Below are 72,089 nucleotides of genomic sequence, written 5' to 3' on the forward strand. Positions count from 1 at the left end.
AAAAACTGTGGTACACACACACCAAGGAACAATATTAGGACATAAAAAAAAGAAAGATTATTATAATTTGTGAAAACCTGGATAAACCCAGAGGACATCATACTAAGTGAAATCAGCCAGGCTTAGAAAGACAAGTACCACATGATCTCATGTATGTGTGGAATCTAAAACAAAAACCAACACATACATGTAGAGCATGGGATGGTGGTTACCAGGGGTGATGTGAGGAATGGGAAATGTTGAAGAAACGGTATCATCTTTTCCGATGTCTTTTTAAGAGAAATATCAGGTTCTGGGTCCATTTTTAATTAAGTTATTTGGTTTCCTTACTTTTGATTTCCTTGAGTTCCTTATAATAGATCAATGCAGATCTATTGTATAGCATACTGTATTTGATAGTCATATTCTGTATACTTAAAGATTGCCAAGAGTAGACTTTACATGTTCTCTTCATAAAAGTAGTGAGTGTGAAGTGATTGACATGGGTGTATGTGTGTGTGTGTGTGTGTGTATGTGTGAGATTAAATGAAGCTAACATCACACGTTGTCCCACAAATATGACACACATATCTTAAAAAGGAAGCATTTTTCACAATGAATATTTTGCCTAAATTCTGGCTAATGGAGCACTGCAAAGAATTAAAATATAATTTAGAAATTTTTCTTTTGATGTGTTACATAAGATAATTGCTTTTAGGTGAATGAGAACATTTGAATAACCCTATGTGGGTAAATTTTCATACTAAAATTTATGTATTTATATACTTCTGTATACAGTGGCCTTGCAAAGTTTAAAAGAAAAGTAAAAAATTAGTAAAACATCATACTTTTCGCATGTAAAGAACAGAAAGCTGACTATTTTTAAGACACAACACATAATTCAGCTCTTAAACTTGATTAGTTTCTTTACTCAGCTAGGGAAGAAAAAGCCTGAATTTGAGGCAATTACAGAATACAGAATAAAAGTATTTTTAAAGAGTCTTTTATGTTAGGAAGGGTCCTGGAAAGGCTCCATCAAACTATAAATTACTTGGCTGCCCAAAAATCTCAAAAGATATAGAGTTTGAATTGGAATAAGAAGGGGAAGAAAGAAATGAAAAATGGCATTATCTTACTAAAAATATCCTGTGAAATAAGAGAACGTTTTGAAAAAGGAACAACAGCTCTAATCTTACATAAGGTGTTTCATTATTCTGTTGTATATATTCAAACAGTTACTATAAATAGTGGCATTTATTTTTTTAAGTTTTCAAAGAAAAAAAATTGCCTTATTATTCTTTAAAAAAAATTTTTTGTAGTTGTAGAAGGACAGAATGCCTTTATTTTATTTGTTTATTTTTAGGTGGTGCTGAGGATCAAACCCAGTGCCCACACATGCTAGGCAAGCACTCTGCCATTGAGCTACAGCCCCAGCCCCTTATTATTTTTCATTTTTTTCAACTTGTCTGTTTTAGTTAAAAGTCCACTTTTAGTTACTTGTAAACACTCACATGACTGAGTGATATATTGTCCTATGTTTCTTTGTCAAATTAGCATTCAATGTTCCTGTCCCTATTCAAAAATAACAAAGAACACAGAGCAGATTTGGTGACTTTCATTATCCTTCCTTCTGTCTAAGCACCTTGCCATACACTTTGTATCTCTTTCCATGAAATGGGTAAAATTTATTTGCGCAACCTTGACTTTGAGTTCAGCTCCACAAATCTCTTATGTCAATACCTAGATATGGCGTTGACTCTGTGCCACTATAGAGCTTTAGGGCCTCAAGTGTGTATGTTGGCTTTTGTGTGTGCACTTTTACTTCTGCCTTTATCTTGAGAGAAACATACTCTCTAACCTGTTGTTTCTGGAGGAGAATGAGAGACGTGGTAGAGAACTGCCTTGGCTAAGGCCATCCAAGATGAGCCACTCTCCAACTGACCCAAGATTAGTGAGAATGGACCACTGCTAGTTTCATCCACTTAGATTTGGGGTAGCTTGTTATACAGCAAAATATATTTGATTTAAATGTGATAATATATATTATGATTTATATGTGATAAAATCATATACAGAATACATGTGAAATCTGATGATAACACATACTCACACACACACACATACACACACACACACACACACTCAACAACTGCTATGTTTTCATGACAGAGGGGATTTTCTTCAGATCTCAGAGCTCTCTCCAACTCAGTTACTTAACATGCATTGGCAAGATGAATCTGAATCTGAAATGAAATCAAGTTCTCTATTTCTTCTAAATAGCAGGGGTGTTTGTTATATAATAATAAGCTTATCATTCTGTTGCATACTCAAATACACAGTAATCCTTCCAGATCCATATCACATTTGTAATATACTATTAATTTCATTTAAATGTCTGCTTTTCCCAGTGGGATGAATAATAGCTAAGAAAAAAAAAAGAAAAAGAAAACCCAATATTTTCTTTCATCATTGCACTGTAAAGAACTCTGTCACTGTTTGACAGATGAAGAAACTGAGGTCCAGAGATACTTAGTAATTTCTCCAATATTGCACATCTAGAAATAGCATAACTAAAGTTCAAATCCAAGCACCCTAGTCCAGACCTTGTTCCAAACCATTTTGATACACAGTGGCATGATCTTAGAGGTCTGTGTCCAACAACAACCGTGTACACGCTGAATAGTTCTTGAAAGGTTTAATTGAACATGTTTGAGCCAAGGTGCCACATGGGCTATGAAAGAAGAAAAGCAAATATCTTGTTGAAGAAAATTACTTTACTTGACTTTTTTTTATTAGTATACTCAAGAAGTAGCCGCTGTGGCGTGTGCTGATGAGTAATGTTCCGCTAAAAAAGACAGACATGGCCTCTGCTCTCTTGCTATATACATTCTAATGACAGAGAGAGAACTAATCAAATAAACAGGAAGAACTAACTACAAAATGTGGAAGAGTTAAGAAGAAAACAATCAACTTGATGACAGAACACAATGCATATGAGTGAGAAACCATTTATTGTTTTAGGAGTCAAGGAATGCCTTTGTTCTAAAGGAAATATTTACTCTGAGATGGAACATACATAGGAGCAATGCAGGAGGTGGCCGAGAGGGAACATAAGGTCCAAGGCAGAAAAGAGCTACCAGTCTTGTTCTGGATCATTGCTGAAATCTTCTAGTGTGCTGCCTGCATTGTCTCTGTTCACTTCCTAAAGTAGAGTCTACTCTGCCTTCACAGTGACTTGTGTCAAATCCATCTTTTATTTTAGAGAAAAGGAAAGTGATACTTAACAAGGCCAGAAAGACTGACTCATGCCTTTTTGCCAAGCTCATCTGATTCTCTTCTGTTTTCTGTCCTATCCATCTGAATTTCCATTTCCTTATCTTTGTCACACTTCTGATTAACATTTTACAGCTGAGTGTCTGGGCATGTATGTGTGTGTGTCTGAATATGGAATGGTGGTACTTTTATTCTTTCTTTTTTTAACCCACACATAAGAATTATACATGTTTCTGGGTTACCATGTGATGTTTCTATATACATGTGTGTTATGTAATGTTCAGTCATATCTATCTCCTTAAACACTTATCATTCCTTTGTATTGAGAACACTAAATTTCCTTTCTTCTAGTTTTTTAGAAATACACAGTATACAATCTTTCTCTTTAGTCACCCTGTCCTGTGATGGAATACCAGAACTTATGTCTTCCATCTGATTATAGTTCCCACTGATCAATATTCTCCCTTCTGCTCTTCCCAGCCTCTGGTAATCACCAGTCTACTTTCAACTATTGTGAAATCAACATTTTAGATTGCATACATGAGTGAGAGCACACAGTTTTTTTCTTTCATTTGTATCTGGTTTATTTCACTTAGCACAATGATGTCCACTTCCATTCATGTGGTTGTGAATGACAGGATTTGCATGAGTGTATATTTAATGAACTGAGGAACAATGCCTTTTTATTATTACCATGACATCTCAGATGCTTTGAATAAGGTTGGACACATAATACCTGCTCTGTGCATATTTATTTAAAGCAATTGAGTAAAATTTCTTCAAAAATTTTAGGCAAGAGTTGCATACGCCAAAGTACATTCTATAATAGTCACTTGTTCTGCTTTAAGAGGAGTGAGCAGGCAAGGGGCAATCGTGGTAGAGAGAGCATCACTAACTGGCTGCTGAGGCAGTCCAGTGAGGGATAATTGTGGGTAGACATTGAAATTGTAGCAAGCAGAGCTTAGGAAGTGGTTGAATATGAGTTGATTTTAAATAAAGAATTTTCAAGGTGTACTGACATTGTCTGAAGAGAGTAAAGAAAGAAAAGCAATTAAGAATATCTGCTAGTTTTCTGGGAACATCGTGATAAACTTAATACATTTACTGAGATAAAAAAAAATCTTATGGAGAGAGAATTTCTGTAATAGCAGAAGTGAAGACTTATCTTTGACCATGTTAAATTTAAGATATCTTCATGCTGTCAAATAGATAGATGAATTGATTTTATCTAGATACCCAGAAGAGAGGTCTCAAGTACAGATATAAATGCAAGTATCATCAGAGTATGCATTTCATTGAAAGTCAAAGGACTAAGCAAAATTATGTAAGAAAAAATATAGTAAGAGACAGCATAAGGCTAATTCCTTCAGAACATCTATCTTTAGAAATATGAGTTTAAAGAAAGAATAGGAATTATTTTCAACAAATGATTCTGAAACATCTGGATAGCTGTTTGGGGGAAAAATAGATAAAATGAATCTTGATCCCTGACTTACCATGTAAATTGTTAATTCAAACTTAACAATGGACCAAAAACCCTAGAATTATAAATACTAGAGTAGAAATACAGGAATGTAGTGTTATCACTTTGGGGTAGTCAAACCTGTTTTTTTAACAAGAACACAAAAACCACTACACTTAAAAGGAAAAGAAACCAATAAATAAGTTATTCAAAATGAAAAGGACCAATTGTTCAAATGATACCATTAAGGAATTGAATAGACAAACCATAGACTGAGAGAAGACATTCGTAATCAACTTGCAAAATATATATACCTAGACACATATGATAACTCAAAAGAAATAAAATTATATAACCATATAAAAATTACACTCAGATGTTTATAGCAGGTTTATTCAACTTAGCCAAAAAAAAATGAAACTGAAATATCCACCAACAGTAAATGTGCATATAAATTGTGATAGGCAGAATTCTAATATAACTTTCAAGATTCCCACCCACTGATATCCATGCCCTTGTCAAATGCCCTATCTCTATTGTGGGCTGGACTGCACCTGTGAATATGATGGGCCATCACTCTTGTGATTAGAAAAGAGTTATTTGATACACATATATTAGTAATTAAGATTCCAAATCAGGTGGCTTAAAGTTAATTAGACGAGATTATCCTAGAATACACTGATTTAATTATGTGAGAACTTTTACAAATGAGGGTTCAATTTTTCTGAAGAGAGAGAATTCCATTTTGGAAGGCTATCTTTTGTTAGAGGGCTTGTGAAGACCATATGGCAAGGAACTGTAGTGTCCTCTAGGAGCTGATAGCAGCTCTTGGAGAGCAGGAAATAAAAAACATTTGGAACCTCAGTCCTACAAACACAAAGAAGTCAGATGATCATCAAGTGAGCTTTGAGAAGAAACTCAGCTTTGAAAAGCAATACGTCCCATCTGACAAATAAATTACAGTCTTGGGAAACTCAGTGCAGAGGACCCAGTTAAGCTGTGTTCAAAATCCTGAACCATGGAAATTGAGAAAATTAAATATATACTGTTTTATGCCACTAAGTTTGTGGTAATTTATTATGCAGCAATAGAAAATGAATATACTTTGCAATTTAAAAGAATGGCTGACATGGGCTGGGGATATAGCTCAGGTGGTAGAGTGCTTGCCTTGCATGTACAAAGTCCTGGGTTCAATCCCCAGGAACACACACACACACACACACACACACACACACACACACAAATAGAATGGCTAACAGAAGAATATATGACCAGAAAGGAATTCAGGATAACTATCTGAGGTACATAGAAATAGTTTTGTGTCTTGTTTTTTGAGTTATGTGTGAATATATTTGTTAATATTCATTGAACTACATGGTAAAGATATGTGTATCTAGGTCTATGTAAATTGTGCCTCAAATTAACAAAAGCAAAAGAATCCTGATTTTGCCAAGCACAGATGAGAGGCTCAGATGAAGACAGAAAATTGCTTACTGGATTTGGCAATTTTCAAGTACTTGTCAAAATTGATAAGAGCAAATTCTGTTCAGGGTACTGATAAATTATATTAGAAAATATTACACTGTGAATAGGAGGAGCCATTGTGTGTGCAGATAACTGTTTGAAGAGACAATTTGTCAAAGGTGAATGGAAAATGAGGAAGTCTTTTGAGAAGAATGTAAATGAAGGGAGTGTATGAATTTCAAGATGGTAGATACTAGAACAGACTGGAACAGATCAAAAACAGAAGAAACATTCATCATGCAAGGTACAGATGAATATGAATAGGTGAATTTCTTGAAAAGGTCATACACCTTGGGCTTCAAGGAAAGGTAGAGACAAAACCAAACAGAAATAAAATAAATGTATAAAATTATAGTTGAGCATTTTAACAATTCTTTCTTATTCATTAATATAGGTTATACGGGAGTTGAAGAAGAATTTCAAAGAAATCTATCTAATTTATATTATACAATAATATATCCAACATGACAAGAATATAATTTCTTTGTTTATACCATCTATCATTTACAAAGAGAGATAATATACTGAGACACAAGGTATGTCTGGATAAATTTAAAGAGATTAAAATAATTTATGACATGATATCAAATCACAACAGTAAATATAAATAATATATAAATATCTGAGAAAGTCTATTTGAAAATTAAACAATATACTTCTAAACAAACTTACAGATCAAAGAATAAGTCAAATAGAAATTAGAAAAATTTTGAACTGAATAAAATAGAAACACAAAATTCTTATTTCATCCAAGATTGAAAAACTTCAACCTGTCATTTTCTCTTGATTACAACAAAAAATTCTTAAAAAAGAAAAAAAGTATCAGCAAACCCTGTAGGTTCAATTTTCTGAGTAAATAAAAAAAAATTCAACCATTTCTCTTCATTCACTACTACCTTGGCCTAAACTTTCATTGTTTTTACTTGTGTGATCACAATAGTATTCAGCATCTCCTCTTCTCACAATAATAACCTACCTTACTTCACAGTCTCTTCAAAAAAATCTTGAACAAATCTTGTAACACACAAATTAGATCATCTTAATTGTTTTTCTCAGAAATATCAAATAATAAGAGACACAGAATGCCAAAGTACTCCTGAGCAAGAAGAGAAATGGGACAGCATCCAATTAAAAAGCTTCTGCAGAACAAAGGAAACAATTAAGAGTGTAAAGAGAGAGCCTACAGAGAAATGAGAGAAAAAATTTTGTTTGCCACTTGCTCCTCAGGCAAGGTATCAATATCCAGAATATATAAATAACTCATAAAATGTAATACCAAAAATATAACAAATAACCCAATTAACAAATGGGCAAAAGAACTAAACAGAAATTTCTCAAAAGAAGAAATACAAAATGCCAACATTTATATGAAACAATGTTCAACATCCCTAGTCATTAGAATAATGTAAATCAAAATTACATTGAGATTTTATCTCACTCAAATCAGAATGGTAGTTATCAAGAATACAATAATAAATGTTGATGAAGAAAGGAAGAAGGTGCATTCATACATTGTGAGTGGGACTCCAAATTGGTACAAACACTTTGATGGAGATTCCTCGAAAGCCAAGAATGGAGCCACCATATGACCCATCTATCCCACTCCTTGGTATTTATCCAAAAGAACCCTAATCACTCTACTGTAGCAGTACAGCCACTTCAGTGTTTATAGCAGTACAATTCATGGTAGCCAGATTATGGAATCAGCCAAGATGCCTGTAAACAGGTGAATAAGCAAATAAACTGTGGTATAAGTGTACAATGGAGTTTTGCTCAGCCATAAAGAATAAAATTACAGCATTTGCTGGCAAATAGATGGAATTGGAGACTATCATGATAAGTGAAATAAGTCAAGCCCAGAAAATTAAGGACCAAATGTTTTCTCTTGTATGTGGAAGCTAGACCAAAATAACGGGGGAAAATGGAGGGAAGAATCCCATGAAAATGGAAGAGAAATCAGTAGAGTGGAGAAGGGTTGGGGAAAAGGAAGGAATGATGGAATGGAACAGATCAAACTATCCTGTGTACATATCTGAATATATTATAGTAAATTTCACTTTTATGTATATTTATAGTGCACTAAGTTAAAAAAAAACTATAAATAAAAAAGACCAGTAGAGGAAAGGGAGCAAGGGGAAGGAGAAAGAGAGGGAAGAAGACTGAATTCGGGTGAATTATATTACATGCTTTCCTAATTATGTCAGAATGAACCCCAATACTATATGTGACTATAATGCACTAATAAAAATGAAAGAAAATAACATTCATTGATTTCTCATTTCTCGTAGAATTTAAATGACTAAAGTCCAATGGGATCAACAAAATCTTGTTCACACTTACTTACTCAATATATTTTTTCTGACTCCTTTCCTTGACTCCATTTCTATCACTCTGGCCTCCTTACTGCTTCTTTTATTTCTCCAGTATTTTATTATAAAAATTTAAGATTTACAGAAAAGTTGAAAGAATTTTTTTCCAGTAAAAACCCATATATCCACTTTCTAGATTAGTTTATTAAGATTTCTTTTTAAAAATATTTTATTTGTTCTTTTTAGTTACATTTGATAGTAGAATATATTTTGACATATCATACATATATGGAGTATAACTTTCCATTTTTTGTGGCTGGACACAATGTGGAGTTACACTAGTCTTGTATTCATGTAAAAACATAGGGAAGTTATGTACAATTCATTCTACTGTCTTTCTCATTCCTAAAACCCCCTCCCTTCCTTTCATTCCTCTTTGTCTAATTCAGTGAACTTCTATATGTCCTGCAACCCCCAACCTGCTTAGTGAGAGTTAGAATGCACATATCAGAACATTTGGTCTTTGTCTTTTGGGGACTGGTTTATATCATTTAGGATGATAGTCTCCAACTCTATCCATTTACGGGCAAACACCATAATTTCATACTTCTTCATGGCTGAGTAAAACTCCACTGTGTATATATGCCATATTTTCTTCATTCAATCATCTGTTGAAGGGCATTTAGGTTGGTTCCATAGCTTAGCTATTGTGAATTGAGTGGCTATAAACACTGATGTGGCTGAGTCACTGTAGTTTTCTGATTTTAAGTCCTTTAGGTATATGCCAAGGAGTGGGATAACTAGGTTAAATGGTGGTTCCATTCCAAGTTTTCTGAGGAAATCTCCATACTGCACATAGTGGTTGTACCAATTTGTAGTCCCACCAGCAATGTATGAGGGTGCTTTTTCCTCCACATACTCACTGACATTTATTGTTACTCGTATAGTTGGTAAATGTTCTGAATTGAGTGAGATGAAATCTCAGTGTAATTTTAATTTGCATTTTTCTAATTGTTAGAGATGTTGAACATTTTTTCATATATTTGTTGACTGATCATATTTCTTCTTCTGTGAAGTGTCTGTTACATTCCTTTGCCCATTTATTTGTTTTTTGGGTGTTAAGTTTTTGAGTTCTTTATATATCCTAGAGATTAATGCTCTGAGGTGCAGTAACACTTGTACTATATATTGCATATTCTGTGCATCTATCAATCCATCTTTTTTATGTTTGTATTTCAAAGCAAGTTGCATATATCAACACTTCACTCTTAAACACTTCTTCATGAATATCATTAACTGGATGTCAGGATTTGATTAACATTTGAAAAATTCTTCTTTTGATGTAAAATTTACCTACAAAAATGCAAAAGAAAATTTAAATATGCCTTTCAATATGTTATAACAATAGCATACAATGTGAAAATTAAACTCCTATGAAGGTATAAATCTTACCATTCCTAGAAAATCCTCCAATGCTTTGTCCAAACCCTCAACCCCATTCTTCCAAGAGCAATCACTGTTCTGACTCTCATAACCCATGAATTAATTTTTTGTCCTAGATCTGCAAATACATGAAATATTTTTGTAAGTCACCGTTTTCTTTCATTCTTTAATTTTTCCTGAAAATACATGTGTGTGTATATGAGTTTGTCTAAGCCCCAAATACACTATGAATTCCATGATAGCAAGGACTTTTTTGTTGGCAATTCACTCCATCCCTTGTGTCTGTAAATATTTCTGGCACATCTCAAGCATTCAATATGTATTTGTTGAGTGAACATTTGTGGAGTGCTGAGAGACACAGCAAGAGTTTGCGTATTTGCAAAATTGCATTTTTCTGATAGAGTGAATGTCAAAATTGTTACAGAGAGGTCAAAAGGAGCAAAAACCCTTTTCTGAGTCTTAGAGATTTGATGATGGGGATAGTTTACCACACTGACATTATGTCAGGAACTGAATTTACCAGAAGAGATACTAATCCAGAATCTAACAATACCTAGCAAGATTTGAGAAAAACCTGGGGCGCCTGTTTCCCTCTGTTATGCCATATTCGTGGGACTCCAATAGACCTCCAGGAGCTGAATCCGATGCAATCACACAAGAGTCTTTATTGCAAGCTGGAGCCTGGACTAACAACCATTCCGACATAGTGGTCCAGGGAGTGAGATTTTATAGGTTTTGGGGAGATACTCTATGCATCACAACATCACACAGCAAATCATACCATACTGCGGGAAAATCAAACAACAACTCTTAACATTCAATGGCGGGAACAAGTTGGGTAGGGATGATTGGTTACTACAAGAGGGGGATTCCTTTGAACTGATTGGTTAGGCCTCGAGGGGTGTACGTGCTAAACTACATGTTTCCCAACATGTTATCAACCACCATAAACCACTTGGAGGTCATCTGGCATTCCAGGTATTTTCCCTGTCTCATGCTGATTGGTGGTTGCTAGGGGGATTGCTATGGGTCCTCACCTAGCCTAACTGAGTCAGGGACACCTGGCGCCTCAGACCTCTCCTGTTATTTACAGACAAACAACTCAGCAAGGTGGGTATGTGCTTAGGAGTGCTCTGTGGGTTTTTCCAAGGACAAGGGTCACGCCTCCTTCCTTGGACTGGCTTTACTCTGAGGTAGAGGCTGGTTTCTCAAAAATGGAGTCATATTAGTTTCGCACATCCCAACCTGGACATTCTCATGGACTTAGAAAATTTACAACCACCCAGATTTGCATCAGTTTCCAACCTTGCCTTTGTCCTGCTTATCTTCCTCCAAAGATTAGTAAACTGCATATATCCCCTTCTCCTAGTTTTGAAAGCCCAAACACAGCTTCTCTTGCCAAAATGTTCCTTTGGTCCCTAGCTCAGCCTATATTTCCTGATTTGCTAATCTCTTTTAAAATTTTAACTTTATTTTTCATTTTCTTGCTTCACATTTCGCTTAGACTTAAAGGTCATCTAGGGATAAATTTTAAATACTTGTGTTAAATCTGCTCACCTGATCAATCAATTAAAATCTGTCTCTCTGCTTGAAACTAAAAGGAATAATAGAAGTGATAAAAAATTCAACACAAGGGATGGTATAGGCCTCAATGCCTAGAAACATAGGAATAGTTTCCTGAACACCAACAACTGAAATTTTTGAGACAGGTAGATATTTTTCAAAACTAATTTTAACATCTCTTCTAACGTCTGGAAGACTTTCATGGTCAAAATGAGAAAGACTGTGAAATGTTTGCAGTCCTTACCTCATTACGTATTGTGTATCACTCTCATACAGAAGAAACACATATGGCAGTTTAATTGTATATTGTTGCTTGAAATTGTTTTAGGATCCACTTATCTTCCCAGAATTCTTTGCCTTGTTAATGAGATTCTCATTTGAATATACTGAAGACAATTTCAGAATCGCTACAGCTGTTCAGTGAAATACTGTTGAACTTTTACTTCTGTCTTTTTCCTTTCTTGAGTGTTTCAGTCGATTATTCATCAAAATGAGGACACAGGTTCTGCAGGTGGCTTTATCAGGAATAAATAAAATATAGTGGATTTACTTTAAAAAATGTTTGCATTATTAATTACAGAAACCCCTCTGCTTACAAAATGATTAAGTTCTGAAAGAGTGTTTGCAAGTAAATTCTTCCCAAGTCTAGAGTGTTGAAGGAGGTCGTTAAAAGAAAACTTTAGACTAATCAAACAGATTAATTTAGCAAAGAAAGATTTGCAAATTGGGCAGTCCACAGAACCAGAGCTAGTTCAGGAACATTCCTACTTGTAATGTGGTATGAAAAACATTTTATGGACAAAAAAAAGAAAAAAGAAAGTGAAGTGAAGAAAATAAAAGTGTGGTACTGAGTAATCTGGATTGATTTAAGTTTGGCATTTGCCTTATTTTAATATGATTTGAACAGTTGTCCACCTGTGACTAAAGCTTTGTTGCTGCAATTAACTGGTGCTCAGCTATTTGTTATAAGGGCAAGTTCCTTAATCAATTTTCAGTTAGCTTTCCAAAAAGTTAAGTGATAGCTTTTTATATACAACTGTGAGTTTACAGAGGCCCTCTGGGGCCAATTCAGTGTGATTTATCAGTGTTTAAGCTTGCACTTTACAGATACACTTACTACCATTTAAGAAGTATATTGTGTCTTTAAAACTTAAAAAAAAATAAGCATGTTCCTCTGCTCCTTGATAACATAATTGGAGTCACGTTTTTTAAAATTATTAATGTAATTTTCTTATGTCCCTTTATTTTTCTTACTTGTAATCTTAGCCCTATTTGGCCTGAGACATCTGTTACTTTCAGAGCTAATTAGGACTTATAAAAAGGGTTTATTAAAGAAGAATCAATAGAAAAATACAACAATACCCATATATGTTATATAGTGATAGATATCTATGTAATACATATAAGTTTTAAAAAATATAGTGATATGTTTATGTGTACCACTATATTATCATCCTTTCATAGATTTCCCATCCTTTACCCTTTCTTCTTTATTTATTTTTTAACTTTTTATTTCTTGGTATTTGGTGTTGAACCCAGGAGGATTTTACCACTGAGATACATTCCCAGAATTTTTATTTTTTATTTTTTATTTAGGGTCTCACTGAATTGCTGAGGCTGGCCTCAAATTTACCACCCTCCTGCCTCAGCCTCTTGAATTGCTAAGATGACAGTTGTGCTCCAGTGCACGAGGCTCCCTTTCCTCTTTATGATATCTAAAATGAAATAATGAATACCTTTTATAGTTTGAGTCACAAAATACTCATTTTGCTGATGACATCAAGACTGTGTCACTTATGGAAGGAAGCCATGACTTAAAGAATTAAAAATGGAAAGTTGATTTGTGTTCTGAATAATTACTAGTAGATAAAAAAAGAGAGAAGGAGAAGATGAAATAAGTATCCCTTTCTTAAAACATATCCTTAGACACAGGATATATATTGATATCTACTTTTTTTCCTTTCTTGTTATAAAGCCTGTGAAAGAATGTTGTTTAATATACTGTAGATAATAATTGGGTAAGATTTCAAGAACCATTTATCAGAAAGAATCCTTCAAGGAGAAAGATCAAATATTTAAATGCTTTTTAACAAATGGAGCCACACTGTGTGTGGAGTGAGGTTAGTGCTGGTAAATTAACTGACTGAAGGGTTAGTTGATGACTGCAAGGCTAGTGAGCTCACTTCCAATTTACTTGAGCAAATTTAATTTTCTACAACAGGTATGATTTTTTAAGCTGTGTGGTTATAACATGTCCTGCGGTTAAGATTGAATTTTTGTAGATTAAATATTTTGATATTAAACTTTTGAGTGACTTGAAGGGACTTTTGCCCTTTGTTTTGAAATGGAAATATATAAAGAACAGTAAGCAAAATAAAAAGAAATGGAGCATGGTTAGTTTTAATTTTAAATGATTTTTTTCCTTCAGCAGTTCTCTGTATTCTTTATGCTTCTGAGATCATCAGATTCTTTATATTGAAAGCGTGGCTATAACTTCCATTCTGGTAACAAGAATTAAGGGTTATAATTCTTGGATCTAGTTTCTGCCAGATTCTCATAATGCAGATTGGAAATGGGATAACCTTCTCTTTTTAGGGTGCTCTGATGTGAGAAGGAGATTAAGGCAGGTAGCTGACTTGGGATCTCCAGTGGTCTCCAAGCTTAATATCCTTGAAAGGGATAATGAATTGGCTCTAGCTGGTCATATTTAACATGATACCTTGTTATATTTGCATTTCAGAAAAGTCACACATAATTGCTAAAATTAAATCTATGTAATATTTGGGTTTATATAACAAAATTATTCATCATTTACCTGAAAATTGTTTTGGAGGGACATGATAGCTTTTAATTGGGGGGAAGTTCATTAAAATAGGAGAAGAGGATTCCCTATTACCCCCTTCATCCTTGCAGAGTGTGTAAGAACCTAGTATTTTAAACACTAAGTCTTCTGATCTATATTTATTGAGATTTTTTAATTGCATTGTTTAGGACACATGAACCACTTCCTTGTTAAAATGAAAGGCAAGGTTCCAAATCTATAAATATATAAATTTTTTATCAACAAATAAGGTTAAAATATTCATATTTTAAGTTATAACATGGGACATAAAGACTAGAAAGGGACAGGCATATCAGATAAATAAGGATTTCTTGCCTTCTCATTGGGGAATTTGGGAAGTGGTCTCCTGACAGATGACCTTGACTAATCCAGAGTCTTGCTGCATTAACCAAATGTATTAGTACCACATGCTTTTATAGTGGAAGCTGTGATATTTCGCTTTCAAACCTACCTTTAGTTTTTATGTCCAATGATCTAGAAGTAGTTGTAATTTTAACAGTTGTGATTTTAATGTGAACTTGCTAGAGGACCTATTGGTGAGTAAAATAATTCTGGGTTGAAACTGACAGCAGTACGCACAGAGCAAAAGCAATGGGTACCATGTTTGATACTCAGAGGATTCCACTGAACCAAAGGAGACTCAGTTGAAGTCCTCGGGTGGCAAATGTGGGGTGTTGATAAGCTTAAAGACTGAGTTAGATCAGCTGCAGACCTCTCCTGGGAAGGCTACCAAGTAATCCTCATAGGTGTGAGTAATCCTCTTTCCCATCTTCTCAGAGTCACTAAAGTATAGCCTTCCTCTCACCACCCCCAGTCACAAATAGAGAGAAAGAAGCAAGGAAAGAAAAAGATTATCTGTGAAATTAAGCACTTTTCTTTGGGAGAAAACTCTTTGAATGCTGCTTCTGTAGTATATTTCTTGGCTTTATTACACACATCAAAATAAGTGTAATTATTTTTCTATTTTTTTTCTTCAATATGACTATTGACCTCAAGAGGATAAACATCATGCCTCAATATACTCAGTAAAGTGCCTGGCAACAGAAGACACATATTTAAAGAAATCAAATTGCACAGAAAAAATATAGTAGAAAAAAATGTTCAAAAGCATATATGACTAAAATCAATCTCTCTCTCTCTCTTCCCTAATAGTAATGGAAAATAATAGAAAATGTAAAAAAGCAAAAATCATTAAAGAATTAAAAAGCTACCTGTAATTCTGTTTTCAGACATGTTTCTTATTAATCTTTGATCACTTCCTTTAACCTTGCTATAGAATTATGAGGAACAGTAATCATATTCTAGATTTTCAGTTAGAAACATTCTAAGCAACTCTTCTGTATAATAAATCCAAATCCACATTAATTCTTCATGGTGAGGCATGATTCTTCAAATTGAATGTTCTACATATTAAATTAAAATTTGAGTAAATTAAATCTAAGTATATTAAACAAATTTTATTTTTTTATATTACTTAAACAATGATGGAATGAGAAACCATGTGTATACACAATAGGTTGTGTGGTATTTGTTTTATTACTTTCTTTTATGATTATGCCTCTTTGCCTTTGTGTGTGTGTGTGTGTCTATATTCTCTAATCCATCATTGTATTCATTTGGAAGGAATAAAACTCTACAATTTTGTATCTTCAATTAATTTGGCTGTTAAACAAACATTTATGGGGAACTTCTATTTTCTTGGCACTGAATAAACAAAGGTAGAATTATTGCCTTGTAGTGAGAAGAGTTCCAAGATCATACAAGTAAACAGAAATATAAATAAGTGGATTTCCATTTGCAATTTGAGTTACAACAGACACATAAAATGGATGGACAGGGAGGCTTCCTTATGAGTGGGAATTTGGGTTGAAACATAATATATATAACATGTTGGAGAAAGAACATTAGTGAGTCAGGGAACAGCTTGCACAAAGGTCCTAAGGCCACACTTTTTGAAGAACTGAAAATAAAAATGACTTGGCTAGAATATAATGAGCAAGAGAAATACTCAGAGAAGATGAACTAGGAGAGAAAAGGCAGAATTTCATGAACCTTGCTAAAGTCTTATTTTTTTTTGGTTGTGCTTTATACCTATTAAAATTATAGTAATCCATGAAACATACTTGTAATTTGCCTGAGGAATATTTTAAGCCACCTCTTGTTTGTTAAGAAATAGATAGCCATATTATTTCCTGCCCTGGAATAGTTCTAATTAATTATTTAAGATTTGAAGCCCAGAGGTATAATTAGAGGTACACTACTGAGAGGGGCAATGATTTAGTTCGATTTATGTTCTTAACGAGGCATATATCTTCTCTATGTTGTTGCTTATCTTAAATTCATTTTTATTTTTCACCATGAATCTTACTGGTTATGCAGAATCTGTTTCATTTGTAACAGGGTGTGGCTAAGCAAGAGTTGGAGTTGAGCCAACTGGGTCCTGTCACTGGGCAATGCCTCTTGCCTAAAGGACATGGGCACAGGATGTGGTTTTGTGAAGATAATGCCATCTGGGCCAGAGAGCTGTATTTTGAGAAATATCTAGAAAATCAGAAAACTAATTTTTGAAAATCCAAGGTGACCGATTCTTACTTGCATTCTGAGGAATATTTTGTTCAGGAGAGATTTTGTTGGACTGAATTATAACCTACTGCTTTCTTTCATAATTCCTACTGTGACTTTAACCAGTGAGTTCTATAATTACATATCTAAAATAGAATTGCAGGCTCTGTATCTATCAAAAAAAATAAACAAAACCAAGGATGAAAACTCTGTGACAATACTTCTCTTAGGATGTATGATGGCTGCAATTTAAGTAATTTTTTTTCTCTGTTAGACACTGTAATTCATGCTTCTGTTGCATTAACTCTACTCCTATTAATTCCAAATGTAGGAATTAATATTTGCATTTTATGTGCAAAGAGACTGAGGTTCAAAGACATTGCATCAATTTCTCAAAGTCAGAGTAAGTGGTCAGAATTTAAACTGCCTTTTTTTTTTTTTAAATGCCAGGATCACAGCCTTTCCATTACACTGTGCTACTTTCATTTCCTTTGAAGAAAATTCTTTCAACATCATGCCTCATAGCCTGGTACTCTCTTAACCCATATAGCATCAATTTTATGTAAGTTCAGAAGAGTATCTCACATACTCTGGGTAACCTGGTGCCAAGGTTCATGACTTGATTAATAGAGCACAGGCTGAACTTTAGTCCCTTTGCTCTCTCTCAACCAGGGATCCTAGAGTTGTGAAAAATACAACTGTATGTGAACATGTTGAACGTGATGGAAAGTGTATTGCATCAACCTGTATACTCTCAATTAAAATGTCTACTCAATATTTGAAAACCAATTAATCACTTCAACTATAAAAAAAGAAAAAATCCTTGGTTTTTCTAGTGAGTGTGATTATTCTGAATTTTTTATCTTATCCCCAGGTGCAGTTCAGAGGAAAGCATTTCGTTATATCCTGACAAATTCTATATATCCTTGTTAATCACGCTTCTTATATCTACTTCATAATGGGATTTGACTACCTTTTTCCAGTTTCTCTCTTTTAATGATTAAAGCTAAGTAAAGTAAAATGCCCACTTAAATGTCAAATTATAATAATGCTTCTTTATTAATTTAAAAATGTTAACTATGGGAAATCATAGACATTGCACTAGTGAAAAATAATTCTGAGTCAACAAGATGGAGAAGTACAACTATAGAACTTAGGCAAATATAATTATAGGAATAAAAACGTTGGTTCCATTTATCATTTTTTTTGTTGTTGTTGTTGTTGGGGGGGATAGCGAGAGACAGGGAATAAATGTGGAGGGTTGTGGAGACGAAGTCAGACATCATTTTAAAATGAGGCCTAGCAGTGGGACTTCTGAGGCTAGGTCAGGAATGCAGCAGAATTTCCATCTGCCTTTCTCTTTCATTAGACATCCACCTTAAAATCTAGTGCACTTCCTGGGGAAGTCCCACTCATATGAAAAAGAAACTGTATGTAGGTGTTCTGAGACATTGAGAGCCCCCAATGACATCCCAGCACATGGCAAGCCATGGCTTTTAGTTACCTGATGGAGGTGCTTGAGATGACTCCAACCCAAGTGCTATAAATGCATCAACTACCCTGCAAGATTAACAGCTTGCTAAAGCCAGTCATCCAGAACAAGGAGAGATCAGAATAATAAATGACTATTATGGTTTTCACTAATTTTATTATTGGTCAAGCAGTATAAGATGACCAAAGCTTTTTAACCTGAAAGAATAATGCATAAACATCAGACCAAAAGATGTCAGAGAGGCAGGTAAGACTGTTATATGTCATTCTATCTAGAAAAGGCTTCATGGAGAAATTGGAAAATTAGCTGGAAATTAGAGAACTATTAAGTACAAAATCCATTCAAGATGTGTATCAATAAATAGGGTCAAGTAGCATAGTATTAAATAGAAAACAGTAGTGTAGCAATTTGTTCTTAAGAAGATAATTTAAAGACATTATTAATAAAGAAGTTGGTAACAACATTAATATCAAGCCATTATTTATTTGGAATCATCATTTTACTTTGAATCATATAAGACAACAATGGAAAGAAAGTGTTTGGATTTGGACCATACAAAAGGCCCAAATGTTTGCTTTCCTTATTATATTTATAAATCAGAGAATTATACATCTAAGTAAATTTGAGATAAAAATGACAGGTGTCATTTTTTATTTTAAAAATTATAGAAAATAGAGTTGTAGACTGATAAAGAAGGTATGAGAGCCTTCACACTTTTAATTATCTTTCACTCATACAATAAAAAAGTTAGCCAAATAATTCTATTAAGAAGAATATTGTGCATTATCTTGGTTCTAACATTACTATCTTAAGTTTCACTTTAAATTTTCAAGTTTCACTTTAAATTTTCAAGATCTCTTGGCTAATAGAAGATATGAGTATATAAGATAACAGTGTTTGCACAAAGTACAAATCTTTCCATAGACAAAACATATAACCTGTCTTTTTCTTCAAGATCTGTTGAATATCAGTCATGGAATCCTTCATTTTATCTTCTTTCAGTACAGAATTTGAGCTAGCTCAAACACACATTGTGGTAGAGTACCATCACTAAATATTTACTGCCTTCCCCTCTTTGTGGAAAAAGTGTGTTTCTTCACATTGTAGACTCAGAAATTGTCCACAGGACTGGATGTAGTCAGTGGGTTGTGGGCCTCAGTAACAGTGTAGTAGCTCAAAGATGAGACTATGGGAAGAATGTCAGTGGAAGAGCATGTCCTGGGCATCCATTGCTATTTTAGTTTGGATCCTGGAATGACTAAAAGCAGACCCAAATCCAAATTGTATCTATCACCACACATGTTGAAGCTTAGATGAAATCAGTTGAATTTTGGCCACCCAGCAGATATGTGTTTGAAATAAATACTTGATATTTTAATCCACTGAGATATTGGAGATTTTTGTTACATAGTATTACCATAGCAAAGCTTATGATTATTGTAGAGACTAAGATCTGACATATGCATAATGCATATGTTTATAAAAATTAAATGTATTTTTATTCCTCTAAGTTTTCAACTTTTCCTGAGATCACAGCAATTAATTATGCTCAAGAAAAAGGTTATCAGTTTATTTTAACACATTTCTATTTTCTAAATATGTCAGGACTTATGGGTAGTTTCCTAAAATAAATACTTTGGCATAACTTTATTTTACTAATGGAATTTAATTAACATCCTTATGAATTTCTTTATGTCTATTCTGTTTCCACCTGGATAACTTTGGAGAATATTAATATTTTCTTAAAGAACAAAACATAGTAAGCATGCTGACAGTTTCTAGAAAACTATCCATTACAATATGAGGTTTTATGAGTCAGAGTACATTTTGCATCAGAAACTTCACTTTCTGATGAATGAGAGAGATATTATAAAGAAATAACTTTTCTTACAATGCTATATTTTATAACCAAAACATCTGAAAAACAAAACAAAAACCCCAAATCAGCTAATCATTTGTCACTGGATCAAAGAAGTTATAAGGGTGACAGACTATCTCTGACAAGTGACCACAGGCAAATTTTCTTATTACTCAATCCACATCCTACTTCTCATTTATGTTTCTTAGAATCTATTCAACCATACTCTCAATTGGTTTCCAGGGTTTTATTGTTTCACATCTATTTCTTTGTATAGAGAAATTGTGTTTGGAAGTTTAGGTATTTCTTTCTTTCTCTTATTAGAGACTAAGATTGGACAATGGATATATGACAAAGCTGCCACTTAGAAAGTAAGTACAGATTCCACTATTCCCTACTTTGCTTTATAATTTTGGTTCTACTAAGTATTCCAATTGAAGCCTCATTTTGAACAAAGCTAATCAGTAAATACATGTGATCCGCAACCCTAACAGGAATAGTACTACCTATGTTTATCTTAAGAGGTTGTAAAACACTATTTAGTTATTCTAGAGATAGATTTACCTAGTATGCACAACAAAAACCCATATGGTTTTGCCATAGTGAAATTCAAACAAAACTGCAAAATGAAATAAACATAAAATATGCTATGTAGATCATTTACATAGCCACTGTTCCAAAAAAGGAAACAGGTCACACAACATTTTGGGAACTCATGTTTAATCTATTTAATAAGTTAAACATCCTTGAATAATAGCTATTTTATTCCTTTGAGCTTTTCTTAGCCTACGGTGGTAATTTATTCTTTCAATAACCCTATGAAAAAGGTAGGAATACATCAAAAACATAATAACTTAATAAATGATACATGGGACATTTCATATCTTTAAGAAATTACTGAATTATTTGATAAGTAACTGAATTCATTTGTAAGAAAAAGGGAGTAAAATCAAAGATTCCCACTTTACAGTGCTCTCCTGTATTTATATTTTTCAATTGCATTAAAGATTTATTGTGAAATGAAATCATAATTGCACTAAAAGAAATACAGATGAACATTTAAATAACATGGCAAGAATGCTTTCTCTAAGTATGAAAACAAAGTTTCAAATTTCAGGGAAGAATACATTTGATGCAACTACATTAAAACCACTTCAATGCAATCAATTGTATCAAATACAAGCAAAGACATTAATAAGAAAGTACTCCTTTATAGATATATTTGACACACATACACATTCAAAACTTAGTTGAGTTTGTAGAAAGAAACAAATGGCACACACGGATGGGGTAATTGGAGAAATTTTAATGAAATGACAACTTAAAAATTTGTGGGTAGAGTTAACTTAATAAAGTTTTCAGCAGGCCATTCTACTTTTCTATGAAACAATCTGCCTTTGAATGATGGGATATATACTTCCACTTGGAAATTTTGTGAAAGGGAGTCTATGGCCATATTTTTATTTTCATTCTCATCTAAGCTTATTTTTATTAGAAGCAATGCCACGTGGCATGATAAGTCATCCTGAAAGCCCACAGTATGATAGTCTAAGAGGGATATTTGGAATATGTCTCTACTCCTTAGAAGGGAAATTGATGCCTTTCCATAATGAAAAGTAATCAACTTGCCATCAAGTGGTGGCTTAATCTCACCTGCGATTGATGGCTTATTGGGGACACAGATTTTGCCTCTGCTATTGGCAAGTTGGGCACTCAGCAGTGGTGGGGTAGCAGATCAGCCATTTGTATAGGAAGTTAATGGTATTGAGTATGATATGGGAGAATAAGAGTGAATGGGAAAAGTGACTGACTGACACTTAGAAAATTAATGATTAAATTTACCAGATTATTAAGAGATTCCTTCTTAGTGGCTATGAGGAACATTACTTGATGGGGTGACTCAGAGGTTAATCTCTACATATTGTAGTAGATATATATTTAGATACAAATATCATCATATTGTTGTACCCATTCTAATAGTATACTCTTCTTATTCTCCTTTTAACACCTATTCCTAAATTTATTGATGTTCTTTTTCCTGCCCAAAGTCATGATTACATACTGTCTGTGAATCAATGCAGATCTGGGCTAAGAGCACTTCTCCTTTTATATCAAGTGGATTAGCAAATATACTGACCATTATTCTGATCACTGGGATAATTTATTCCAAGGTAACCTCTAGGAGTGACTGTAATTATTTAAGTCAATTACTGATGGGTATCATTGCACCAATAGACCCATCTAGGAAGCAGGCTTTTTCCTCATCTGATAACTTATCATGAGAGATGAATGGAGCGATAGCAGTGCGATAGGGAAAAGTACCCCAGGCATAGAAACCCTTCTCTTGCAGCTTTCTAGTGCTTTCAGACTTAATGCTTAGTCTCTCATATATGGTTTTTATCTTGCAATGTAATGCAGTCATGGATATTTAACTACAGAATTTGATGAGTTATATAATATTCAGGTCATAGTGGACAATGTGGGACACATAATCACTTGTTATTCTCTGGGTAGCATTAAGTCACTACCTGGTAGCTATTCAAGTAGAGGAAATTTATTAAGCATAGGAGGGCATGACCAAACTCCAAACATGTGTTATGATTCTCCTGTTGTAGTTTTCCAAAGACTATATAATATCTCATCCTGTTGAACATGAATTATCTTTGGTCACCTAGATATAAGACCTGAAGAGCAAGATACCTTGCAGCTGAGCCTTGGAACTATTGCAAAGTACTTTATAATTTAAACATTATTCAAAATGGTACTTGGTACATGCAACCAGATCAATACAGCCTAATGTGACAAACTTTATAATTATCGTACACTAATAAAACATAGTAAAAAGATGAAATGAAACCCAACATACTTAGCAAAACAAACAAACAAAATATCCAAAGCAGTCCAACTGGTACTACATCTCAGTTGTATAAGAGTTTTGCTTATAAGGCTTATTTTGACATGTCCCAGGCCATGTTAAACTTCTAGACACCACATAGCTAGGGGTCCCTTAGCATAATGTCATGAATATAATGACTTATTTGATGTTTTGTAGTAACTCGTGATGATTAGAGATTTCCTATCCATATATTAACCCATTAAGTCCCAAGTTTTCCATTCTGTGAATATTTTAATGAAATTGATGCAGGTACATTAAAATAGATTGGAAATAATAAACTAGATCATATATATGTATTTTTTATATATTTTAGATTTGTACATTGAAATATATATGTACTTCAAATAATTCTTAGTTTACTCAAAAAATAGAACTTCAAAAACATAATATTTATTTTTAAAATTATCATAAGTGATTTTGTTGTTCCATTTAAGTTTTCATGGGCTAAGATAAAGAATTGGTGTTAAGATATTGAAAGTACATTGTCATCTCTACTACATTAATGAAAACCATTTGAGATTATCTTTCTTGATAAGAATATATGAAAGCATTCTGTAAAAGATATAATCAGCAAGCTTATTTTGATAAGGATGCGACAAATATTTTGAACTTTGCAAACCATATAGAAATAAAACTCACCTGATCTTCTTGTTTACCTTTAATGTTCAGTGAATACACAAGGCACAATTTTGTAATTTAATGTTCAGTAAAGATGTAGAAAGTATTCTTAGTTCTTGGAACATACTAACTCAGTCTACAGGCTATAGTTTGCTGATGTGTGTTGTAGGTCAGTAACTTCAGTTGGCATCACCATGTGAGTTCACAGTAATATACAATCTTTTTCCAGGACCCATCTTGATGATAAGAGAACTCCTTCATAATTTAATGAAGTGCTGCTTCTGTCACCTTCTTGAATCTTTCAAATTTTCCCAGATGCCATTAATCTCAGAAAATACAAACAAATCAGTTCCCTAACATTTAACATGTTTATTAATAAGTATTATTTCAATTTAGTTTTTAAGCTGTGTTAACCTTTTATTAATAATAACAGAATCCTATGCTTTAATTCTATAAGGATCATCATTATTCTAGGCATATTTCATCATATTTAGCTTTGGCACAGGTTTATGTCTCTTGGTAATAATAATAATGTATTAGAATGGAAAGATTGCAAGTTTGAGGCTGGCCTCAGCAACTTAGTAAAACCTGTCTAAAAATAAAAATTCACAAAAATAAGACTGGGATGTAACCCTCAGTACACATGCACATGCACACACACAAACATACACACACACACACACACACACACATACCACTAAAATATAAACATTAGTTTAATTTAATATAATATAATGAAATTATTAGATGTTTTTCCATGTTATAACTGGGGTCTGTATTAACAACCTGATGACTAAACTACTCATTTTCAAGGAGGGAGATAAAGTTAAGGCAGTTCTTTTGCATTATAAAACTACGAAAGGGTATTTTGCAGTTTAACTTTTTGACTGATTATGTGAATAAATAAGGCTCAATTTTGTACAAACTTTTAAAGCTTCTAATAGCCTACGGTACATAGAAATATTATTTTCCCTGAACACATACAACAGATTTTCATTCATGCATTAGACCTGAACAGATGCCCTATAAGAACCTGAACTATTTTACCAGAGTGTATCTATTCCAATAAAATATTAAATAAAAGCAAGAAGAATTGATAAGTAAATCAAGTGCACTGTATGCTATTGGAAGTTGTTATATTTCTTCAACCATCATAAAAACTAAAAGAACTTTTGAGAAAGTAACATGTCGCAAATAAATAAATAAATTTTGTATAAGAGGGTCAGTTCTTTCAGAAATGTGTAGACAAAAAACAAACCAAAACAAAACAAAACAAACAAACAACAAAAAAACAAAACCTCAGCACCCTCACCATTCTAGATGTGGTCCATAACTAGTGGGTTTGGTATGTCATCTTTTTGTTCAAATGGGAAAATATTCTTAGATTTTATTTTTACACAAAGTATGAACAGTGTAGTCTTGTTTACAAATATCATGTCATTCTTGTTTGTAAGCTTCATCTGCTCTGATAGATGCTTTGATTCATGTGGGGCTTTGGTGCTTCAGGAGGTTAAAACATGCACTAGAGAAATTGCTATAAACTGATAGAGTGCCACATAGGTCCATATACTTCGTTGAATTGAAGTAAAACAATCGGGCTTTTTTCTTTGTCTTTTTAAACATTATTACTAAATAGTCTTTTTATTATTTTCTATTTTTTTAAAATTTTTTATACTAATGTGTTATATATGACAGCAGAATGCATTACAATTTATATTACATATATAGAGCACATTTTTTCATATCTCTGCTTGTATACAAAGTATATTCACACCATTTGTGTCTTCTTCATACATGTACTTAGGGTAGTGATGTCCATCTCATTCCACCATCCTTTTTTTACCCCCTTTCCCCCTACTCCCCCTCTCCTTTTTCCTATCTGGAGTTTGTCTAATCTTCCCTTGCTCCCTCACCCAACTCCTGTATGAATCAGCCTCTTTATATCAGAGAAAACATTTGGCATTTGGTTTTGTGGGATTGGCTAACTTCACTTATCATTATATTCTCCAACTCCATTTACCTGCAAATGCCATGATTTTATTCTCTTTTATTGCTGAGTAATATTCCATTGTGCATATATACCACATATTTTGTATCCATTCATCTACTGATGGGCATCTAGTTTGGTTCCACAATTTAGCTATTGTGAATTATGCTGCTATAAACATTGATGTGGCTGTGTCCCTGTAGTACACTGTTTTTTAAAGTCCTTTGGATATACACTGAGGAGAGGCATAGCTGGATCAAAAGGTGGTTGCATTCCCAGTTTTCCAAGGATTCTCCATAGTGCTTTCCATGTTGGCTGCACCAATTTGCAGTCCCACCAGCAATGTATGAGTATGCTTCCCCCCCCCCCCGCCCACACACACATCCTGGCCAATATTCTTTGTTGTTTGTATTCTTAATAGCTGCCATTTTGACTGGAGATGAAATTGTAAGTAGTTTTGATTTGCATTTCTCTAATTGCTAGAGATGATAAACACTTTTTCATATATTTGTTGATTGATTGTATATCATCTTTTGAGAAGTGTCTGTTCAATTCCTTGGCCTATTTATTGATTGGGATATTCTTTTTTTTATTAAGATTTTTGAGTTCTTTTTATATTCTAGAGATTAGTGCTCTATCTGATGTGGTAAGAATTTGTTCCCAATTAGTAGGCTCTCTATTTACCCCAGTGATTGTTTCTTTTGCTGAGACTATCCTGACATGATGGATATTTGGGCCTACTTTTTCTTCTAATAGATGCATTATCTCTGGTTTAATTCTTACATCCTTGGTTCACTTTGAGTTGAGTTTTGTGCATGATGAGAGACAGGGGTTTAATTTTATTTTGTTGCATATGGATTTCCAGTTTTTTCTAGCACCATTTGTTGAAGAAGCTATCATTTCTTCAATGAAAGTTTTTGGAACCTTTGTCAAATATACAATAACTGTAATTATGTGGGTTAGATGCTGTGTCTTCTGTTCTGTACCATTGTTCTACAAGTCTATTTTGGTGCCAATACCATGCTGTTTTTGTTACTATTGCTCTGTAGTACAGTTTATGGTCTGGTACAGTGATATACCTGCTTTACTCTTCTTGATAAGAAATTGCTTTAGCTATTCTGGGTCTCTTAAATTTCAAGAAAAATTTCATTTTTCTATCTCTATGAGGAATATAATTGGAATTTTGATTGGAATTGCATGAAATCTGTATAATGCTTTTGGTAGTATAGTCATTTTGACAATATTAATTCTGCATATCCAAGAACAAGGGAGATCTTTCCATCTTCTAAGGTCTTTTTAAATTTCTTTCTTTAGCATTTCATAGTTTTCATTGTAGAGGTTTTTCATCCCTTTTGTTAGGTTGATTCCAAGTATTTTATTTATTTATTTATTTATTTGAGGCTACTGTAAATAGGGTAGTTTTCCTCATTTCCCTTTCTGAGGATTTGTCACTGATATACCTTTGATTTAAGGGTGTTGATTTTGTATCTTGCTACTTTGCTAAATTTATTTACTAGTTCTAGAAGTTTCTGGAGGAATTATTTGGGTCTTCTAGATATAGAATCATATTGTCAGCAAATAGTGCTAATTTGAGTTCTTTTTTTCCTATCTGTATCTTTTTAATTTCTTTTATCTGTCTAATTGCTCTGGCCAGTGTTTCAAGAACTATGTTGAATAGAAGTGGTGAAAGAGGGCATCCCTGTCTAGTTCCAGTTTTTAGAGGAAATGCTTTCAATTTGTCTCCATTTATAATAACATTGGCCTGGGGCTTAGCATACATAGCTTTTACAATTTTGAGATTTGTTCCTGTAATCCCAAGTTTTTCTAGTGTTTTGAACATGAATGGGTGCTGCATTTTGTCAAATGCTTTTTCTGTATCTATTGAGATGATCATATGTTTCTTAAGCCCATTGATGTGATGAAACACATTTATTGATTTCATATGTTGAACCAACCTTGCATCCCTGGGATGAACCCCACTTGCTCATAGTGCGCTAAAGTTTTGATGTTTTTGTATTCAACTTGCCAGAATTTTTGCATCTATGTTCATTAGAGATATTGGTCTGTAATTTCCTTTCTTTGATGTGTTTTTGCCTGGTTATGGAATCAGGGTGATATTGGCCTCATAGAATGAATTTGGAAGTGCTCCCTCTTTTTTTATTTCCTGAAATAAATTGAAGAATATTGATATGAGTTCTTTAAAGATCTTGTAGAACTCGGTTGTGTGTTCATCTGGTTCTGGGCTTTTCTTGGTTAATAGGCTTCTGATGGCGTCTTCTATTTCATATCTTGAAATTGATCTGTTTAAATTGTGTATATCATCCTGATTCAATTTGGGCAAATCATATGACTCTAGAAATTTGTCAATGCCTTCAATATATTCTATTTTATTGGAGTACAATTTTCAAAATAATTTCTAATTATCTTTTGTGTTTCTGTTGTATCTGTTGTGATATTTCCTTTTTCATCATGTATGTTAGTAATTTTTCTCTCTCCTCTTCATTAGCATGGCTAAGGGTTTATCAATTTTATTAGTTTTTTAAACAACCAACTTTTTGTTTTTTTAATTTTGTTTGTTTCATTTCAATTTCTTTGATTTCAGCTCTGCTTTTCATTATTTCCTGTCTTTTACTTCTTTTGGTGTTGATTTGTTGTTCTTTTTCTAGGGCTTTGTTATATAATGTTAGGTCATTTATTTGTTGGCTTTTTCTTCTTTTAAGGAATGAATTCCATGCAATGAGCTTTCCTCTTAGTATTGCCTTCATAGTGTCCCAGAGATTTCAATATGTTGTTTCTGTGTTCTCTTTCATCTATAAGAATTTTTTAATCTCCTTGTTATCTTTGCAACCAATTGTTTATTTAGTAGCATATTATTTAGTCTCCAGGTGTTGGTGTAGTTTTTATTTTTTTATCATTGATTTCTAATTTCATTCCATTATGGTTTGATAGAATTCAGGGTAGTATCTCTACTTTTTTATATTTGCTAAGAGTTTCTTTGTGACATAATACATGATTTATTTTAAAGAAGGATGTATGCGCTGCTGAGAAAAAAGTATATGCATTCATTGAAAGATGAAATACTCTATATAAGTCAGTTAGTTCTATAGTTTCTGTGTTCAGCTTTTGTTTGGAAGATCTATCCAGTGGTGAAGGAGGTATGTTAAAGTCACCCAGAATTATTGTGTTGTGGTCTATTTGACTCTTGAACTTGAGAAGAGTCTCAAGTTCAAGAGTCAAATAGTCTATGTTTGATGAACATAGACACTTCATTGTTTAGGGGATGTAAATTTATTATTGTTATGTCTTGTTGATGAATGTTTCCCTTAAGCAGTATGAAATGTCCATCTTTGTCCCTTTTGATTAACTTTGACTTGAAGTCTACTTTATTTGATATGAGGACAGAGACCCCTGCTTGCTTCTGCAGTACATGAAAGTGGCATGATTTTTCCCAACCTTTCACCTTCAGTCTGTGGATGTCTTTTCTGAGATGACTCTCTTGGAGGCAGCATATTGTTGGGTCTTTTTTTTTTTTTTTAATCCAGTCTGTCAGTCTATGTCTTTTGATTAGTGAGTTTAGGCCATTAACATTCAGAGTTATTATTGAGACATGATTTGTTTTCCCAGCCATTTTGGGGTATTTTTGGTATTTAACTTGACTTGGTTTCTCCTTTTATTAGTTTTCCTTTAGTTTTCTGATTTTCATTGTTGTTTTTCAATTCCTCTTCATGGGATATTTTGCTGAGGATGTTCTATAGTACAGACTTTCATGTTGTAAATTCTTTTAATTTTTGTTTTTCAAAGAGGGTTTTTATTTAATCATCAAATTTAAAGCTTCCTTTTGGTAGATATAAGATTCTTGGTTGGAATTCATTTACTTTCAGAGCTTGATATATGTTATTCCAGGATCATCTAGCTTTCAGGTCTGGGTTGAAAAATATGCACATCATCTATTTGGTTTCCCCCATATGTTATCTGATTAATTTATATCATGGTGTTAATATTCTCTCCTTATTCTGTATGTTAGGCATTTTCATCATAATGTGCCTTGGTGTGGATCTGTCATGATTTTGTACATTTGGCATCTTGTAAGCCTCTTGAATTTGGTTTTCCAACTCATTCTTCATGTTTGGAGAATTTTCTGATATTATATTTCATTGAATAGATTGTTCATTACTTTGGTTTGGAACTCTATTCCCTTTCTCTATCCCAATAATTCTTTAATTTGGTCTTTTTATGTAGTCTAATATTTCTTGAATGTTCTGCTCATGGTTTCTTACCATTTTCCTATGTTATCTACATTTTTTTCAAGATTATATATTTTGTCTTCATTGTCTTAGGTCCTATCTTCCAAGTGGTCTAATCTGTTGGTGATGCTTTCAATTGAACTTTTAATTTGATTTATTGTTTCTTTCAATTCAAGGATTTGTATTTTTTTTTAAATATCTATCTCTATATTGAAGTAATCTTTGGTTTCCTGTATTTGTTTATGTAGCCCTTTGTTGAAATGATCTTTTGCTGCCTGTATTTGCTCTCTTTTATCATCCTTTAATTCACAGAACATTTTAATCATGTACATCCTGCACTCCTTCTCTGTAATTTCTTCTGCTGTGGTTGCCATGGATTCTAATAATATGGTACCTTGATTTGTTTGGGGCACTTTCTTCTCTTGTCTTTTCATATTGATTGTGTGTCTTCTCTTGTAGCACTGTGGATCCAAGGCATTACTGTTTTTACCCTATAGACTTACAGTTCCCCTATAGGGATCTAATACCCCCCTCCATTTGAGGAGAAGGACAATGTTATCAGATCCCAATCTAAACAGTATACACCCTAAAAACAAATGTTTGTTATTACGACATTTACAGTTTGTTCACAATGTACAGAAGTGGTGAATTCAATTATATATATATATATATATATATATATATATATATGTGTGTGTGTGTGTGTGTGTATATATACATATATATATAAAACATACACACATGTTATATATATATATATATATATTCAGAAGTTTGTAAAATGGTTTACATTTGCTGATGGTGGACAAAGAACTGGGGGTTAGCAATAGAATGATATTCTAAGGAGGTAGAACGTGAGGATATAGAGTTGTTATATCTTAGAAAGTATGAAAGAAAAATCTAAAGAGGAAGATTAGTAGCAGGAGCAGGGAGAGGAAGTAATTTTGGATAGACAATAAGTGGGAAGACAGTAGAATAATTAAAACAAACATATATATTGAGAAAAATAAAAAATGTTAAAATAGTAGAAATTGGTGGGATAAAAGAAATACACACACACACACACACACACACACACACACACACACACACACACCACAGCTGTAATATACTATTCAGCCATCCCAGTCCTCAAAATCTTAATTCATGCAACATACTTGGTTTCACATGTTGAGGATGTGAGGGTGGGAGAATAGAGAGGGAGTGGAGGGAACCTTGAAGGAAGATACAGGATTGTTTTGATTGGGAATCCATGTCTTTACTTCTCATCCAATAGGTGGGGTCATCTGTTGTTAGGTGGTATTTCCACCCTCAGGGTGGTGAAGTTAACCAGGGTGTCACTGTGCTAGGGTAGCGGCTGCTGGGCAGAAGGGGGAGTTAGAAACTGGTACCTGGCCAGCTGGAGTTCCAAAACTGGGAGTTGCCCCCACTGAAGATGGTGATGAAGTTGACCCAAGATGGAAGCACCTGCTTTCAGCAGTGGGCTGTCAGGTCATGTGGGAGGAGCCAAGTGATGGTGTTGGAGGATGAGTTTAGAGATGAGCTTGTACAGTGTGTGGCTGTCATCTGTCTTCAGAGCCTGTGTGAAGTTCCCAGGTACAGGCAGGCTACTGTTCATAGGGGAATGCCACCTCCCTCTGGCTTGCCATCTTGGATCTCATCACTAAGTAGCCTTTTTAATAATTGAGAACTTTTCATCCTTATAACACAGTTCAGAATTTCTCTTTATTTTCCCTGAAACATGTAAAGTTCTAGAAGGTAGATCAGCTATGTGATTTGATTAACTTTGGTAATAACATGGACAATCCCCAGTATAAATGGAACACAAACTTGCAATGGAAAGTGTTATATAGGAAATATGTCATGCTTGAAAACTTCTTGATGCAGAAATGCAGCAGCAATGAAACTTACAGAGAAAGGGTTTTCTGGTGACAGAATTTCTAGATGTGAAATGGACATCATTAGTGATTTTGTATAAATTGTAGCCTGAATTTAATTAAGAAAATATTTTAATTTTCTCATCATGAGCAGTGATACTATAACTTCATTATAAACACAGGTTATATAATATTCATTCAATATTAAACAGTTTGAGAATGAAGTGAGGCATTATTAGTCATACCAAAATAATGGGTGTAAAACAAAACTATAAAAATTATATTGTTTTACATATTATTTTTTAACATTTTTGTTTTGTTTCTGGGCAATATACTGGAAACAATGGAAATTCTTCCTTTCTAATGGCTGTATAGTATTCTCTTATAGGATATTAAATAGGGCTGCCTTATTTTTTCATACTATAAAGCCTTATCACACAATTCAGTTTTTTATATTTTTCTACTCAAATGTTTGCCTTCACCAATTGACAAATTCCTAGAAGAGTAATTGTCTGCATAATTTGTTTGCATATTCACATTTAATTTTAAAAGAATTTTAGTTGTTGATGGGCCTTTATTTTATTTACCTTTTTATATGTGATGCTAAGAATAGAACCCTGTGCCTCACATGTGCGAGGTGGGTGCTCTATCGCTGATCTACAACTCCAGCCCCACACATTTGATTTTTTAATATACTTCCTGAAACTACTTTACAGAGGAGATAGAACCTATACAAAATTCCAATCCCAAGGTATCAAAACATGCCTGCCTCAGGACTGGGGTTTTGGCTTGGGTGGTAGAGTGCTTGACTAGCATGCATGAGGCACTGGGTTTGATCCTCAGCACCACATAAATATAAAATAAAGATATAGTGTCCACCTAAACCTAAAAAATAAATATTTAAAAAACTCTGCCCCTTTGCCTCACCAATTTTATTTCTTAAATAATTTTATTATCTTTTTGAGATTAATTAAGTATACATACTAGTCAAACATAAAAAGTTCATGTAAGCAACTTTTGGTTGAAACCTAGAATGAAGCCAAATATCTACAAAATGAATGGAAATCAAAGGATAAAATTTTATCATAATTCATAAAAAACATAGTTATGTTTTTTACAACCATATTACTAAAAATATATAAGCCCAAATTTTTAAAATGCTACATTTCTATGCAAGAATGATATCTCAGCATCTCATGTTGCTAAACTGAACATATTCCACTTCACAAAGGTAGCACAGGTTCTATTTCACCATTATCAGTTAAGGGCAAAACATTTTATTGGATTCTTGATTTTTCCCTAATTCATTTTTTCCATAATAATAATTATTTCTATTCTTTTTTCATAATTATATATCATTTATTATAAAATATAAAGATTTAGAATTATTTTATAAAATATGTAGACTTTAATTTGAAAGACTGATGGCACAAATGAAATTTATGATCTTAATATATAATTCCATTCTTAAAGTTATTGGCTTAGTACTTTGACTGTATACAGATTTTTATCAGAGAGATTTTTTTTTTGGTACCAGGAATTGAACTCAGGGGCACTCAATCACTGAGCTACATCCTCAGTCCTATTTTATATTTTATTTAGAGACAGGGACTTACTGAGTTGCTGAGTGTCTTGGATTTGCTGAGGCTGGCCTCAGCCTTCTGAGCCACTGAGATTACCATGCCAGGGTTTCAGAAAGCATTTTGATATAATGTTATCATTATTGTTCTGCCTTATTTTTTGTGCTTTATTTTTTCTTACCTAGGTTTTCCTTTCAACTTCAAAATAAGTGTGTAACATTTCAAATGTTATTTAACATATTCTCTCACCATTTATATAATGCTTGTTCATTTCCCTTAACTGTAACTATTTCAAAGTTAATGCACATTTCCATATATATAGTAAACTGATTTCAAAATCAGTTGATGCAGAATTGCTGAAGCAATAATATTTATAATGAAGCAAATATAAATAACATTTATACTTCAAATCACATATATAGTTTTAGCAATTACATATAAAATTTCAACTGTATGTGGTATCCAGAAGCTAACCTAGATTTCAAAGTGAAGATTCAGACATTAATAATAATTCTAAATGGCATGTCTGATATTCTTATAGTGACTGGATGAAATGCTAACTTACAAGATCACATGTTTATTATGCACAAGTACAGAATGTCAGTAACAGAGTTGAAGGAGGCATTAGCAATTGAAAATTGAAAGATAAAGTGAAAGTCAAATGTGAGATTGGGACAGAATATTATAGTTGCAGTCAAACATCAATAAATGGCAAGGTTTGAGGGAGCTGTTTTAATCTATATTTGCCATTTACACTTGTATTTTCTGTACTGTTTTCTCATTTCTTGCCTCTTTCCCATATCATCTCTTGGTAGGTTTGCCTATTTTTAAATGACAAGTATAATTACTTGGAAGAGTTCCATCCACTTTGAAAATACTTTAGTCTTTTCTATAAGGATATCTAGGATCTTGGAAGCAAGATTTACTCAAATTCTTGACATATAAAATTCCTTTTTGTTGAATTAAAATTAATTTTGGTTTTTAAAAGAACTTGAAACATACTCTCCAATAAATTTGCTGTAGCTTTTAAATCTCTTTAGAATGTTTAAAATTTTTGCATTATGATATCCTCTTTAAAGTTTATCTTGCCTGTGTAATCAAGTTAACCAAGCCCTACTTGGTTGCCTTAATCAGAAAATAATTTTGTCACCAGGCCAGGAGTCACAAACGCTGGGTGGATAAAGCAGCAGCAGCAGCTGTAGCAGCAGCTAAATCAGATAAAAAAAAAGAACAGAAGGGGGATGCAGGCAAGAAGCTTGTGGTAAAGAAGCAAGGAAAGAAGGCTGTTGGTGTTAAGCAGAAGAGGCCTGAGGGGGGAGAGGCTGCACCTTCCAAGAAACCAACAGCTGAAAAGAAACATGTTGCAGAAGAGAAAAAGTCTGCTGCGTAAACTCTTAGAAAGCTGTTTTATTCCATAAGTTCAAATAATTTTGGGCAGTTTATTTTGAATAAAGAGATGAGCAAAGATGAAAAAAAAAAGAATTTTGAGATAGGTAATTGTGTAGTTCCTCCCAAAAGGTCACATCAATGAGCATAAAACAGGATAGATCTAGTGCATTTCCTCTTAATCTAATTTTGGTAAATGTCAGATAAACTTTTTTTGCCGTTCTCACATATGTTTATAACCCACGGATTTTTGATTATATCATATATTGTTTAGATAAGAAGAGAAAAATCTGTTTGGTGCTCTGTTACCACCACAAATGTCTCTATAAACTGATTTTCAATTCCTGTTTAGTTAGAACTGATTTTTTTTAAACAAAAAGTATGCCCCTAATATAAACACCATTTTATATAAATTTCCAAGGCCTAGTGATGATAAAAGAGTCAAGAAAATGCACTCACACTCAAACATACAAACATTTCTGAGTTTGATTTAGTTAAAACCATTTTCTAGAAATGTTCCTCTGTTCTGTCATACTAGCCAACTTCAATCAAAACATTTCTCTTATGAATTTATATTTTTTACTTTCTTTTTACCATCCGATTCGGTATTGACCTTGAAATTTTTCATAAGAACATTTCAACATGGCTAAACTACATAATCATCAATTTGAATAAAAGATTAAATTTAACTTAAAATGATTACCTATCTTCAAATTTTAGGTCTCCTCACTTTCCCCGGCTTTCCAATGGAAAGAGAAAAAAAAATCCCTGATATAAACATCTGTCATGTATATTTCTCTGTATCCGTGTATGTTAATAGATATTAATGCAGAAATTATAATTTAGGTATTCTACTCAGTTATTAATCATCTTTGGCTAATTCTAGCAGTTAGGACTCAGCTTTCTCTGTAGAGTCCCTTCATTGACTATTAAATTGCTGAATGCATGAGAGTTTATGAACCTGAAAAACCTATCATTGGAAAGGAAAATGCATTGTATTTAAAAAAGAAATACATGTTCTAAAGTCTCTATACCTTTGCATTTAGGCCAGTTTGCATCATGCCATGTTTTATTCATTATAAAGAGCACTGAAAAAAAATCTCTGCATTGGTTTTTACTTTGCAATCCTTTTCATTCAAATAGCAGTCCTGACATTACATTACTGCCTGCACATGCACACTGAAGCTTGTAGACAGGTGCTGGTGGATTAGAAGAAAATCTAAAATCCAGTTGAAGTAAAACTGTATTACAAATATTCCTGATGGGAGATAGAACATTTTTTATATCATGCCATTTATGACTCTTAGTTGTAATGTGGTTCTAAAAAAAATTGTATGTTGAAAGTGCAGGCATTTTAGTAATAACTATTTTAAAATTTTATATATGTGAAAAAGTGAAATAATAATGTCATTGTAAATAGGTCTAAAATGACTCCTTGTGTGTAAAACAAAAATAGTAAGTGTAATGAAAGCTTTGGCCAAAGTTAAATTGTTTTCTTTATTTATAAATAGAGCTTTCCCTATTTACAACTACTTTGTTTAATTTTAATTAATTGAGTCTTAAGTTTAGTGAGATGTAATATTAACAGCTTCCTTTATAAGAGTTAACAGAAGATCAGTGTGACTGAATAACTTGCTCAAAGTCACACAGCTAATAAATTGGTATATTAATTTCCTATTGCTGATGTCATAAAATACTATAAACTTAGGGACTTGAAAGCATACAAAGTTATTATCTTACCAGTTCGTTTACCAGAAGTCAAAATGGGTCTCAGCTAAAATCAAGATGTCCACAGATCTGCTTTCCTTTCTGGTAGCTGTAAGAGAGATGCATCTCCTTGCCTTTCCCAACTTCTGAAGAAGTTCATCGTCAAAGCCTGCAGTGGCTGGTTGGTCTTTTCTCATGTTACATCATTCTAACTCTTCAGATTCCCTCTTTCACTTATAAGCACCCTTGTAATTACTTTGCTCACTCAGATAATCTAGGCTTATCTACCGATCATAAAATCAGCTGCTTAGCCATCTTACTTCCATCTCCTCCTTTAATTATCCTTTGACATATAACATGTTCATAAGTTTCAGGATTAGGACATGCACATCTCTGAGGAGTGATCATTCTGTGTACCACAGGTGCTTGAGAGTTTAGACCTAATTTGTCTGATTGCAAAGCTCATGATCTATTTCGCTATGCTGTATGACTTCTTAAATAACAATGTGTGTCTTTCTTTGAATGTGAATATTTTATCAAATTGAGATGTATAGAATATGACCAGTTGTTTTATAGTAAGTTTGAGCAAAAGAAAAAAGGAAAAGTTGCCTGTTACTTGGTGATGTACATCAAGGCAGAAATCCATTTCTTCTGGCACAGTGTCAAACACATCAGGTAAAAACAGAATACAGCTTAGGTTTCCACTTGGCAATGGGGCATATGTAATAGAGGGACTTTTCTTAGCAATAAACTGGGCCAAGGGCTCAAGACAAATGCTAGGCACACAGATAATTAGAAGTATGGGCAGGCATATAAGGTTGGACTAAATCAATCTCTCTGTCTCTGCCTTCTCTAATCTGCTATATATATTTTTTATTCTAGAGTTTCTCAAATTCATACATTAATTCCACACATGCTGACTGAGTACTAGTTCAAGGACTCTTTGGGAAGACAAAAGAATTAAGTGTAGCTCTACCAACAGTAAACTTTCATAGCTTTCTATTTGGCTTCTTTGTTCCTTTAGGTACAAAAAAGCAATGTTGCGATTAGTTTTTCAGAGTGTTTTTCAACTTATCACTATTCTTTTCTATTCTTTCACCTCTCTAACACATTGGAATAGGTGTCCTTTAAATTAAAACTATCATTGTTCCTTATTTATAGAATAAGAATAGTAGAAAAATATCAGAACTCACTCTTCCACACTAAAGAGTCAAAATCTTCCATTTGTGACTTGATTTCCATCTCCTTCATGTGGTAATTCACATATACTTTCTCATTTTTGTAAAAATTCACAAAATCCTTCATTAGCTATAATAGCATTTAGGAAGCATTAAACTTGTTTTTTTTTTAGAACCCTATACTTATACATAGTAGTTGGGTTAATCATGACAAAATCATACATGCCACTTATATAGGATTGGTGGGGTCAATGTTTAACAACACTACAATGTTTAACAACAGAAAACCAACAGAAAACCAGATCAGGCATTCGACAGCAGGCATCTACTACATTGTCCACTGTATTAATAATCAGAACAATTTGAGTGGGGGAGTAATTCCAACCCCATTAAAATTGTTATTATTAATACAGTGGGCTGTGTATGCCACCAAGCCTTGCTTACTTTCCCTCCTTTGCCATCTTAGCTCCCTCAAACTAGAAGCTTTAGAAACCCAGACAATATAAACTATGTAACTGAAAAAAATTATAAAGTTACATACAGTTGTATTAATTTCTATTATTTAGTGGGATTACAGTTTCTTAAGTAAGATAAAATAGGGTAGGAAAGCACAGAAAGTGTGAAGTATTGAAAAAGTGATCAGGAAAGAGGCAAGAGATAGTTAGCAGGCATTAGCTATAAAGAAGAAGGAATAAAAATTGAAAGTCATAAAAAAAAGAGGAGAAGGAAGCAGGAAACTTAGGCTGTTACTGGGGGAGTGAAGGAGGTAATAAAGGGGCCCAGAACCTAGGTATGAATGAACCAGCAAATATAAGATCAAAACAATTTAAACTCTTAATTGTACCCATCTAAGCCCAATCAAGACTACATGTGTAAGAGAACTATTAATATGTAAATTACATATATATTTTTAGACCTATCTATGCAGTGAGAGCATACACAACTATACATGCACATCAAATACACACAAAATCATGCATAAGGAAAAAAAGTGAGGAATAATACAACATGATGAAGTGATTGAAAAAAATTGGAAAAAAAATTTAGAAAGAGTAAGAAACAAATGGCCATATGGAAAATAAGAGAAAAAGAAAGATTGGAAGAATGGAAATAGTAAAAGGAAAAAAGACCAAAAAAATAAATAAATCTTCATGAAAGATACAGGGTTTGTTTCTGCTGTGATGGTCAAATCTTTTGGCAGGGATGAATTTTCAGTCTTTAGTATTGGCTCCGTATTTTCAGTCACTGACCCTGTGTTCCTCACCTAGCTGCCAGCTGTGTATAGTAGCTTTCTGTGGCTTCCAATCTCCCAGTTTTGGTGGGACAGCCTGGGGAGTGCTGATGAACTGGGTAATCCCGTAGCAGGAGTGATGCAGAGTTCTAGATTGGAGTTACCAGTTGTTGGGGTTTGGTCCTTGGTGAGTTTTAGAACTCTGTTGGTGGGTATTTGAGTTTTGGACCACGCCCCCTGTTGATCCGGAACAGCCAATCTCTGCTGGACTTCTAGATCTCTGAGGCTTCAGTAAAATCCACTTTTTAGGGCAAAGGGACTAAGCCTGCATGGGTTTCACCCTCATCACTATGGATGTGAATTTCTGGGTATCCACCCTGCAGTGCAAATGCTCTAGTGTGGCCACAGTCAGTGTCTTCGCAGTAGCAGCTACCACCTGGTGCCAGTAATTAGAGTTTTCCTCCTTGGGATCCAGTTGCTGAATGGTCCAAGTAAAATTTTATTTGTGCCTATTTCAATTTCAGTCTCTCTGGCTCAGGCACCTTCTGGGAATTTTTTCGTAGGCTTCTATCAACTTCCTTTATAAATTCCCATTCCTTTTATTCTGTTCCTAACTGTGCCATCTGTGTGGGGATAGCTTTTAGTGTCTGGGAAGGTTTTCCCCACCTGTAGCCTGTTCTGCATTAGCAAAGGGCTGCATGGGGAGTGCTTATGTTCCTCATGGACTGCTGTGGATTTATTTTCACTGAGTCCTTTCCCTGATAACCCTGTTTTTGTTTAAACTGGCTTTCCTCCGTAAGCCACATGTCTTCCCAAGTCAATTTTTCTTTATTTATAAACTTTTTTTTATCGTCAGTCACATATCTTTTCTGGCTGTGGGCCTCACTCCTCTCCCCTGCTGGCGGCTGGACCCATTGCATCTCTAAGGTATTATTTCTTCTGTGCAAGTTACTGACTTTCTGTAGCTCTATGAATGGTTTTAAAAGTTCAATATTAAGTTTCAGTGAAGTTCTGGCTGAGGAGCAATCTTCTCCCTTTGTAAGTCTAGTGCTGAGGAACTGTTGGCCTGTGCTTGCTTTTTCCCCAGTAGGCCATCTTCTCTCCATAAAACTGGGGTTTTTTTTAAATAAAAATACAAATAATATAAATTATGACCCTGAAAAAATATGAAGTTGTCACAAATGTATTGGAAGCTCTAAGTCTTCAAATTAGTCTTTGATTAAAAATGAAGATTGGTATTATAGAAAGCAGGGGCAAAATATGTGAATAGATACATGAGTAAAGATACTTAAAAGGACTAACAAGCATTGCAAAAGTTGATTAACCTCATTAGAATGTAGGGAAACACAAACTAAAACAAAAACTAGAGATTACTGCCTGGCCAACAAATTAAAGAAAACAGAGAATGGCAAGCATTAATGTGGATTTGAAACAATTGAGCAATCATACAACTGTGCGCCGTGTATGTGTGTAAATGGGTACAACAGCTTTGAAAATTATTTGACCAAATATTCAGGCTGGGAATTGAAGTCAAAATTAGAAAACATGGATATCAAAGTGTTGTGGAAGATATGGCTCATGGGGTAAAATAAGCATTATATATTTCAGCTCCAGTAGCTAAATTAAAATTAGATGTAGTTACTAATTTTAAAAGTAATTAGTAAGACAACAAATAAAGTTTGGTCTTTGTAGAACATCATAAAATAAAAGTCAATACCTCTGTATTTCTGAATTCTACCTATCTTTGAACTTAAAAAAAAAATCTTATCTAGACTATTTTGGACAAATGACATCACAGAGATAAAACACTTTGGGTGTTTAATATATAATGTGGTTCAAAAACCCTCTTTCATGCAAACTTAGCCTCACTAGTCAGTCTTGTGAGTCTTAAGGTCATATGCTACTGTTCATTCCATAACAGATAACTATATCTGTTTGATTTTTTTCTTCAATACAATCGTCATTCAGGTATTTTAAGTAATTTGTTCTCAAGTTAAATTGCCTCAAACTCACTGTGAAACTTGGTCTAAGAATACACCTAGGATTCTGACCTTGGGAATTCTGATTTATCTATAGGGTGGCACTGGAAATCTCTACTTTTTTTTTCCTACTGGTGTTTGAACCCAGAGGCACTTTACCACTGAGTTACATCCTCAGATTTTTTAAATTTTTATTTTGAGACTGGGTCTGACTAAGTTGCTTAGGGCCTCACTAAACTAGTGAGCCTGGTCTTAAACTTGCAATCTTCCTGCCTCAGCCTGATAGGCCACTGAAATTACAGGCATGTGCCACCATGCCAGGTGGGAATCTCTACTTTTAATAAGCAGTATAAATCCTTGGTAACTTGTGATGCAGGTTTTTCATAGGCCACTCTGTTTAAAGTTATAACCTCATGATTTATTTCATAATAGAATTTAATGCATGTCACAATTAATTATATTTAGGCTAATAGAGACCATATTGCTACACCAGTTTAATGAGAACACAATATGCACATCTTAAAAAACAGCAATTAATAAAATAACAGAAATAGTTGTAATAGAAGAAACCACCCATGTTTTTTTTTATATATTCAAGTTTCACTTAAAATTCATAATTATCTTTGCTTTATGGACCATTATAAGTACTAACGTTCTAAAAAATAAAATTTTGTTGGTTTTATAATTTTTATGAGAAAAAATTGCATAAGCCAAATAAGTCACTATATTTTCAGTATGTCTTCCTGATTTTCATAAAAACTATGATTATAAATATTTATTCTGAAATAGTATTTCACAAGAATGCATGCTTAATTGTAAATATGTGACGATGGATATTCAAAAAAATTATTGAGTTGTTTTGGGAAAACTATGTAATTTAAGATTTAAAAGTTTCCATTTGGTATTAGAAGTTCTTTCTAAAGAAAAATAACAACAACAAAAAAAGTACATTCAAATCTTAGATTTCCGGGCTGGGTCTGGGGCTCAGGGGTAGAGCACTTGCCTAGCATGTGTGAGGCACTGGGTTCAATTCTCAGCACCACATATAAATCAATAAAATAAAGGTCCATTGACAACTAAGAACATAAAAAAATCTTAGATTTCCTTCAAAGCTTTCAGATAGAGGCAGAAGGAATACTTTAGTGAATATAGATTTTTAAATTTGATCTTCATATATTTCTAAGGTTTGGTATTTTCAGCACATCATTTGCATGGAAAGTAGGTAATATAGATAAGTATCTAAATGTTCTCTCTAGCTTCCAGTAAATTTCAGATATTTGTTGTAATTTATGCAATTCATAGATGATTACAGGATACACACAGAAAAGGAGGGAAGAAGGAAAGTAATGTTTGTGTGAGATTATTGATTTTCTACTTTTAATCCCCAAATTTGTCCTCACTTGAATTTATCAGCAACTAAAATCAGCTTGATAACTATGTTTAAATACCATTTTCTGTGCCAGGCAAACAAAAACACAGATGAGTTACTTTCTGTTAATCAGTACTACAACATTATCACTGGTTCACAAGTTTGATTGCCCCTTCTCACTTTTTGCAGGTATGAATTATTGTTTGTCAGAAATAGAACTATAGCGCTGGAATTGTGGCTCAGTGGTAGAGCCCTTGTCTAACCCATGGGAGGTCCCGGGTTTGATCATCAGTACCACATAAAAATTAAAAAGAAAAAAAAAGAAATACAACTATAGACTTAAAGATTAAAAAGGTGCAGGAAATAAAGGCAAAAATAGACAAGTAGAAAAAGTGGGATTAAAGAGTTTCAGAGCCTAATGAGATAGGTAAAAATAGTTGCACATTAAATAGTTGCAAATATATCTAATATTTGGTAGATATTCAAAATATATAAGGAGCACAAATAACTCAGGAGCAATAAACAAATCGCCTAATAAAAAATGAATGAATTTGAGCAGACATTACTCAAAAGAAGGCATACAGATGGCCAAGGATCTTTTGGTTGAGGATCTTTTGAAAGATCCTCAACATTACTAATGATCATAGAAATGTAAATCAAAACCGTGAGCTATCACCCCAAATCTGTCAGTATTACAAAACAACAACAACAACAACAAATCCCCTAAAATATCGTGGTGTTGGGTATATGGAAAAACTGAAATATCTGTGCATTGATGGTGGAAAGGTAAAATGGTATAGACACAATATGTACAGGTTCTTTAAAAATTAAAAAGTGAATTATCATATAAATCCCACAATTCTTTTGGGTCTTTATCCAAAAGAATTGAATTCAGACCTCAAAGAGGTATTTGCACTCCTTTGTTCACTGAAGTATGTTAATAGTAACCATGAATTCAAACAAATCTACATGTTCATGGGTAAATGAATGGATAAAGAAGACATACTATATACATACAATGAAATATTATTCAGCCACAAAAAGAAAGAAAACCTATTGTATGCTACAACATAGATAAACCTTGACAACATTATGATAAATGAAGTATACAGAAATAAAGATAAATATTTCTTGATTCCATTTACATGGAGTATATGGAGTGATCAAATTTTTATAAATGGAGAATGGAATGGTGATTTTCTGGGGCTGTGGTGAGGAGCATATGGAGAATTGATGTTCAGTGGATTTAGAGTTTCAGTCATGCAGCACACAAAGTTACAGAGATTTGCTGCACAATAGTGTGCATATGATTAACAATATTGTGCTGTGTATTCAAATTTTTATCAAGATAGTATGTCTTATTATATGAGTCTTTACCACAATTAAAGAAAAATGAAGGGAGTTCAAATAAGAATAGGAAGGGGAAGGAGGATAGTATCCTAAAGTCTTAGAGGCATATTACTCTTCAAATAGTGAGAGATTAAAGCTGCCTGTTTTTCAAAGGGAAAGTAAGTGGAGAGAAGGGGAAAATTGAGAGAAAAATGTATGTTAATGTAAAAAATAAACAGAATTGAAATTATAAGGTGAATAATAAGGTATAATTGTAAAGATTGGTGCAAAGTTTTATGTAGTAGATATAGTAAAAGAGGGAGTTTAAAGAGTAAGATGGTAAATGTAGACCTCCCATAATTGAAATGGCTTTAGAGAAAGAGGTTACTAAATGTTTGTCTTAATATATAAGATATACTATATAGTATATCTTATACAAGATATATATACTATATAGTATATATATGTCCATACCATATGTATATGTATATATATATGTGTGTGTGTATGCATATATATATATGGTATGGACATACATGTATGACACATGTATCAGTATGACTATGAATATTCATATAAATAGTTATATTTGTCTTAATACAAACATATTTTATAAAGCATTACATTTACATAAGAAAAGGGTAGTAGTATCAAAAAAACTTGAAAAATTTTTCCTGGGACTGGGGATATAGCTCACATGTGTGAGACCCTGGATTCTAAACCCACAATTGTTTAACAAAAGGCAGGGGGGTTGTCTTAATGAAATGTTGCAACAGAATATTTGAGACTTGCTGGTAGGAGCCAAGCCACCAGGAACTATACACATCAATACCTATTTAATACCTTTTTTAGCTAGCTTCTTCCTCCCTCCCTCTCTTTCTTTCATTGCTTACAAGGAAATAATAAGGGTGTGGAGAAGAGATAAGAATATACTATTATTGAATATGTCTTGGAACTCCTGGGAAGTAAGAGCAAACAAATTTAATTTATTTAGAATACTGATTTTATGAGATATTTATGATCCTAGGTTATTAAAGATTTTAATAAGTGTTTTACTTAGGAAACTATATGTAGGGAAAATATATACAAATGTGTTGGGGAACTGATAAGATGATGCCCAATACTGATATGGCATAGAAATATACAGCTTTGTTTGCAACTTTCCTTTAGGGAGGTTTTTTAGATCCAGAGATATTCTAGAAACTAAATGTAGAAACTCACAAGGGGAGAAATCGATGTGCAGCAAGGGCACATCTAGTCAATACGAGAAAATTCCCTATGTTATAGGAGACTCATTGGTTTGCAAATTGTTCCAGGAAACTAAAAGCAACAACTAGCAGAGTAAGGATTCAAGGAATGATTTTCAAAGTTTGTGTTGAACAATCTCAGAACATCATTTAAAAAACAGTGCAGAAATGAATTCATAAAATTCCAGATTCTATTTCTCATTTCAAGGATTTTCCTTATATTACTTAAATTTGGAAAGCGTATCTCAGCTGATCTACTTTCTTAAGGCAGCTTTTGATATCTTCTCCCAAGTCTAGAAGTTTGGGAGGGTGAACATCATTGAAGGCCATTATGCTTTGTTTGCTTTTATTTTTTAAATAATTTTACCCCTACAGAAAAGTTTCAAACATGGTTAAATGAATTCCCATTTATACTTTACCCAGATTTTCCTAATTTTAACATCTTACAAAGCCATAGTAAAACTAGCAAAAGGAGAACATTCACAATGATACAAGGAAATTGCAATAATAAGAAGTGAATAACCTTATTTGAAGTTTTCCGGTTTTCCCACAGTTTTAGTTAGCTTTTGTCACTGTGACCAAAACACCCAAGAAGAAAAATTAAAGGACGAAAAGGTTATTAGGGGCTTACATTGTCAGAAGTCTCAGTCTAGACACAGGTGGCTCCATGGCTCTGGGCCTAACATGAGACAGCACATCATGACAAAAGGGCCCAGTGGAGTGAAGCTGCTCAGTTCATGGTGGGGTCAAGAAGTAGAGAGAGACGGAAAGGGCCCCCGCAAGAGCAACCCTTTCAGGGCCTCCTCCCAGTGACCCACCTCTTTTAGCCATGCCCCCCTGCCTACAGTTACCACCCAATTCATTCAAACTAGAATGGCCTGATTAGGTTATAGTCCTCAAAGTTTAATCACTTCAACTCTGATATTCCTACAAACATATAGAAGTTTTCTGGGGACACCTTATCAAAACCATAACACCCACTATTGTCCTTTTTCTGATTTAGAATCTAATCCATGAGTCGTCCTGCTCTCTTGCTGTCCTTCAATCTAGATAGGTTGCTTTTGTTCCTGTGTTTCTTTGTCTTGTGATCCTGACAGTTTTCAAGTTGCCAGGACAGTTATTCTTAAAATGTCCCTCAATTTAGTTGATGATATATTTTCTTGTGGTTAGGTTGAGGTTAGTCACTTTTTTGGCATGAGTATCACAGAAGAAATATGTGCTCAGCATATCGTATGAGAAAGTGCAGAGACTGAATGTCTTATTGCTCATGGGGTTAATTTTTCTTGAAATTTTTACTGTTTATATAAAATATGATCATTAGAGGAAGCAATAGGAGATTTATAAGGAAACTCCTTGTATTACTCTTAAGACATTTAAGTCTACAATAGTTTTAAAATGTTTGAACATGTTTTAAAAACCAGATTTGCAGTAGAAGCCTTGGGCATCTGTGATGTTTTCAAACTTCTCATGTTAAACTAGAGTCTCAAAAAGACTAGAAGATTTAGGGTAGAGAGAAAACTGCATGTCCATATATGGTAGAATAAAAGTAGATCCCTATTTCTTACCTGCATGAAAGACAACTCAAAATGGATCAAAGACCTAAAAATCAGACAAGCAACTTTGTAACTGCTAGAAGGAAATGTACCTTTAACTCTCTAACATGGAGGTGCAGGCATGGATTTCTTTAATCAGTCTCCTAAAGCTCAAGAAATTAGACCAAGAATAAGTGGGATAGCATCAAATTAAAACTGCAAGAAACAAGATTGAGGACAAAGAGCTAACAGAATGGGAGGAAATCTTTGCTAGCTACTCTTCTGACAGGGGATTCATATCCAGAATATATAAAGAACGCAAATAAACAACAACAACAACAACAAAAGCAAACAATCTAGGTAATAATGAACAATGAACTAAGCAGACATTTCTTAAAAGAAGAAGCACAAATGACTCACAGCTATATGAAGAAATACTCAGTATCAGGAAATTTAGCCATCAGGAATATTCAAATCAAAACTACACAGAGATTGCATTTCATTCCAGTCAGAGTGGTCATCATCAAGGATACAAATGACCCAGGGCCACAGGAAAATGGAAGAAGAGAGACCAATTGTTGGCAAGGATGTGGGGGAAAGGGAACACATATTGTAGGGACTGCAAATTAGTACAACCACTGTGGAAATAAGTCTGGAAATTCTTCAAAAGAGTGGGAATGAAAACACAATATGCCATTCTCTTCCTTCATATTTATCCAAAAGAACTAAAGTCAGCATACAAGAGTGATACAAATATACCTGAGTTTGTAGCGGTACAAATTCATAATACCAAGTTGTGGAACCAGGCTAGGTATCTATGGACATATGAATAAAAACAAATGTAGTAGATATGCCCAATGGAGTTTTACTCAGCAATAATGAAGAATGAAATTTATCCTTTTCTGCTAAGTAGGTGGCACTGGAGTGCTGCAGTCTGGCTGGGCAAAATAACCGGGGGGTGACAAGAAGCAACTTGTGAAGATTGAAACAGTGGGAGCCACTTTATTGTAGGACAGCAGAGGTATTTATACCTAACTCATTATACACAGCTTGTTTCAATTAACATCATCTAGATACATCAATTAGTCATTAAGGAATCCTCATCATCTTAATAATTACAGCTTAACTTAATTAACATCATCTAGATACAGCAGTCAGTCATTAAGGAATCTCCATCTTTTTTTTCTTTTTTTTTATTATTAGTTGTTCAAAACATTACAAAGCTCTTGACATATCATATTTTATACATTTGATTCAAGTGGGTTATGAACTCCCATTTTCCCCCGTATAAAGATTGCAGAATCACATCCGTTACACATCCACGTTTTTTCATACTGCCATACTAGTGTCTGTTGTATTCTGCTGCCCTTCCTATCCTCTACTATCCCTCCTCTTCTCCCCTCCCCTCCCATCGTCTCTCTCTACCCCATCTACTGTACTTCATTTCTCTCCCTTGTTTATTCCCCCTTTTTCCTCACTTCCTCTTGTATGTAATTTTGTATAACAATGAGGGTCTCCTTCCATTTCCATGCAATTTCCCTTCTCTCTCCCTTTCCCTCCCATCTCTCATCCCTGTTTTTAATGTTAATCTTCTTCTCATGCTCTTCCTCTCTGCTCTGTTCTTAGTTACTCTCCTTATATCAAAGATGACATTTGGCATTTGTTTTTTAGGGATTGGCTAGCTTCACTTAGCATAATCTGCTCTAGTGCCATCCATTTCCCTGCAAATGCCATGATTTTGTCATTTTTTAGTGCTGAGTAATACTCCATTGTGTATAAATGCCACATTTTTTTATCCAATCATCTATTGAAGGGTATCTAGATTGGTTACATAGTCTAGCTATTGTGAATTGTGCTGCTATGAACATCGATGTAGCAGTATCCCTATAGTACGCTCTTTTTAGGTCTTTAGGGAATAGACCCAGAAGGGGAATAGCTGGGTCAAATGGTGGTTCCATTCCCAGCTTTCCCAGGAATCTTCATACTGCTTTCCAAATTGGCTGCACCAATTTGCAGTCCCACCAGCAATGTACAAGTGTACCTTTTTCCCCACATCCTCGCCAGCACTTGTTGTTGTTTGACTTCATAATGGCTGCCAATCTTACTGGAGTGAGATGGTATCTTAGGGTGGTTTTGATTTGCATGTCTCTGACTGCTAGAGATGGTGAGCATTTTTTCAAGTACTTGTTGATTGTTTGTATGTCCTCCTCTGAGAAGTGTCTGTTCAGGTCCTTGGTCCATTTATTGATTGGGTTATTTTTTATTCCTCACACTTCAGATAGAGCCCTAATATCCAGAGTATACAAAGAAATCTCCATCATCTTTATGGCTTGCTGGTGTTATTTCTCAAACCACTCATCCTGGCAAAGTGCCAGGCGCCATCTTGACTTGTCTGTGGCCCTCAACACTGGAGAACATCATGCTAATTGAAATAAGCCAATGCCAGTTGAAATTGAAATGAGTCAAGGGTTGAATATTTACTCTCATATGCAGAAGCCAGGTGGTGGTGGGGGGAACAAGAAAAGGATTTCATGAAAAAGGAAGAAGAAAGGCCAATAGAGTGTAGAGGAAAGGAATAGAGAGGGAGGGAGGAGGGGAGAGCAAGAGGAAGTACTAGGAAATAAAAATGACCAAATTATGCTATGTCCACTTATGAAAACAACCCAGTGATTCCCATTTTTATGCATGATTATAATGCATTTCTTAAAAATAGTAATAGAAATTAAAACAGAGAGGGGATCAAGGGAAAGGAGGAGGGAGGGAAAAGGGAAGTGCTGAGGAATGAGATTGATCAAATTTTGTGTGTGTATGAATATGCCACAGTGAATCGTATAAAAATAACAAACCAATAAAAACCATTATAAAGACTACTTTGCAGGAAAAAAAAATGACTAGGCCAGGCTTTTACTCCATTAAATGTAAAAAAAAAAAAAAAATCAAGGATTTACCAGTAATTTTGATTCAGGGTGAAGCTGAGATCTAAGAGCATTGTTAAGTTTTTGGGCACTTCTTTCTGGTATCAAAATACTTTGATGCATATGTTAAATATAGATATAGATAGTGTATATGTTTGATGAGAGGAAAGAGAACTTTTCTGAGAGTTTTGAGTCTAGGTTGTGAATTGTGTTCCATTAATTCTCTCTGTTGCCTGGAGAAAGGCATTTTATAGCTCTTTGTGTAAATTGCCTTTGGATAAAACTTCTTTAGGTTTTAACATTCTACCCCATAACAGGAGAAGATACTGTTAGAACTCACAGAACAATTGCTCTTGGACCTCATATGCCTGATTCTATTGTAGAATCACTTTCCTACATCTCCTTCCTCAGATATCATTCTTTTCCAATTTTGAAAATAAGTTAAAATATTTCTCTGGATTCCTACATGTAGCTGGGAGGGAATGAAGTTTTGGCAAGACCTCCTTACCAAAACCCCCTACATTTGTCAGAGATAGCGTAACCCCTATTTCATATATTGCACAATTCATAAAGCATTTCACATATAGCACATACAACCAAACAACCCCAACAAATATTAAGATCAGAGAATATGAGCCTAGGGGCATCCTTTACTAAATGAGAGTTGAGGCTCATCCACTGCTCTACTTCCTCCTGCCCTATCATCTGCCTTGAGGACACACCTGCTAGCCTAATTTATTTGAAAGACAGAAAACTGTGGCACCACAGTTGAACTTAGGTTCTCTTATTCTCAGTGCTTAATAATAAATAAGGGAAAGGGAAAGGAAGAAGCAAATATGACTTGATATTTTGTTTTAGTCTGTGCAAATGGTATTTCCTTTGGGCTTTTCTCTCTTCTTATCACCTTACTATATTCTCATGGAATTAAGAGGGATCCTGTGGGAAATTCTTTTATGTGGATACTTTCTTGCCTTTGAGGTATAGAAAGTAATGACTCTAAATGAATACACTTGAAAGTGAACAGTGCATTGTATGAAACTTGAAATATACCAAACCTAAAAGTGCTTTATTTCTGAGCTGTTCATGAAAGGACTTGAGGCTGAATGAGTCATGTATATGATCTAAATTGAATCTGAAGAAAAAATTGTCCAAAATGCTCATTGAATGCAATATTTCTAAAATTAGAAAAAGTGAAAAATATGGTTATAATTTCATCCTAAAATCCTTGAATATGGCAATTCTTAAGAAATTGTGGGGAGGTAGGAGGAAGAAATTTATGGGGAAATGACAGAATTCAAATATTAAATTTCTTAGAGATTAGAAAATACAAATTCTAGGTGTGACACCAAATCTTTTCTCAGGGAATCAGTATTAATAAGGCTTAGAAAACACATTAAAACCTTGGGCTTTGGAATCAGAATCGTGGGTATGGATTAAGTTCTAGCTCATGGCTCTGGGCAAAACTTGCATCATTCTGTGCATCAGCTTTTAAAAAACTATAGGTTGAGAGTGAGTTTATTAGAAACAATAATTTGAATCTTAGGGAAGAAATATTTAAAGCAATTAGTTAATTGCTCTGATGAATCATTGTTAAATGAATCCAACTGAGCTGCCAAAGCTATTACTAGTGAAACCAGATTATCTATAAAGGCTTGCTACAAGTTCCTTAAGTATGACATCCTTGGTTCAATAAAGAGGTGGTATACTGTCCTTCTTCTTCCCATTGGTAATGATTTAAGCTTCAGAAGATATTAAAAAATATCACGTTGGTTGGATATGTGCTTAGAAGTGAGTGGATTGATTAAAAACAGGTGTTTCAACTGCAATCATCATAATTATTTACAGAGATGTTTCATGTAACCTTTTGCTATGGAGATGAAGTACTTGCTGATGCCAATAAGTAATGTAACACACAAACTCAATGAAAGAATTTCAGAGTCTATGAATTTCTAAATTTGTCAAAGAGTCTTAGTCTCTGTATCCACACACAGTAGTAAGCTAATCACTATTATAGACTATCTTCCAATGAAGAACTTATTTAAAAGCCAGGCAGGCACAAAAATAGTTTTTATTATGTTAGGAGAATGGGAACTTCTGTACTACAGTATCCAAAAATTTTAATTCAAATGTTGTTCATTAGTTCCAATCCTTTTGCTAAAATTGGAATTGAACAAACCAGCTTCTAAAGTCAGTGCTAACTTAGAGTGCTAGACCAAAGAACTCTTAATTTTTGGCATTGATATTTATCCTGACACAGTACTAATGAGCAGGAGGAACTTTGAGAAAAAAGTAGAATATGACATTTAAAATGCTTTGCTGATTCAAGATAAACAATTAACAATTTCATCTTGTTCAAAAAATTTAAAATATAATTCCTTGATTCTGGGCCAGACTTGGCATTCAGTGTGTCTTCCTTGCAACAGGATATGGAAATGCATCTAGGGCTTTAAGATGGCTCCTAGTGAAGAGCATGTTAGCTTAATTATGTTTCTGTGAACACATGGTCTCATGAAATGAGCTGTGAAAATGTTTAAAATCTTCAGGTTGTCCACTTCTGTACAGTAAAAGCTCATGGAAGTAGTATGGACAAGAAACTTGAATTTCTTGTAATCCACCTGTTAGATTTCAGTTGAAAAAAGGACTATCCTCTGCCCTTTGGAGAACATTGTATACCATCTGAAGAAACTGATGTCCACAGCATCATCAGTTGGAAAAAGATAGACTGAACCTTTCTTTCCTAGAATGTCTGAATCAGCCCTCACACATTGGTACCATATTAAACATTTTTCCTTTAATTTTTATTTGTCTCCTATACCTTACCTGAATTGGCAATATTTTGGTGCTTGCTTTTGCTTCCTGCTGTGTTTTGTTCCATTTGCAGAGGAAAAGCCATCAGAGAATCAGGAAGCACTTTGCTTTAGCTCACAACATGCAACTACACAGGGGCAAGCTGTAACAATACCAGCTGTACAGCTGAACCAAGGAATACAACATAACAGGTCATTTAGTTCTAGATATTTTCCTCCATCTATGAATGCAAGACACAGAGTAACTTTAAGGGTTAAAATAGCTGTTTAAAGTATTATTTTGATATAGTATACCAACTCAAGTTAATTAAGGTGGAGGAAACACTTCAAAATGTTTTCCTTTTAATTTTTTTCTTGTAGAGTATGCCTTTCAAAAGCAAGCTTTAAGAAAACCATCAATTAATAGATGTATTGGAAATCTAACCTTACTGTATACTGAAATTAACATAATTTGTGGCATCCATAAACACAACCCATATGTGAGAACAAACAGCTTGTTATAGCAAAGGATTTAACTGATATTGCTTTAATTGGGCAAACAAATCCAAGTCAAGAAGGAAAAGGGGGGAAATTTTTTCAAGAGGGAAAAATTGTAGTGAAAAAAGGAAAGACTTCAGGTATGCTCTTTGGGAATTTGGCATCAGAAATTTGGAGGTAGGTAACTAGAAGTAGAGCATCCTATGTGATTGGTTTGGGAAGCATTTTTTTTTTTTTCTGGTTGGTCCTAAATTGGACACAGAGAAGAGTAGGGAGAAGAGGAATAATAGCAATCATTGAGCAACAAGTGATCAATCTGGGATGATTGCTGGAGAGGTTGTGGTCTGTTTCCTGAGGTTGGTTGCTACAGAAGTTATGGTCCTAAGTTCTATTATCATGTATGGTCTAGCTAATTTTTTTGTTTGTTTGTATATTCTTAAGTACCTCACAAACCTAAGTTTTACCTTGACCCTCTTTCTTGCAAACTATATGAACTTGGACAAGGTATTTTTCTCAGAACCTTTAAGTCAGAATTATAATACTCACTTAATAGTACCACAGTAGGAGGAAGTGAAATTTAACCAAGTAATCATCATATTCTTCTAACATAGCAATTTATTTATACTTAAAAGCTGTTATTGCTGTTAATATGCTATAGCCTTTCTTAAAAGTTCACTTTGAGTAACATCAATAAGAAGATTCTTCTTTTCAAGTTGGGTACTGAACACAGGAGGTTACTGTCTCTAAAATATTAACGAAGTTTATGGATACTGATAATGAAGCATTAAACCTGCTTCTTTCCAAACCTTCTTTGAATCATTTAGATATTAGGAACAAAACCACCTCTTTTTTCTTTGACAGATTTGAATGAAACTTCTATGTCTTCCTAATTCTATTTTAGTTCTTTGGTTTCTACTGGTTGGGTCTACATTCAGCCCATTTTAACAATCTTTTTCTTCACAGAGAGGTTTATAACATAATGAATTCTATTTTGTTTTATAAATATGGCTGTAATTCATTATTTTTTATTATTAATTAATCAATTTTAATTAGGTGCATATGACAGCAGAATGCATTTTGATTCATTGTACACAATTGCAGCACAACTTTTCATTTCTCTGGTTGTATACGATGTAATATCATACCATATGTGCAGTCATACATGTACCTAGGGTAATGATGTCCTTTTCATTCTATCATATTTCCTTCCCATCAAAGTTCCTCCATATTTCCCATGTCCCCCCCCAACATTATGAATCAGCATCCACTGTAATATGCTTCATTATCAAGGAGAACATTTGACCTTTGGTTTTTTGGGATTGGCATAATTTGCTTATAATTCATTCTCTTCTGATTTACTAGTGCCAGATTATGAAAGCTACAAAAGAAATCAACAATGTCAAATTATATTTATGGTATAAATAGTTTGTCTTGACACAGAGGCACTGTGTTAGGATTACATTGACTTATCTACAGTTCAAGTACATTAACTCAATTTAAAATGAGCCTGGTATCAAGTTCAAATATATTTTGATTTTTTCATCCTCTCCAAATACATGTTAGCATATTTCATTTTTTCCTATGTTCTCAACTGTACATATTTTTCTGTGGAATATTATTTTTCCCTTGAAGACTCTTCCAGAGGCTCCTATTCTCTGCTATTTCTGGACAAATGGAGCCTATGCCTGTGTCAGAATTATCATACCTGGATAACTCCCTCTTCATGACTTTCCTAAGATGCATTCTTTGCTATTTTCCTGTTATGTCTTCTTCCTTGGATTGTATCTCTAAGTAAGTTATTTAAATAAAAAAGGTGTCCTTGTGTGAATGAAAATTTTTTGTCATTATACTTGGTTGTGACTTTTATTAGTGAAGTAGGAACATCAAAGGTACTATGTAGGTGCTTACCTAATAAGAGGAAAACATCTGTTCTTCCCACTCCATTGCTTATGAGGGATCCCACAGAGTGGCAGACATGCTTCACAATTAGTTACCAGATGCTGGAAGTATTTCTTGGATGAAGAACCACTTTGTAGATAGCAGTATGGAGGCAGAGGAAGGTGAGGGGCGGTGCTGGAAGCTGCTTTGGTGGTCAGTTACATTTGCTGCCTCAGTGACACCCTGATCCAGCTATGTCTTCCGTCCTTGAGGAGAACTCAGGTTTCTTTCTTTAATCTATTTCCCACCTTTGAGAAAATCATTGAACTATCTTGTCCACTAAAATCTCTTTTCATATTGTCTCTATTTTTGTGGAGATCTGTTTCATTTTTATCACTTATTATCCTTTAAATGAAATTTCTGATGGAAGAAAAATAATATGTGTGTTTTTAATGTTGAAATAGTACTTTCAGTGAAACCAAGAAACACATAGAACTATTTGCAATACCATTTGTTAGGAATGTTTAAGTTTTCATAACTTTTACTAACTACTTTGTGATTTTTTTTGACCCAATATGTAGCCTAAATCTAAATTAATCATGTAATTTGGACACTCCAGAAGAGACTGCCTTACATTTTGGTTCATTCCATATTTATCTAGGAAAAGAGAAGACTGATACAGCTTTTGTAGTAGTGATAACAGGAACTGAGTCCAGGGGGCTCAGGACCCAGGCATCTCCTCAACACTGAGCACAGGCATTCCCACTGTCTTTGCCAAAGCCAACTTTGGCTACATGATGATCTACTCATCCTGTAGATCCCAGGTTATCCATAGCACATACAATATTTTATTTTTATTCAAATCATGAACACTGTATTTTTCTGTGATTATTACTCTCAAGAGGACAACTTGTTATCTTTGTGAACATTATTGTATTGCTATATAATTTTCTCTACCCATAAGCCATGTAGGAATAACTTTTTTTTTAATCACTAAGATTTAGAATCCATGATAAAAATGTTTAGAATCAAGGTTGAGCAATTTTCTTGGTGATAATTTACCAGATGGTATCTCAAATTTAATTTTGTATTTTTGAGAATGCAAAAAAGAAAAAAGCATCCTTTGACATTCAGAAACTAGACTTCCAATCAGGGCCTGGACATGTCCTTCTCCTATTGGACATAAATAATTTCACAGACAAGTTTAGTCTGACACTGAGATAAAATGAGTCAAAGCGAGGCCACTGCCTGATTTTGTCTATAAAGAGACAAAAAATGGCCTCACTGTGCCACCAACAGAACACTAAACATGCCCTCTCTTGGCTAAAATGAATAGCTACTACCCATTTATAACTATCCTCTCTTCAGCTTCTCCTTTCTATCCAAAAATAGGATTGGTTAATTAAGGTAATCTATCAAAGAAATCAGTTCCTGATTTCTGGTGATGTCCAATCTAGAGCAAATCTCACTTCTTTGACCACTCCCTCAAATCAAACCACTGCCTAAATTCTATAATTGTTTTCTTTTTCTTTTTCTTGACACTGTTTTTACTGATACTCCCACATACTCCCCATATCCGTTCTTCACCTGAATGAGAAATAAACAGTATTGATTTAATTACATTTATATTTCTGGTGGTCCATGTCTAAACATATTGGCAATTACTATTTGAAATGTCTTTAAAGTATTACACTATGATTCAATATAAATTTAAAATTGTAACAGGAACCACCTATCATCTTTTTTGGTATGATATTAAAGGCACTAGAAACCACTAATTAGATTAGATAAAATGTCTAGTGTTAGTAAAGATTAGAGTCAGGATAGGGTATGTTATGCTGATGGGACAAAGACAATTCTAAATCCCAATGGCTTAAAACAACAATTTACCACTCTTACCCTTCCTCTGCTTTGTGGATCAGTGAAGAATTCTGTTGATGAGGTGAGTTAGGGATCCAGAATCCCAGAGATTCAATTTTGACACATATTTTTCTGGTTACTGAGTTAAGAAAAGTGGGGCATCATGAAATGTATACTGATTCCTAAATCTTCTTTCCAGAGATTTCATTTCTCACCTATTAAGATTACAAGGCACACTTGGACTTTAAGTCTCTTTTCTCTGAACAATTTGTCAAATTCAAAGGATTTACTTAGAAATACTTAAATACATTCAGTGGTTTTAACATTGGTTATAACATTCCTAATTTTTATGTAATTTAATGTGAGGCTGAATCTTATTTGACTTATTCAACTTTCATTTGAATTTTATTTGACTTATTGCTCAAAGGCCTTTTCTAACTCTGTAAATCCTTATATTTCCAGACGTTCTCCTATCTTCTTTTAACCCTGTTTAAAACTAGCCATTTATTTTCTAAATGTACGTGGATCTTTGACTACCATTAGAAAGAATCCTATTTCATCAACTTGTTATATATTCTGGGTTTTTTTTTTTTTTTTTTACTCCTTACGTAAAGCAATAAACTATTGACACATTTGCCTTTCAGGTTATTATGGGTGAGTTTTACTAAGTATTTTATAATGCCTATCCTTGATTATCATTTTCCCATTCTCTAAAAGCTACTGTCTCACCATCTACCATTTGTTGTAAAGGTAGAATTTCACCTCTGGTACTGATTCAGGTGTCAATCTAGGTAGACTTAATTTTTCTTCTGGTAGTGAATAATCCAAAAGTCTCTGTAGCTTGAACCAACAAAGTATATTTCTCATTCATTATCTATTCTCATCAGGAAGGGCCTGAGCTAAAAGATGCTCTATGATCACAGTCTCAAAAGTTGGAAAAAGTAAGGTTTGTTAAAGTAAGGCTGGGTACTCTGCACTTGTTTTAGAAACTTCTCTCCAGAGAAGATGTCTCATTTCTGCCAAGCCAGACTACATTGTTATAACTAGTTTCAAGTCAGAAGAAAAGTGAGATTCTATCACGTAAGGTCCTTGCTTAGCATCTGGCCGGCCATCTTAAGTGACAGCTGCCCTTTTTAAGAAAAAGTTTGCTTTCCCACCCAGGGGCATTTCTGAGAAAGGCTCATCAATCCCTCATACCAACCCCACCTCTAATGTCTGCATTGGGACCCGACCAGCTCTAATCTCTGAGTTTGCCCCATAAAAGTGCCAAACCCCAAGCCTGTTTTGCCTCTCTTTGTTTATGGAGAGATGTGCCTTTACTTGTCAGGTCTGATAAATAAACTCTCATGTGTATCTCCGTCTTCCATTTCTTGCTTGCCTGTCACAGTTTCCTCCCTTTCCTTTCACATCATATGCTCAGAAAGGAAAAAAGCAAACTTGTTGAAAAGCTCAAATGACTGTTAGAATTGTGAAACCAATTATTGATCAGATTCAAATGAAATTTGAGGTACTTAAAATTTGTGTGCATTTAACTTCATTTTGGTAATACTCTATGAAAACATTATTGCGCTACAAATTACGTGTGTTCTGTGAAGAAGGAAGTATGATACTAATATTCTATATAAATAATATTCAGAGAAACATATTTTGGATATAAAACATAATAAGAGGACACAGGAACTCAAATTTATGGACGTCTTTTAAAAAATTGTAGTTGGACAGAATGCCTTTATTTGCTTATTTTTATTTAGTATTAAGAATCAAACCCAGTGCCCCCCATATGCTAGGCAAGTGCTTTGCCACTGATCTACAGCCCCAGCCCAGCAAATTTATGGATGCCTTAATGAATCTGTGAAGATAATTTTATCTTTCCCATAATCTCTTTCCCTGCAAATGACAGATTTTGAGGTGAAAAATCTCTTTGCTGGCAGAGATCTTCCTTCATTGTGAAAATCTATAAGCAAAATTATGGTTTGGTAAAAGTATAAAAAATTCCTTCTGGTCTGTTTCATAGAGACTAGATGTCTATATGTCCATGGAAAAGAAATGTGATGGAAGCATTTAAAAACATTTAGGAATCCAATTTAGCTGTCTATCTTATCAGAAGTTTTTTGCTATAGCTGAATAAATTGAGCAGTGAGGCATATTTGTGATAAAGAATGCCAAATGATCAAATTAGCCATGAACTAATTTTTGGAATTATGTCTAATTATGTAGTACTTCTCCCTGACAGAACTTTGATCTGGGGGTAGCATAAATGATAAGAAATGATAAGAAGTGAGTTCTGTTGTAATGATGTATTTGAGTCATTCTAGACTAAGAACACCACCAACTATAAAGACAGGTGAAGTGGCATAGGAAAATCATAAGGTGATTTTTAAAAATCATGAGGTAATTGTTTCAGAACCGTCATTTCCTACTAAAGTAGGCAGATGCTTTTGACAAGGAGTTCTAAAGAAATACTTGTTTATATAAGGGACAAAAGAGGAATATTAGTAGTATCATTGCTCATGTTAACAAAAAAATAAGAACTAAAAGGCCAAAAAGTGTAGAACAGATAACTAAATATTATATTTGCCAAAACAGTTGACTTCAGTCTAAATGAAAAAAGTGCAACTACTCACATTCATACAAATTAAAAATGTAACATGAAGCTAAAGATGCAAGTCATACGAGAATACTTAAAATATGACTTGGTTTACATTTTTTTTGAACAGGAAAAATTCAATAACATTAGTTAGGAATGGATACATAGATTAAAAACTAAAAATAAAGCAATGGAATATTTCATATTTAATTTAGGATACTGAGTAACACATAGACTGAGGTAGGTAAAGGGATGAGTTTGGAAAGAATAATGTAGCAACCATCAAAGGAATGAAATTATCTGTCTTTACTTCCCTAGGAGTACATGGGGGATTTAAAAATATCATCTGTATAGTGTTTACAGTCTTATGGATATTTCTCAATTAACAACTAATGATGAGTTTTGGTAAGTTTAAATTGTTAACATATCAAAAGAAACAATCACGACCAAACCGAATCTCAAGAAACACCAGACACTAGATCCTTTTGCCTTCATCAGTTATTCTGTCTACATACATACAACTACAAACATACCGAACCTATGTTTCATTCTCTGGTCCTAAATTCAATTTTTTAACAATTCACAATAAATATCAATTTTACACTGTTGGAGAAGTCAACATAAGCAATCCATTGACTTAATTGATTAAAATAGCACTCTTTCTATCTGAAGTCATCTATTCCCCTACATGGAGCTCAGAGAATAAACATATTAAATCTTGTGCTATAAAATCAGTGAGGCAGGAATAATACATGTAAAATTTATGGAGCCTAGCTTAGAAACTAGCTGTTAAGCTTGAGGGAATCTGGGACTGACTTAGGAAAAAATGATCAGAAAAGAGAATATCAAATCTCAAGAGACTAAATCCCCTATAAGAAGCAAGATCCTAAAGGGGTATGACTCTGTTTACTCAGAACCACTTACTGCATACTAGGAAATGTGCTAGTGTTAGTGCGGTGACAGGTAAGGAAAGATATATGCTATATGCCAGAAAGAAGAACTAAAATTGATGATAATGTTCATCCCCCAAATCAAAAATTACAAGAGGAAACATGAAAATTCAGGAAAAAAAAATCACCAGTAGCAAAAGCTTCTTTAAGAAGAAAAGTCTTCCTTGAACATATGCATATTCTAGTCGTGTTGAGGTTGCTGAGAAGGTAGCAAAGCATCAAATGGCTTAAATTCACTCATTGTTCTTTTTGCATATGTCAGTGGAAAGTTTTTATTCTTTTCTACTACTGAAGAACTCTGTCTGGTTGCCAACAATTTTGGGAAAGCCTTGCTTGGATGAGAAATTGGGGTGGACAGTTAGAACTGAATATCCTTCAACCTGCACTAAACTCCCAGGGCAGGTAGAGTGCAATATAGGAGTGTTAAAATAGAAACTTTGAAGGAAAAAGCTGAAGGACTGAAAGTAAGCACAATAGTTATATTAAAGGAATTGAAAAGATATTGGCCAAAGAACAGGGACAGGAAGTAACACTAGAATGAAAAATCTAATAGCAGGAAAGCTAACCAGCAGATATAATGAATAGAAGGTACTATGCCCTTGAATTAGCAGTAGTAAGGTCAGATTGAGGAACTGTTCCAGAGGAACCACAGAAGTAAAAATATTAAAAGTTTGAAAAGAAGACGATATTTCTTGAAAGTAAGAACATTTAAAAAAAATTAACAGAAATATTTTTTTAAAGTATAAGATGAATTTCCTCAAATTAAGGAAAAATGAAAAACCTTTATTTTAAAAGGGCCCAGGAATTATTAAGAGATTTATGGAAGTTATAAAACACAGCCAAATATACAATATTGAACTGAAAAGTATGGTGTCTTAAATTACTAGAGTGGACCAAATAAAGTGTTGATATACTCAGTGGCAGATGAAATTATGCATAAAAAATGGGGAAAAGATTCAAAGTGTTAATAAACACTATAATACATGGGTTAAAATACCAGTTAGTAAATATAACTATAAGAAAAGTGTGTAAAGAAAGATAAGAATGAGTCCAAAGAAATGTTTGAAGAAATAACACCTAAAACTTCCTTAAAATTGATTAAAAGAAGATCAATTTAAAAATATAAGGCACTCAACAAACTCTAAGCAGGATAACACATCATAATCAAATTTCTAAAAGCCAAGAGAAATAGAACTTTCCTAAAACAGGCTGAGGAAAAAGACTTACCACATATAAAGGAAAAAGGATAAAAATGATGTCTGTCTTCTCATTAGAAACAATGGACAGAGGAGAACAACGGAATGGTATCTTCAAAAATATGAGAAGGATAAAAACCTGTCAAGGAACGATTTATAACCAGTGAAAATGCTTTTCAAAAATTGAAGGCCAAATAAAGATATTTTCAGATAAATAAATGATTAAAAAACCTCTACTAGCAAATCTTCAGTAAAAGAAATGATATATGAAAATTTTCAGGAAAAAGAAAAATGATATCAAATGAAAAACAGAATCTTGATGACTGACAGAAAAACACTGGTAAGGGTAAATATGTGGATAAACTCTGTCATCCACAAATTTTTAAAGACACCTAACTTTCTGCTGCAAAATGTATATGTAAACATCACACAGAACTTCAGAATGGTGAAGTTGATCCAAAATGTTTACATTTTCTGTAATATGGTACAATATTAACTTTAAGTATAGATGTTTCTTGATTTATGGTAGGATTCCATCCTAATAAACTCATCATAATTTGAGAATGTCATGAACCAAAAACACATGTAATAGTCCCAACCTTCCCAATATCCTCGCTAATCCTAGCCTACTTTAAATATACTCAAAACAATTACATTAGCCCACATTTGGGCAAAATCATTTAACACAAAGCTGATTTTAGGAATAATGGGTTGAATATCTTATGAAATTTATTTAATACTATACTGAAAATAGAATGGTTTTGTGGATAGACTTAATTTTTTTTAATTTGTTCAAATTAATTCTACATGACAGTAGACTGCATTTTGACCCATCATATATAATGGAGTATAACTTCTTATTATTCTAGTTGTTCATGTATAGAGTTTCATAGGTCATGTAATCATATATGCACACAGGGTAATAATGTCCGATTCATTTTACTTTCATTCAAACCCTCATACCCCTAACCTCCCTTCACTCCCCTCTGTATAATCCAAAGTACCTCTATCCCCACCAGTTGCGAATTAGCATCCACATATCAGAGGAAACATTCAGTTTTTTTGGGGGGGATTGGTTTATTTCACATAGTATAATATTCTCCATTTCCATCTGGCTAATGCCATAATTTCATTCTTCTTTAAGGCTGAGTAATATGTCATAGTGTATATATACCACAATTTCTTTATCCATTCATCTGTTGAAGGGCACCTAGATTGATTCCATAGTTTAGCTATTGTGAATTAAGCTACTAAACACATTGATGTGGCTATGTCACTAATATGCTGATTTTTAAGTCCTTTGGTTATAAACCTAGGAGTAGGAGAGCTGAGTCAAATGGTGGTTCCATTCCAAGTTTTCTGAGGAATCTTTATATTGCTTTCTAGAGTGGTTATCCCAATTTGCAGTTCCACAGCAATGAATTATTGCATATCCCTAATTGATAGATATGTTGAATATTTTTTCATATATTTGTTGATTGATTGTATTTCTTCTTCAGTCAAGTGTCTGTTCAGTTCCTTAGTCCATTTATTGATTGAGTTATTTGATTTTTTTTTTTGTGGTGTCTCTTGAGTTCGCTGTAAATCCTAGAGATTAACACTCTGTCAGAGATATGTGTGGTAAAGATTTTCTCCCATTGTGTAGGCTTTCTGTTCACATTCTTGATTGCTTCCTTTGCTGTGAAGAAGCTTTAAGTTTGATTCCATTCAATTTATTGATTCTTGATTTTACTTTCTCTTCTTTAGGTGTCTTTTTAAGGAAGTCAGGTCCTAAGATGACATGGTGAAGATTTTGGTCTACTTCTTCTTCTATTAGGTGCAGGGTCTCTGTTCTAGTGTCTAATTTCTTGATCCACTTTGAGTAGACTTTTGTGCAGAATCAGAGATAGGGGTTTAATTTAATTTTGCTACATATGGATTTCCAGTTTTCCCAGCAACATTTGTTGAAGAGGCTATCTTTTCTCCAATGTATGTTAATGGTGCCTTTGTCTAGTATGAGATAACTGTATTTGTGTGGGTTTGTCTCTGGTCTTTTATTCTGTACCATTGGTCTATGTATCCGTTTTGGTGCCAATACTATGCTGTTTGTGTTACTATGGCTCTGTAGTACAGGTTAAAGTGTGGTATTGTGATGCCTCCTGCTTCACTTTTCTTGCTAAAAATTGCTTTGGCTATTCTGGATCTCTTATTTTTCCAAATTAATTAATTTTATGATTTCTTTTTCTGTTTCTATGAGGAATTTCATTGGTATTTTAATTGAAATTGCATTAAAGCTGAATAGTGTTTTTAGTAGTACGGTCATTTTGAAAATGCTAATTCTGACCATTCAAGAACATGTGAGAGCTTTTCATCTTCTAAAGTCTTCTTCAATTTCTTTCTTTAGTATTCTGTAGTTTCCTTTGTAGAGGTCTTTCTCTACCTTTGTTATATTGATTTCCAGGTATTTTATTTTTTGAGGCAATTGTGAATGGGGTAGTTTTTCTAATTTCTCTTTCAGTGGATTCATCACTGATGTGTAGAAACATATTTGATCTATGGGTGTCAATTTTATATCCTGCTACTTTGCTGAATTCACTTCTGGTGGATTTTCTTGGATCTTCCAAATATGAATCATTCCATTGGCAAATGGTAGTAGTTTAAGTTCTTATTTCCCTATTCATATCCCTTTAATTTCTTTTGTCTCTCTAATTATTCTGGCTAGAGTTTTAAGGATAATGTTGAATAAAAGTGGCGAAAGAGGACATCCTTATCTTGTTCCAGTTTTTAGAGGGAATTCTTTCAATTGTTCTCCATTTAGAATGATGTTGGCCTTGGATTTAGCATATATAGCTTTTACAATGTTGAGTTATGTTCCTACTACCCCTAGTTTTTCTGGTATTTTGTACATGAAGGGGTGCTGTATTTTGTCAGATGCTTTCTCTGCATCTATTGAGATGATAATGATTCTTGTCTTTAAGTCTATTGATGTGATTAATTATATTTATTGTTTACTGTATGTTGAACCAACCTTACATCCCTGGGATAAAATCCACTTGATTGTGGTACACTATCTTTTCAATATGTGTCTGAATACAATTTGCCAGAATTTTATTAAGAATTTTTGCAAAGGTGTTCATCAAGGATATTGGTCTGAACTTTTCTTTCCTTGAGGTTTTTTTTGTCTGGTTTTGGTATCAGGCTGATACTAGCTTCACAGAATGAGTTTGGAAGGGTACCCTTCTTTTCTGTCCCATGGAATAATATGAGAAGTATTGGTGTTAATTCTTCTTGGAAAGTTTTGTAGAACTTAGCTATGAATTTGTCTGACGCTTGGATTTTCTTGGTTGGTAGGCTTTTGATAGTGTATTCTATTTCGTTGCTTGAAATTGATCTGTTTAAATTGTATATGTGCTCTTGATTCAGTTGGGTTAGGTCATATGTCTCTAGAAGTTTGTCAATGTCTTCAAGATTTTCTACTTTATTGGAGTATAAATTCTAAAAATAGTTTCTGATTATCTCCTGTATTTCAGTATTGTCTGTTGTGATTTTTTTTAATCATGAATTTTAGTAATTTGAGTTTTCTCTCTTTCTCTTCATTAGCTTGGCTAAGGATTTATCAATTTATTTTATTTTATCAAAAAACCAACTTTTTGTTTTGTCAGTTTTTTTTTTAATTTTTTAATGGTTTCTTTTGATTTCAGCTCTGATTTTTAACTATTTCCTGTCTTTACTATTTGGGTATTGATTTGTTCTTTTTCTTCTAGGGCTTTGAAATGTAACATTAGGTCATTTAACATTGACTTTCTATGCTTTTAATGAATGAGCTCAATGCAATGAACTTTCCTTGGAAAACTGCCTTCCTAGAGTCCCAGAGATTTTGATATGTTATATCAACATTCTAATTTACCTCTAATATTTTTTAAAATTTCATCTCTGATTTCTTCTGCTATCCATTTTTAATTCAATAGTGTATTATTTAGTCTCCAGTTGTTAGAGTTGCTTCTACTTTTTATTCTATCTTTGATTTCTAAATTCATTCAGTTATGATCTGATAGAATGCAGGGTATTATATCTATTTTTTTTGTATTTTCTAAGAGTGCTTTGTGGTATAACATATGGTCTACTTTAGAGAAGGGTCCATGTGCTGCTGAGAAGAAAGTGTTTTGCTCATTGAAAGATAAAATATTTATATATTTCTGTTAAGTCTAAGTTATTGTTTGTATTATTTAGTTCTAAAGATTCTTTGTTTCGTTTCTGTTTGGAGGATCAATCCAGTAATGAGAGAGGTGTGTTAAAGTCACCCAGTATTATTGTATTGTGGTCTATTTGATTCTTAAAATTGAGAATGGTTTGTTTGATGTATGTAGATGTTCCATTGTTTGGGACACAAATATTTATGATTGTTATGTCTTGTTGAAGTATAATTACCTTAAGTAGTATGAAATGTCCTTCTTTGCCCCTTCTAATTAACTTTGGCTTGAAGTCCACTTTATCTGGCATGAGGATAGAAACCCCTGTTTCTTTATATGACCCATATGAGTGATATGTTTTTCTCCATCCTTTCACCTTCAGTCTGTGGATGTCTTTAACTATGAGGTGAGTCTTTGGAGACAGTATATGGTTGGGTCTTGTTTTTGTAACCCAATCTGCCAGTCTATGTCTTTTGATTTATGAGTTTGGGCCATTAACTTTCAAGGTTATTATTGAGATATGATTTATATTCCCAGTTATTTTGGTTCATTTCTGGTTTTTAATTTGAATTAGTTTCTCCTTTGATTGACTATTCCTTTAGGGTAGTTTCTCCTTTTCCTAGCTTTCATTTTTTTTTTTTTCATTTCATCTTCAAAATATTCTGTAGTGCAGGCTTTTCAGTTGTGAATTCTTTTATCTTTGTTCATCATGGAAGGTTTTTATTTCATGTTCAAATCTAAAGCTTAAATTTGCTGGACATAGGTTTCCTGGTTGGCATCCATTTTCTTTCAGAGTGTGTTACGTTGTTCTAGGACCTCCTAGTTTTGAGGGTTTTGGTTGAGAAATCATCTGAGGTCTGAGTTAGCTTCCCCCTATATGTAATCTGATATTTTTCTCTCATTGATTTTAAAATTCTATCCTTATTCTGTATGTAAGGCATTTTCATTATAATGTGGGTTGATGTGGGTCTGTTGTACATTTGGGGTACTGTAAGCTTCTTGTATTTGGTTTTCAATTTCTTCTTTATATTTGAGAAATTTTCTGATATTATGTTTTATTTTTTAATTAGTTCTAATTCATTATTCATGACAGTAGTATACCCCTTGACACACCATACATATATGGAGTATAATTTCTTGCTCTTCTGGTTGTACATGATGCAGAATCACAGTGTTTATGTAATCTTGAAAAGATGTGCATTCCTTTGATTTATATCTCTGTACCTTCATCTATCCTGATAAATTTTATATTTGGTCTTTTCATGTTATCCTACAATTCTTGGAAGTTCTATTCAGAGTTTCTTAATATCTTTTCTTCATGTTTAATTCTATTTCAAGATTTTACATTTTGTCTTCAATGCCTGAGGTTCTTTCTTCCAAGTGGTCTAGTCTGTTGGTGGTGCTGTCTATTGAATTTTTAATTTGGTTTATTGTTTCCTTCATTTTGAAGATTTTTTGTTTTTTTTTCTTCAGAATCTCTGCCTCTTTATTGAAGTGATCATTCACTTCTTGTATTTTCTTTCTGATTTCATTCTTTATACCATCCTTTACTTCACAGATTAGTTTAACTATGTACATTCTAATCTCCTTCTCTGATATTTCTTCCACTGTGGTGAAGATGGATTCTGTTACTGAAGTTTCTTGGTTTACTTGGGGTGATTTGTTCCCTTGCATTTTCATGTTGTTTGTGTTTTCACCCATCTATCAGTATGTATCTGAGACAGTAGAGTTTCTATCCTGTGGCCTTACAGTTTCCCTGAAGGTTTCCAGTAATTCTCTGTCTAGGAGGAGACAAATAATAACAACCAAAACAAATAACATACAACATTAAACAAAATAGTACCTTCTATGACATCTACAATGTTAATTATTAAAAAAAACAGAAATGATATGATCACTTATTGCCTATAAAAAAACCAGCAAATTTGAAAAAAAAATGGTTTATAATTTCAAATGGTGGACAGGGAGAGAGTAGATGTGATATAGAATGTTATGATTATGAGGGAGGAGGAGAGAAGACAGAGGTTAAAGATTAAAGGAAGAATGAAAGAGGAAACAACAGAGTTTGGCTCTTAGGAAAAAAGGGAAAATCAAGAGAAACAGGAGAAAAATATATGTATGTAAAGAAAACTTCTAAAAAATTAAAAAGAAAAAGGAAACAAAACATCCTAGTTCACAAAAACTAATCCATGAAAAATAACTGGCTTCAAATTGCTGGAATTTAGAGAAAACATAATATGAAAATATACAAGTGGCCATATATCATCAAGGTCATAATTAAATAGAGAAAAAGAATAACAAGAGAAAATTTAAAAAATACTGATGAAAGTTAAAGAATTCTTTCCATTGGCGTTCAAAATATTCTCAGCTTCTCTTCTCACCGGTTTTAGGTGGGGTCAGCAGGAGCATGATGCTCTGTCCTCTGGGTTGCTGAAATGAGAGTGATATTCCTGGAGGTGGAGTTCCTGGAGGCAGGGTTTAGGCTTAGGCAGGCTCCAGGCTCTTCATTGAATGCCAATTGATCTGGAGATTTCAAATCAGTGACTCTCTAATGCCCAGTACTTGCTGGTCCATGCAGGAAGACTTTGCCCTTGGGATCTCCCCTGGGTACCACTCATGTGGTGGTGGGGGCGCGATTCTTGATCCCCTACATATATCATCTGCAGACACTACATTTCCTGGTCTCCGGTTGAGTCTCCAGTCTCTCCCACTCCTTCCTTTTTGAGTTCCTGGCCAGATACATCTCTACTAGCAGATCCTGCAAGCATTCATTTTGGAGGGAGAGGGGTAAAGTTGGTGGTTTCCACAACCAGTTGTCCCCTGTGTAAACCTCACTCCATGTTTGACATTCTCCTAATCACTTAAGCACACGCTGTATGGTGCAGTGTGTGTTTAATGGGCCAATATTTTGGGCCAAACTCTGGTTTGTCATGAATTAGCTTGCTTAGCTGCTGGCCTCTGCACCATGGCTGCAAAATGGTTCCTTCCTTTGTCCCCAGCACACTGCCCAGAGAGATGATGGCTTCTTTCCCCACACACATGGATATAATGTAGTGTGCCTTTCAGGTTTATTGGACAATGTCCTTGTTCTCTAAATACTCTGTACCATGACATGCCTCAGGCTTTCCCAGAATGCAGGTTTTTTTAATTCTCTTATCCTTCTACTTCTCTTCATAGAGGGGCTGCTCTAGCTGGTGCCTCTGGCCTGGCTGTAGCAAAGGCTGTGCTGCTAGGGAGTTTGTCCTTATTTTATTATGTCCAACCTCCTGTGCCCCTGATCTTCTTTGAATGTCCAGTTTTAAATTCCAGAAAAGTATCCCCCACACACTTTGTTTTTTTGTTCACTCACTTTGCAGAGAAGCTGCCTGTCTGCTTTCTTGGTTTCATACCACAGAGCAGCCAGAAGCACAACCTTCTCTACTCTGTTATCTTCGGTCCCCCTGTAGACACACTTTTGCATGATTATAAAGGTGAAAAACTATAAGCTGAACCACCATAAGCCTGAAACTCTCTGTAGTCTATGATGAGTTAAGAATGAAGAGCATTGCCTAGAATGCATGAGGCACTAGGTTTGATCCTCAGCACCACATAAAAATCAACAAATAAAATAAAGGCATTCTATCCATCTACAACTACAAAAATTATTTTTTAAAGAATTAACATTAGCCATAAAGGAGAATGACTTTGTTATGTTTGCGAGTAAATTCATGGAACTGGAGATTATCATGTTAAGTGAAATAAGCCAGTCCCCAAAAGTCAAAGGTAGAATATTTTCTTTGATATATGGAAATTAATTCAAAATAAAGGTGGATATTAAAAAAAGAATAGAGGAAAGGTCAGTGAAGTAGACAAAGGGAAATAAAGGGAAGGGAGGAGGAATGGGACAGGGAAAGGCAGTGGAATGAATCTGACCTAACTTTGCTATGTACATATATGAATATACCACAGTGATTCTTATCATCCTGTAAATCCTCAAGACATTACTTTAAAAAAAAAGTAAACAGCATAAAGATCAATAGAGGGAAGGGAAGAGGGAGAAGAAAGAGGGAAGGGAAAGGGGACATACTAGAGCAGAATTAGAACAAATTATATTCCATTCTTTTAAAATTATGTCAAAATAAATCCTATTGTCATGTGTAACTTTAAAGAACCAATAAAAATAACAGAAAAGTAGAAATAAGTGAAAGTAGAAAAAAAAAGAACATCAAAGGGAGGCAGAATAAGATGGCAGCTAGAACCATCAGGTGAGAGTCTTCTCACAGACACACCAAGTTAAACAGCTATTCACACACCAGATTTCCTTTACAAAAGCTAAGGAAATGAGGTAAGAGACAATAGTGCTGTTTACAGTATAACAAAATGAAAAAATGTATTGAAAAATGGAGAAGGAAATAATTTTCTTTGTCATTTCTTTCCTGATTCTAAGAAGCCCACTGCAAAAAGATATGCCTTCTACTTGGTAGAGGGAGACAGTATAAAGTCTGGGCCTTAGACTTGTAGCACACTCCCAGGCCCACTATAGTAAAACCTAGTGCTGAAGAGATTCTCTTTACTCTTACAACCGGCCAATACCTGCTGACTGAGCTGGCAGAGCTGCATTATATTAGACAGCTGAAGGCCTCTACCACCCCTCTCAATCTCGGCAGTAAGGTGGTGGTGAGCAGGACTTCACCTACTAGAGAGAGGTCACAAAAACTAGCATGGGACTTTGTCTTGGAGTCCAGTGCCAGGGCTGTTATGGTGAAAACTAGCCCCAAGTAGAAACTGAAGTCTCCTTATATAAACCAGAACTTGCAAGTGGAGCCTGAGGACTGGTCCCAGCATTAGATAGAGATCTATGTGTTTGTGGGATAGACATGAGTTTTGGCCTACATCATTTCTAGTCTTGGAGTGGACAAGTCACACTTCACTTCCTCCTGAGGCAAATCCATGTGGCTATGAGACTCAGCAAGTACCCCAAGTTATCATCAACCTTGGTGGCCAAGAGACTCTCTTTACCACCCATTGGCCAACCTTTGGAAACACAGCTGCTGCTAGGCTAGTGCTTGCAGGTGGAGCTCTCGAACTGCCCCAGCACCAGGGAGACCTGTATAGCAGTGGGAAAAATTTGCATTGGCCTGTATCACCACCAGCTGCTATGTCAATCTCGGTATACCACTGAGAAGGAGCAGATCCTTGTAGCTATGAGCTTGATGTGACCTAACTTAGTGTCAGCTTAGGTGGCCAAGGGAATACTTTACTAGCACTACCCCAAGGTATTGTTAGGTGCAGAGCATGATGCAAGGCCCCATTTTCTGGTAGAACAAGTAGGAAGCATAACATTTCCTTGGAACTTAATGCTGAGCTGGCAAACTCCAACATTTGGTATATCTTAATGCCTACTATCCCCAGATCTGCCTGTGGATAGAGCCTCTGGAATAGCTCTTCTGCCAGGGAAAGACACATGACTCCAGACAATAGATCTTCTGTTCCACCTAGCATCACTGTAGCTATTTTCAGCGGTAGTGGGCCATGGCTGCACCTTGATCTACCTCAGCAACAGGCGGTATATAGCAATGTGGGATTTTTTTCCTCCCCATTGTTGTGTTAGGCTGTTGATTCTTGTGTGACAAACCTTGGTTGCATTAGTTGTCAGTGGCATGAAATAGGAGTATAGGGATTATCCATCTATAATGATACTGCCCAGAAATGAACAGATCCTTCATTGCCTGACCACAAATTGGTAACTGTGGATGAAGCATCTAGACTTGCCGAGACAGGAGCTTCTACTGATGGGCTATTTTCTTTAGGTATTCTCCTGGTTCATTCTGAATGACACACAGAAGAATATTTGGAAAAAATCCCTGGGCTTGGATTACCTACCAGTAAATACAGTGACAGTACACCAGTTATAGAACACTAGTAAATCCAAATCTAGGCACATCCAGTGTTGAAATAGTACAAGTGATGTAGGCCAGAGAAAATATGCAGCCTTCTTTGAATTTACGAAAAGATATACATGAACAAAGCCAGATTAGGTAGACTGGGATAAATACCTAATCCTTAAATGGCCAAAAAATGATGAAAGCCTAAATGCTTCAAGGGCTTTCAGGAAACTCTCACCTCATCTAATAATGAAAATAAGATGTCAGAAGATGACCAGATAGTGATCAGTATGGGAGAACTTTCAGAGATTTTAAAAGAGTTGTTTTAAAGAAACACAGTGAGGTTGAAAGAAACACAGACACACATTTCAATACTCTAAGAGAGAAACTTAACAAAGAAACAACTAAAGAAAAACAAACAGAAATTCTTGAGCTAAAATCACACTCAGCAAAATAAAAAATAAATGCAACAGAAGTTATCAGTAGCAGGATGGATGAAACAGAAGAAAGAATTAATGAGCTCAAAGGCAGGCTATTTGAATAAAGTCAGTGGAGAGAAAAAGAATAAAGAAGAATGAGGAAAGCTTACAGGAACTTTGGAAGAGTGTAAGTGGACAATTAAAGGGGTACAAAACTTAATGTAATAAGAACACTTTGAGTAAAACACTATGGGCCTATTCATCTTTGATATACATGGATGCAATAAAACTTAATAAAATTTTAGCAAATAAAATTTAACCACACATTAAAAAGATTATAACTATGGTTAATTTGGTTTCACTGAGGGGTTTTAAGGATGGCTCAATATATGCAATTGAATAAGTGACAAGAGAGAATCAAAGACAAAAATCTTATCTAGATAGATTCAGAAAAATCCTTCAATAAAATTCAAAATTTAATCATGATAAAAGTTTTGAGG

At 34.0% G+C, this 72,089-nt stretch overlaps 1 long non-coding RNA gene across 1 annotated transcript; it reads right to left on the bottom strand.

The window, feature by feature from the left end:
* Window positions 1–8,733: 8,733 nt before the first annotated feature.
* On the bottom strand, window positions 8,734–36,839 carry LOC144369598 (uncharacterized). The gene is made up of 4 exons (XR_013429386.1): window positions 36,636–36,839; window positions 11,798–12,068; window positions 10,000–10,108; window positions 8,734–9,900 (listed from the first exon to the last, which is right to left on the bottom strand). It is a non-coding gene; the product is annotated as an uncharacterized LOC144369598 (long non-coding RNA).
* Window positions 36,840–72,089: the final 35,250 nt, after the last annotated feature.

The sequence above is a fragment of the Ictidomys tridecemlineatus genome, chromosome 12 (assembly GCF_052094955.1).
Source record: "Ictidomys tridecemlineatus isolate mIctTri1 chromosome 12, mIctTri1.hap1, whole genome shotgun sequence".
In the NCBI taxonomy this organism is placed as follows: domain Eukaryota; kingdom Metazoa; phylum Chordata; class Mammalia; order Rodentia; family Sciuridae; genus Ictidomys; species Ictidomys tridecemlineatus.